The sequence below is a fragment of the Pinus tabuliformis genome, chromosome 1_1, assembly GCF_031772625.1.
Source record: "Pinus tabuliformis cultivar Carrire ecotype Pingquan chromosome 1_1, CPIR1, whole genome shotgun sequence".
NCBI lineage: Eukaryota > Viridiplantae > Streptophyta > Pinopsida > Pinales > Pinaceae > Pinus > Pinus tabuliformis.
In genome coordinates, this window is record NC_142297.1 from 689,032,597 (window position 1) to 689,104,685 (window position 72,089).

Sequence of the window (72,089 nt, forward strand, 5' to 3'; positions counted from 1 at the left end):
GGTAATGGGCTTCAACAACCAAAAAGATATTCCGATCATACCATAGAATTGTTACCAGAATATTGAAAATTCTTACAATTGAGATCTCTTCATCTTCTCACTTTATATCTGACACTGGGGGAATTGATGGTCATCTACAAGCTTCAAAGATATATGAAACGAGTTTGAGCCACAACCTGAAATTGTTTCTTGAGCCTACAACCAGAGTTAGTGATACCCAGATTCAAAGTTGTAGCCAGAGACACGGAAGCCCCTGATCATGCCTTTGGTTGGTGGCCTTCCTTAAACCACCATAGGTTGAGACCTCCCTTTTCAGGTTGAGGTTCTCCCTTTTTTCCACAGGTTGAGACTTCCATTTTCTAGTTGATGGTCTCCCTCTTCAAATCATTAGGGACATTTCCTCTAGCAGAATACTAACAACTTTTTGTCAGATTTGGCACTATTCTGGGAGTCACACTAAGAATTCTAGTTTGAGGCCCAAAAGTCTTCCTTTTCACAAAATAGGGAGCAGTTCCTCTAACAGAAGACTTCAGCTTCTAGTGAGAATTGGAAGAGTTCCAGCAACTGCACTAAGCATTCCAGTGTTTGTGGTCATCCATAAACCATTATCAATTGAGACCTAGAGTTCTCCCACCTTATGCCATAATTTCATATATCACATTAATCTTTTTTGTACCATGCATTTTTGTATTACAACTCTCTTCTTGGACTCATATATACCCCTTCAGATTAAGGGGGGAAATGTTGGACACTTAATCTGTTAAGGGTTGGTGTGGAATATGAATAGTCACTGGAGTCCAAGAGACCACTTGGAATATGGAAACCAAGGGTCATTAGAGAATGTATAAATGTATACCCTTGTGAATAATATGTAATGCCACATTTTATCTTTCATATCTTGCTTATTTATGTGTGTCTTTAACAATAGGAATATGAAACTTATATTCAATGGTAATTTTGTTGAGCTCTCTATATTCTTGACACATATGCCATGAATCTTATTTTTTATAAGCCAATAAAATTGGTGAAAAGAAATCAATTTCACTAGGTTGAATTATGTCAAACTCTAACATTTCTTGTATCATATACTCAATTTAACTGCATATGTGTATACGTAAGGTCCAGTGTTAGGTAGTATAACTCCTAGTTGCAAATGAGTAGCAAGGTCATGATCTCAAGTAATTGGAAAAGATCCAAGCATCTCTCCAAATACCTTAGAATGATTTTCAATAAATTTTGGAGATTCATGAGATTAGAGAGTCTAGATATTTGAACATACATTGAGTCTGTTGCCTTGGTGACTGTAATTTTAGGTCGTTCATCTTCAAGCCTGTTGTAGATGACTTCCCACGCTGTTACTCCTCCATCAGTGCTGCAAACTGTATCAGCAATTATGGGCGACATCTCTGAAACCTCAGGTTCCAAAACACTCTGTTGCTTCTTCTTTTGCATTACTTTTCGTAAGGACATCTCTTTTGAAGCTTCCTTGAAATGAAACAGAGATATATCAGTGCACACAATAGAGGGCAATTAAGGCTTAGAGCTCTTTGAAATGACTTGAATCGTGGGAAGATTTTAAATGCAATCTCTGTGTTAACTAGCCATAACTTGAAAACATCAACTTCTCTCCTCGAGCTACTAAACCATAATTGCTATGTCAACCCACTTAATATTTTATTAAAAATCAGTAACTTCCCACGCTTCACGCCTTATTCGCTGCATCACAACTTTCGAACTTTGCAATATAGCGCTACTTGGAGATAATGCGAAATGCGATTGCGAAACATCGCAATATTGCATTTCACAATTTTTAAGGGATGACACAATGGAATGCTTTATTAAGTTGCGACTTGCGAAGTGCGATCACATATTCTTAGAGTGTCATGATCAGAAAATCGCAGTGGGGCTTTATCGCATATCGCATTTCAGGATTTTCTTTAGGATGTTTATAATTGTCACATGGAAAACTGTGAAATGCGATTTGTGATGAAAGTTTTAAGTATGGGTTGCAATCTAAAGGTTTTAAGGAAAATTTGTAGAGTTAGCATTTATTTTCAAAGGCTAAAATTTAAAAAGGGTCCCCATTTGTATTTCAAATATTAACTATTACTCCCTATAAATGGGGGGTTGTTACATAGTACAACAACTTCCAAAAACTATAGGTAAACATACGATTGATTTTTTTCTTTATTTTTCCACTAGATATGATCTGAGAAACAAAACAGAATTCAAATATTTCCTTTTATCAAAAAATAAATGTTGAAAGTAGAGATACCATCTTGAAATATTTATCTAGAAAATTAATAGTTAAGTACTTGGCTCCTCCTAACCTTGACACTGCTAAACAGATAGTACCCCCCCCCGAGAGAATAATAGGTCTGCAATTTATTTATGTCTCTATTTCTTGCTTCCCTTCAAACTCTTATGCTCTCATAATGATACAAAAGAAAGTAGAACATAAGATTTTTATCCATTCCCATATACCACTCTTTTGTTGAGAAATCTAGGGCATAGTAATTATGTGATTTCTCTTCTATTAGTAACTGCTTTTGAGTGCTTTTTACTTCTTTAGATTAGGATCTTCTTTTACTTAGGTTATTAGTGTTCTTCTTCATAAAGCAACTACCAATGCGTACACCATAAAGAGACAAGAGACAAAAAAATATAGACTATTAGCCAGGGCCAAAACCTCTCACTCTTTGAGAGGAAAACTCAAAAAAATTCTTCTTCTTATAGAGATTCCAATTGATAAATACCAACACCAATACCATTGACCTATTATACCTCTCTAAGACCAAGACACCAAGCTCTCTATCTTTCCCTCTTGAATCAATGATGGTCAATTTCCTGCTCCTTCCTTCTACTTCGATTTCCTTTCATATTTCAGCTTCTTTTCCTCTGTTTCAGGCCTACAATATTTCAGCCGTAAATCAGAACCCTTGCAATTGTAGATGACAATCCCTAATTTATTACACTTGAGGTGGAGGATACTTCTTTGGTAACTTGGCCTTCCTTATGACTTTAATCTGATTGATTTTGAAGCTCATCCTTATTTCAGCATATGGTTACCCTCCTCTTCGCATATGTGACAACTACAATACCCTAAAAGAGACCCAAGACTTGGAGTATAGACCTTTTTTAATCCTCCTTCTTCCTTTGTTGATCCTTTTGACTTCCTTACTATACTTCACACTTTTCTACTTCAGACTTGATCACTGAAAATTATGTCCTAAAATGAAGATGCACTGCACTATATATAGTTGTTTCTCGAGGTAATTAGCTGACCTGTCATTTAGGTGAGCTGAAGTGATTGTTGGAGGAGACAATTAATTCAATTTAGAAGCCGACTTGATGTTAATGCTTTTGCTTAGTCTTGGAGGGCTACTTGGCATTTCTATTGACTCATACACAAGTGTATAATTCTCCAGAAGGGTCCTTCATACATGACATAGACTCAAATTGACTTTTATGACTAGATGAAAAATCCTAAAGGCTCACAATGGAAGCCATCACTAAAATAAAATTCCTTGCTCATGAAACCCATGAGACAAGCACTATAATAATTTTTATTTTTCTTCTTTTCATCAATTACATAAAATCACAATTACACATGTCATTATGAAGACTGAACCTAGTTACTTTTCAACACTCCCTCTTAACTAGGGAGGTATTCATAATGGTACTTGGTCATTCTAAATCTAAATAATTTCTGATAAGAAGAGTCAGATTGGTGACCCATATGTATAGCATCATATCAACCAACATTGTCACATAGCAAGGCCTTGACTAACAACTATATCTCTCCATGAGATCTAAGAACAGACCAATGATGTATAGACACCCTCATCATTGTATCTCTTGGAACATACCACGCTTGGGTCCTCAAATAATATCGGTCATCTACGACTACTCTTATCTTGGATACCCTAACTCATCCTCAAAGAGTATCAGATGCCATATGTTTACCCAATCCTCCATTTTGTCTTCCCAAGTGAAGACAAGAATGATGTGTCTATCTCTCCCTCTTAATCAAGGAGGACATATCTATTCCAATAAAGGAATGTACCTAAGCTCCCTCTTGGATTAGGAATTTCCAAGATTCTTCCAAGTAAGAGACTTGTTTCCAGGCTCCCTCTTAATTAGGTACCTACAACAACTCCTCAGGTGGAGATAATGGGAAGAACTTTTTCATTATCTAGGAATCTTCATGTTTGGGACTTCTACATAGGGCATCGACCATCCATCACTTTCATCCATGAGTCATCCATGTCATTATCGGAAAGTGATCCATCAGTCCATATATGGCCTTCCTTCATTCCATGTTGCTTTCTTCATGCCATGTTTACTTAAGGATATTTCATCGTACTGCATGTGCATCGGTGGTGGAAGATATCCATAGATCTTGCCTCGACAACCCTACATAAAACCATCTAGATATTTGTTCAAAATTAAAGGAATGAACATTAAAATCAACATTGCCTTTGTTATGGTCTTTCATCATGACATCTTCTAGTTTGCATCAACATCCTGCATACATATCGACACATCTCCCAAAGATATATATTTTCAAGGGTTTCTTTCCTTTTCAGACTCCATCAAAGTCTTCATATCTTTCATGGAGATATCCTAGTCAAATATTCCTGGTCTTTCATATGTTGATTTATTTACCATGGTTACATATTTCACGATCTCTTCCTTCCTTTCTTCAGATGCAACATTCCCAGGAGCTTTCAATCAGAGTTCCTCAATTGTTTTCAACCACCTCATACTTTATATGAGTACATATTATGTTGATTTCATCTAGTGAATGTGTGACCCATGCAATCCTGCATTCCTTCGAGGGAGGATATCCTTTCTTTTGATTATGCTTCTCAATATAGAGCATTGATCCATGTTACATGTAACCATATGAAATGACTTCCACAATATCAAATGTAAGCATACATACCTCATTTTTCCTTTGGGTCATCCAGACTCCCTACAACAGCTTCCTTGATTGAAAGACCTTCAATCCCTTGATCTGCTTCACTTTTATGTCATCATACCATCATACCATGAATTCCACAAGTTTGGAATTCTTGATGAAACACTTGCTTTTCCTCATGATCGGTGAATCTTTCGATGAAGATTCCACCAGAGAATCTTGAGGATTTAGAGTATCCCCATCAGTAGATGTTTCCTTTTGACAGATGTATGATTAACCTTGTACTAGATGACCTTTCCATTTTTGTTTCCAATGAGATTCCCAAGAGATATATCCTTGACGTCCATAGATTTTAACCATCTTTCATGCTTCTCTATGATGATGTCTCGAGTTCTTGCTTCCAATGCTTATATGATGCCTTGATGCATCCCATTTAGTGAACCATGACAACCATATCTTACAACAGAAGACTTAGGAAATTGAAAAGAACTTAGGTGAGGAAAACTATCTTAGTCATAGTAGAGATATGGGCTTCTTCTCTTCCTCTCTCATTGTCCTTCTTGACCTTAGGACAACCTCTTTTGTAGTGTCCATATTCCTGACACCCATAACATTGAATTTTAGCCATGCTTTTCTTCTTTTTATGAGGACCAAACTTTCCAAATTGTCCCTTTCTTCTTGTCATTGCAGCATAAGCTTGATTTTCTCACCTACTCCATATCAGATTTGGACTTTAGTCTAGATTCTTCAATCTTACATAGTGACCATAGATCCTGGAATGGAGTAGCTTCTTTCTTCCCATAAATACTTCAATTAAAGTTACCCCACTCCTCTGATAGTACATTTAATACCATTGTAGCCATTCCACTATCAGAAATTAATTCTCCCAGATCTTGTAGTTGATCCTAGATCTCAGATATCCTTATAAAGTGTGAGGTTATTCCATCTTCCCTAGACATCTTCAACTTGTAGAGTTATTTCCTTAATGAGATGACTTCTCTAACAATGCTTATGGAATACAACTCTATGAGCTTGTCATAGATCTGTTTTGAAGTTTTGAGTTTAGAAACTTATGGGATGAGAGGATCCTTGATGGATTTTATGAGAATCATTTAATCCCTAACTTCCCCTTTCATATACTTGGCAAGAGCTTGAGCATATTCTTCTCTTGGTTTTGTGATAGATCCTTTGACATGTTCCATCACCTCATTTTCAATGAGATTCAGATCTGTCCTTTTCTTCCATGCAAGATAGTTTGAAGCCCCAACCAATTTCTTACTTTCCTTAGAAAGAGACATTTTGACAGATATAATTACTTGATAGAATGATCCTTCTTATTATTTCTTCCTTGATGTTGATGATGATATAGAGGATAAAAAACTTCCTTTTGATGAAGATAGATTTCTTCAATAATGATCTTTGATCCTACAGAGAGGGAGACCCCATGGATATTTTGATGATGATGATGTCTTCAATGGTATGGATCTTGCTTGAGAGAGATCACCTTAGAGTCTTGATGAAAACACCTCTAGCTTCCTTTGGATGAAGAGACTTCAAAACACTTTAACTTGATTTGTAGATCCTTTCAACTTCAATAGACGTAGGGTTTTGGCCTTCTTTTCTTTAATGATGATCCTAATACTTCTTTGTAAACTTTTTGACTTGAAGATGATCTTCTCTTTGATGCCTTTCTTGAGATTTTATCCTTGAGTGTCCCTTGATAAATTCCCTTCCTTGACTTAGTCACCCTAGCATTGATACCATGTTGAGAAATCTAGGGCATAGTAATTATGTGATTTCTCTTCTATTAGTAACTTTGTGTGAGTGATTTTTACTTCTTTAGATTAGGATATTCTTTTACTTAGGTTATTAGTATTCTTCTTCATCAAATAGATACTGATGCATACACCATAATGAGACAAGAGACAAAAAATATAGGATATCAACCAGGGCCAAAACCTCTCATTCTTTGAGAGGAAAACCCAAACAAAATTCTTTTCCTTATAGAGATTCCAATTGACGAATACCAAGACCAAGACCCTTGACCTATTAGACCTCTACAAGACCAATATACCAAGCTTCCTATCTTTCCCTCTTCAATAAATTATGGTCAACTTCCTGCTCCTTCCTTCCGCTTCGTTTTCCTTTCAAATTTCGACTTATTTTCCTCTGTTTTAGGCTTGCAACATTTCAGCCCTATATTAGAACCCTTGCAACTGTAGATGACAATGCCTGATTTACTACAATTGAGGTGGAGGATACTTCATTGGTAACTCGACCTTCCCTATGACTTCAATCTAATTACTTTTGAAACTCAACCTTATTACAATATATGGTTACCCTTCTCTTCGCATATGTGACAGCTAAAATACCCTAAAAGAGACCCAAGGCTTGGAGTTTAGACCTTCGTTGATCCTTCTTCTTCCTTCCTTCTTCCTTCACTGATCCTTTTTACTTCCTTACTCTACTTTGTACTTTTATGCTTGAGACTTGATCACAAAATATTTTGCCCTGAAATGAAGACGCACTACACTATATATAGTTGTTTCCCAAGGTAATTAGTCGACTTGTCATGTAGGTGAGACGACGTGACTGTTAGAGGAGACAATTAATTCCATTTAGAAGCCGACTTGAGGTTAATTCTTGTGCTCGATCTTGGAGGGCTACTTGACATTTCTATTGGCGCATACACAAGTGTAATATGCACAAGAAGGGTCCTTCATACATGACATAGACTCAAATTTAATTTTATGACTAGATGACAAATCCTAAAGGCTCACAATCGGAGCCATCACTAAAATAAAATTCCTTGCTCATGAAACCCATGAGACAAGCACTATAATAATTTTTATTTTTCTTCTTTTCATCAATTACATAAAATAACAATTACACATGTCATGATGAAGACCGAACCTAGTTATTTTTCAACTTCTTTTAGTGGTTAATAGTTGCCTCCATCTTACCAACAGTTGGTAGGTAGTTATCAAATCAATAATAAGCTTTTGTTTCCCACTCCTAAAGACAACTCTTTGTCTTCTAGGGAAACAATTAATTGGCCAATATCATAATTCCTCAAATAAATATAATCACCCAGATTAGATGCCTAGGACTTATTGATGGGAAATAAATATTCCACAATAATTTGCATGTAATGTCCCTTAATAATAAATAATAAATAATATAATAAAATAATAAAAGACAAGAAAATAAATAAAAAATAGTAATAGTAAATAAATAATAAAATAATAAATAACAATACTAAAGCTCTAAATAAATATAAATAGAAATAAAACAAGAAAACAGTAAAAATCAGTAAAGCTATCAAAAAGTAAAAACAAAAGAAATAAAACAAGAAAGCAATAAAGTTGCATGTTGACACATGGAGTGTGTGCATGTGGTTTCCCTTCTGATGTTTGCTCTATTTAATAGATGGTGAGGAAGATGAGAGGCATCCATCATTCCAAGATTCTATCATTCATTCTCTTGGGAGAATGGTGTTCTAAGATAGAGGAGTCACTGGCAGTAGTACGTTGATTGAGGGCTCAGGGGTGGCCAGTTGTAGCAAGTCCTTGCGCAATTGAGCCTATGGTTGGGTGGAGAGTTGTCCCCAAAACCTTGTTGCAGTTAGAATACTTCAACTAGCATTCAACCCGGAAAACACAGGTAAGTATCCCTACTTACAGTTTTGAACTTTGATGTTAATTAGTTGACAACTTGCATTTTGATTATGAATTGCTAGATTAATCTAATTGATTACATGTTTTTATTCAGGGATGTTACATTGCAGCCTCAACCCTTTCATCCATTTGTACTCAAAAATTAATTTTCCATATTTTATTTACTTACAAAATTAAAGCATCATAATTACAAATTTACAATCAATTATTATGTGTAGTAAATTACTGATAATTAAAATTTTCAAATGTCTTTTAGACCAATACATTAAACCAGAAAAACACAAATGCACATCTAATTACATAACATCGAGCTAGGGTATATCACATCCTCCCCCACTTAAATTTGACATTGCCCTAGTGTCTGATCAATGTCTTTCTGGAACACATTCTAGTTTATTAAAACAAATATGGATATGCTTGTTTGAAAGCATCCTCTAGCTGCCATGTTTCCTCTTCTGGATTGAAATGTTTCCATTGAATTTCTAGTTGTGCTATATCTCTACTCTGGATCATGACTTCCCTTCTATATATAATGCACAATGTTTTTGCTAAAAACTCTCCCTTAGGTTCCACATGTACAACATTCCAATAAATAATGTGAGTTGGATCATTCACATAATTCTTTAGTAAATACACATGAAAAACATTGTGAACTTTTATGTTTGTTGGAAGGGAAAGATGATAAGCAATAGGTACAACCTTGGCCAGGACTTCAAAAGGTCAACAATATCTATGTGATAACTTAGCACGAAAACCAAGTCTAAGTGTGCTCTTCTTGGGTTTCATTTTCAAATATACATTGTCTCCTACATTGAAATTTTTTGTTAGTATTTTGAAATTTGCATAGCTCTTTTGATGGTCTTGTGTTGTTTTCAAGTTTTGTCTGACATGTTTAACTACTTCTTCCATCTCCTTAAACATATCTGGCAATAACACTAATCAATCTTCAGGATGGTCCCAACTCAAAGGTACTTTGCATTTTCTGCCATAACGTACCTCAAAGGGACTCATATTTAATGAAGTTTGGTACATGTTGTTATAAGAAAACTCAACCAACTGAAGCTAATCTTCCCATTTTGTTGGTTTGTCCATAGCATGCATTCTCAACATTTCCTATAAAACCTAGTTAGTCCTTTCTATTTTCCCAATAGTTTAAGGATGATAAGTTGTACTAAAATTTAGCTTTGTTCTAATTCCTTCAAACAATACCTTCCAAAATTTTGAAGTAAATTTCGCATCACGATTTGAAATTACTGTTTTTGGCATACCATGAAGCCTGAATATCTCCTTCGTAAAGATATATGCTATGTTGATAATTTTGAAAGTAGACTTAATAGGAATAAAGTATGCAACTTTATTAAGCTTATCTACCACTACCATTATCGAATCATGTTATTTCCTGGCTTTTGGCAAACTAGTAATGAAATCCATGATATGGTTTCCCATTTCCATTCTGAAATTGGTAATGGTTGCAGTAAACCTATTGGATGTTGGTGAGATGCCTTTACTTGTTAGAATTCTAAACATTTAGCCATGTATTATGTTGTCTCAACTTCATGTTTGGCTAATAGTAATATTTCCTCTTAACATTGTTATTAGCCTTTGATAACTAGGGTGACCAGTTGTGGGGTTTTATGTAATTCATCTAACACAAAAAATTTCAATTTTGGTTCATTTGGTATGTAAATTATACCTTTAAACAACAATAGATCTACATTATTTAGTGAAAATTCAGTCTCATTTTCACCTAATTCTTCACTTTTCTACAATTTCCTTTTGATCTATAAATACTCCTCATATACTCTACAGATGTTTTTATCATTTTAATCAGTTCTATTTGCCAATTAGTTTCTAAAAGTATGCAAATATGATGTACTTTTATGCTTGAGGCATCAACAATTTTATTTTCCTCGTGTTTATTGTGCACAATTTCAAAATCATACTCACTAATAAAGGATAAAAAACTAGCTTGTCTTGCATTTATATTAGGCTAATCATAAATGCATTTAAGGCTTACTTTGTTTGTGCTTAGCTGAAATTTCTTCCCAATCAAGTAGTGTCTCCACATTTTTAAAGCATGTATTATGGATGCCAATTCTAAATCACGTGTAGCATAATTCTTCTCATGGTCCTTGAGCTTTATAGACTCATAACTGATTACAAGTCCATCCTACATCAAAACACCTCCCAAACCTTCCTTTCAAGAATCCATGCACACAACAAATTGTTTATTTGGATCAACTAGTTTCAAGATAGGAGTTGTTGTTAATAATTACTTCAACTTCTCAAAGTTGTCCTAACATTTTTTATTCCACTCAAATTTTATTCCCTTCTTCTGTAGGGAAGTAATAGGATAGACCATCTTAGAAAACCCTCTATAAACCTTCTATAATAGCATGTAATCCCCATAAATGATCTCACATCAACTACATATTTAGGCACTGACAACTCCACAATAGCTCTATTTTTTTTCTGGATCTTCAACAATTCCTTCTTTTGACACCACATGATCCAAATATTGAATTTGTTCTTGATAGAATGAGTATTTTCTAAACTTGGTGTACAACTCATTCTCTCTAAGTGTTTGAAGAACAATCTCGAAGCATTGATCATGTTCTTCTTTAATCTTAGAGTAAACTAGAATATCATCTATAAATGCTATAACAAATTTGTCAAAATAAGGACTCAACACACTATTCATCAAGCACATGAAAGTTGATAATGCATTAGTGAGTCGAAATTGTAGTACTACAAACTCATAGCATCCATATCTTGTTATAAATGTTGTCTTGTGTATGTCTTCATCCTTGATCCTTATTTGATGATATCCTGACTTTAAATCAATTTTTGAAAGGATTGATGATCCTTGAACTTTATCAAACAAATCATCAATCCTAGGTAGGTAATATTTGTTTTTAATTATAATTTTATTTAGTTGTCTATAATCAATACAAAGCCTCATTTTCCCATCCTTCCTTTTGACAAATAACATTGGTGCTCCCCATGGGAACACACTAGGCCTCATGTACCTTTGATCCAACAGCTCTTGTAACTGAATCTTCAATTCCATTAACTCAGGAACACTCATATTGTAAGGATATTTAGGCACCTAAACAACTCCAGGAATGAGATCAATAGTAGAATCTATATCTCTTCTTGGGGGCAGTCCTAGTATGTGCTCAAGAAAAAAATCTTTGAATTGTTGTAATATAGGGTAGTCCTTTAAGGATGGTTTTTGCTTGTTTTCAACTAAGATTTTGAAAAAAAAATTGGCAACTTTTACAAGCACATTTCTTCAGCTGCAAGGTAGAAATATACCTCACTCAAATAACTCTTGGTACTCCTTTAACCATATCGTTCTCTCCCTCATATTTAATACAAGTAAAAGATTTCTATAGAAAATTCAGAATTACTTAATGGGACTGTAACCAGTCCATCCCAGTTAGTACGTCATAAGATCCTAGAGGTAAGATATTTAAGTTCAGATGTGTGTTCATTCCATTCAAATTTACTAGACAGTTTTTGTTGATCTTTGTTACTTTTGTTTCTGTCCCTATGGCTAGTTATACTAACCAAGATTTACTTTGTTTTTCCTTCCTAGGTTCACACCTTTCAATTGTAGTGGGGGGAATATAATTGTTGGGATGGGGTCCCTGGGGTCATTTTGGTCAAGTTTTGGGTTAATCTGGAATATCTTTTTGTAACAAATGTAAAGTCTCTACGAAATATGGAAGCGGAGCACGAAGCTAGTATGATTCAAAGGGACTTTAGTCCCTTAGGTGAGTAGGTGATAGAGTGGTTCTGAGACCCGCCCACGGTCTGTGAACCATGGTATTGTAAATCAAATGCTATATATAGATGAGTCATAGCGAGTCTTAGAAGGTAACTTTTTGTGAAGAATTGTTTAAGGGAAAGGTGCTAAGACAGGAAAGGTATGTTTCATGTACTTAGGTGAAAGGGGAAGGCTCCTGCAACTGAGTGCGAAAAGACTTTGGTAAGTCCACAGGCTGAGTGCGTGGGCCCCTGCAGCTAAGTACGCAGGGAAGAGAAATCTGTATTAAACAATTATACTTAATAAAGATTGTTTTGAGCTGATTTGGATGCATCTGTGTCTTATTATTTACTTTTGCAAAGTTTATGTATCTTCACTTCATGTTATGATTTACATGAATTAATGTTTGTTTACTACGCGAAAGCATTAGATCTGTAATCTTTATGCATGATAAGTATAATTAGGAACCTTCATGAAGATCTGGAAGCTATTTAGATATATTTGCAGTAGTTATCTATTCGAAAGGGTTAAAGGTGCATGAAGGTAGATCTAAGCCATAAGGACTGGAGGAACACATCACACAGACCTCTGAATGTAGAAACCTAGTTCTAGTATCCCCCAATACTCCTTTGGGTGAGACTGTAGCCTGCACTACGTGGGTTGTTGCCGAAAGGGCCAATAGTTAGGCTTTTGTTGGTTGGCAAAGATAACACTGACCATGGGTTAGGCCCCATCAAGCCAACAAATGTTTGTTGTCAGGACCAGGATCTATGTAAGGAATGTGATGTTGAATAAGTGGTTTTCTACTAAGAAGGAAATCGAGAAGTGGATCGATCAAAAGTTGCACTCAGTTGTAGCTTAGGAGAACATCAAAGGAATAGTGGCTGAATAAATACCTATACACAGACGAGACAAAAGCCCTTTTTTTTTTTCCTTGTGAATTGCACGAGTGGCTGTCTAGATTAGTGAACAGTTAATGTATGTGGAGGCTTGACGACCCTATTGTGTGGACTCCAGAACTGGAGAAGAGCTTGGAAGATTCAAAAAATAACATCACGCGGGTTGTTGATCACTGGATTGATCGTATCTTAGGAGGATACGTCACTGAGCTCGCGATCGATACAACTATCAGCTATAGTGAAGCAGAGCGCGGGTTCTTCAAGGGACCACAAGGTAAGTATTTAAAATCCATAAAAACTTGGATTAAGATTTTGTTGTGTGAAAAATTGGTTATGCCATTACCTTGATGTTTGGTACTACGCGAAGCAGAAAACCCTTCAGAAGAAATGAAGAATCAGGCTATGAATACAGTTCGTTGTTAGGATCCTCTTCCAGCGAAAATGAAGGAACTATTCTGAGTACACCGTGAAGTGCGCTATAGTTAGTAAGCCAGGGTATCCTAGGAATACCCCATCCATCCACTCCACCACCACCCCCACCTCTGCCACATACACCTACACCTCTACCTCCACCTCCACCTCCGCATCAACCATTCAACATGGCGAACAAAATGAAGATATCAATCTTTAAAGGGGTAGGAAACGAAGACCCTGAACAGTTCTGGTTTGTCAGGGATGTTGTATGGACAACGCAACATATTACAAATGATAATATGAAGAAAGCACAATTGGTACAACGTTGTAGGACAGAGCATTGACTTGGTACACTAAGTTCTGTACTGATAGACTTGGAGCGACGATGGCAGAGACTCAGCGAGCTCTGAACAATGAATTTAAAAAGCCTAAGTCTCAGGCGTAGTCTGTAACCAAGTTTAAGGAAATACAACAGAGGGTAAATGATCCCTCATGGGATTTTGATCAGAGGATAAAATTCTTGATCCGGCAGGCTAATATGAAGATCATGGATGATCAACACAGAGACTGGTACATTGCTTCTTTGTTTCCTCATCTGATATTGCCATTATCCCAACAGAAGATAGGAACGCAAGCAAAGGCCGCGGAGATCGCGATGAGGTTGGAAGCTTCTCCAGTGCAAGATATGAACGTTAGATTACAACAGATTCAGTCGCAGCTGGCAAGTCTACACATGGAGTTGCAGAGCTTGAAGACTGGAATGGATTCTCATACTGAGGTGCGTGCTAAAGTTTGGTGCATAAAATGTAAAGATAAGGGACATGATAAGGATCATTGCCCTGTTTATTAGAATTATTTGATCGGAGGAGGTCTTATGCCTTTGAAGCCTGAAAACATTGCGAGACCAAGTGCAGGGGTACCATTATGGTGTGTTATCTACAAGATAGCCAGGAAGCACGCAACTAACAATTTTCACCTCTTACAAAAGTTTATACAAACTCCGCAACAATTGTTCTTTACTTTCTGTAAATCGGTTGGGTATGATGAGCGAAATTTCTGAAGCTATTAATTGATGATGGAGCAGACCCATACATATTGAAAGCAAGCAGAAAATCGACCTCAGGATCAGGGCGCAGGTGCAGCGCGCGGAGGATTCCAGGGCCGTGGAAGAGGAAGAGGAGGAGGGGCTGGAAGAAGTCATGGACAAATCATTTGCTATATTGTGGTGAAGCAGGACATTTTGCACGCGACTTTCAAAACCCAACACATCCATCCTGTCAATATTGTAGACAATTTGATCATGTGATAGAAGACTTCCTGGTGCTGATAGCCAAAATGCAGGAGAAAAAGACACAACAACCTACACAAAACCTACAGATGATGAGGCCGGAGCCTCACGAAGAGGACCATAGCATCAATATCATAACACAAAGTGGTATGGCCACATTAGTAGATAAAGGAAAGCAGCCAGAAACTGAAGGATGAATGTGTAAGGCTACTGAGAAGGAGGTCATCTTTGATCTCAACAGGGCTAGAGAAAATTTTATGGAGGCCAAGAAGAATTTTGTTGAAGCTTCTACATCAGGGAGTCAAGAGAAATCGGCTGAAAATAGTGAAGTACAGGACGTGGATCCCTTGCTATTGGCTAAATTTTTGAAAACTTGTATGAAGGTGTTGTGGGATAAGAAGGCGGTAGAAGGACTCCAGGAGCTAATTGATAATTGTATGGGAAAAAGTAAGCCTCCTTCAGAACAACGCGTTGTAAGGAAATTGATAAACATAAGAAGCAGACAGTGTTGATTTGGGGTAGCATCAGATGTGCTCTAGCTATGAAATTTGGTGGAGAGATTAGGGCACATGAGATCTCCAATACCCAGAAAGGGTTTGGGTAGATTATAAACAGTTTGGGAGATATTAAAATAATTAATATTTTTAAAGGAGTCCCTAAGTCTAAACTTAGGGAAATTAAAATATTAATATAAAATTGTGTTAGAATGGTCCAAAAGACATGGATCAAGCCAGATCTAATCTTAGCCATCGATTAGGGACTTAATCTCGGCCGTTGATTTGTCAATGAGAAAAGTATAAGAAGAGGCTTGAGGGTCAGCTGGAGAACACACCAGAGTGATGAGTCATTCTATTCTCTAGAGCGGGGTTTGCTAAGAGAGATAGAATTAGTGATCAGTTGTAGCGAGGGGCAGTCAGTACGAGGCAGAGAGGTAGGGACAGTGCCAAGAGACCAGCGCAAAAGTAGAAAGAGGCAGATGCAGAGCCAGAGGGAGCCACACAGAGGCAGCAGAGACCGCGCAGAGCCAAAGGGGCCTGCATCATCCACGCAGAGGCTGTAGGAGTTACGCAGAGAGCCAGAGAGGCTACGCAGAGCCTCAGTAGGCTGACGCAGAGGGTTTCAGGCTGACGTTGAGCTTTAGATTGGGCTAGAGAGGGATTTCGTGGAGCAGGCTTTCCGAATACATGTTTCCGAAGAGAGGTATTGCTGCCGATTTTTTATATCTGTCGGGTTAGCCAGTTTGGCACCTAGTGTACTCAGAAAAGAAATGCTTAATAATAAAACCCTCAGATAGTTGCACCATTTTTCACGCATTGGGTTTTTTCGGGGACATTGGTCCAAAAATAACGGTGTCATTTGTGTGCTTGTTTGTTGATGATCTATAATGTGTTGAGCATGCACTTGTATTTATTTTTAGTATTTACATGGTAAATAACTTGTTAATTAATAGAACAAGTAGGTAGGAATAAATCAGTAAAGTGGATGGAGGGTTTCTAACTATTAGACTTAGAAACTTCAACATGGTATCACAACGTGGTTGCAGATCATAGGAGAACTGAGGACATCAGTAGAGCATAGTAGCAGTAGCAGAAAACAGTTGTCTCGAGTGACAGAAGTTGTTCCTAGTAGCAAAGAAGCAAGGAAGGGGTGACGCAGTGCCTGTGTCATCAAGTTCGAGCCAAGAAGAGGCTGTGTAGATGTTGAAGGAGGAAAAGTTAGGCTCACGCAGAGGCCAGGAGGGCTGACACAGTTGGCTGAGGGAGCTAGTTTGTTGGTGTCGGGACTGCGCAGATCCTAGGAGCTCTCACCTTCTGGTTGTTGGGGTTTAGGAGGCTGTGGGTAAGTTGCAGAGTGGAGCTGGTGGGGTACTGTAGTCAGAAAAATACCTAATAGGGCAAGGCCAAGGAGGAGGGAGTTGCTACCGAGGTTTTCTAGCCATGAAATCTGGATCAGTGGTGCAGTTGCACAAACGATCAGAGTAGGGGGCATCTCGACATCAGCAAAAGGGTTTCTAGGAAGGAAATCAAGGCTGAGAGGGAGTCACATCGAGAACTTCCAAGAGGGAAGTAGAAGATCAGCATGGCACTACATGGATTAAGAGACCAGGACAGACTGGATGAAGCCTCAAACTTCGTAGTCTGGAAGGCCAGAATATTTTTCGTACTTAACAGAAATCATGTTAAGCACTTCACCTTGAGGACAATAGTGATCCCAGTTGACCTAGCTAATAACGACAAGTACGAGGAGGCAATGGTGAGGGCCAAGAGCATCATCCTTAACGGGGTCAAGGACCATGGAGTACCACACATTTCCGAGAAGAAACGACAAATGAGATGTGGGAGGCCCTAAAGAAATTGTACCAGCATACTTCTGTGCAGATAAGAATGTTACTAGAAAATCAGTTGTGGTCATACCAGATGAAGAAGGAGAATCGATCGACACCTTCCTCGGTCGGTCGGATCAGGAATTGATGGTGAGAATAGCCCTGAACGCAGTCTCATAAGTGATCCGGATTTAAACAGGAATGCAACAAATTATAGAGATAACCATAAACACATAGATGTAATGGAAATAATACTTCATTTCATTAATGTAAAATACTGAAATATGCTTACAGACAGAAATGGAAATAAACCAGCTAGGGTGATGGTAGCTTATCTCTGAGAAGAGATGTGGCGGCTACATGCCTCTAAATTGTGTTACAATGAGGCTCGAAGGCCTATTTATTGTTGAGAAATAATGGAAAACCCTTAACATCCCAAAACCTAACCCTAAAAGATGAAACGCCAAATTGTGGGCCTCGTTTTGGGTAAGTTGGTACATCAACTTCCCGGGGTCGTAACTTTGGCACCCGATCTTCGTTTGACGCGTACAATAGCTTGTTAGAAAGATCTATCTAAGCACTACAACTTTGGGAAGAGCAACATCAGTCCATGGACCCATGTTGCTCCCAGATTTCCCAAAAAACGTCGTTTAGGGCCTCAAAACGACTTCAGAAGTTCAGGACCCGAAAAACTGCTAAAAATAGTAAATTGTGCTACAATTACGGAAAATGAAAAACTGAAAGAGACAGTTGTGGGGGTCCAAGTGGGATAGGTGGGTGGCCACCAACATCCACCTGGATCATTCCTCCCCCCTTAGGAAGAAATGGTCCCCATTGCGTTGAGTTCCTCCATCTGCTGAACTTGGTCCCTGGTGAGCTGTTCTGCAATCTCGGATGTGTCCAATAATGGTGGGAAGCATGGTCGAGGGCAGTACACATTGAACACTTGGTGCAAGCAAAGGAATGGAGGAATGTTGTGCTCCAAAGAATTATTTCCCACAGCCTTGGTAATGGTGTAAGGACCATGTCGGCGTGGTCGGAGCTTCTGATGGGCTCTTGTAAGGCGTTCTTTCTATAGATGCAACTAGACTTTGTTGCCCACCTGAAGCTTGTGTGGTACCCCTGTGGGTGAGGAGAAGTTTTTCCTGTGTTTTGTCATGACTATATCCCTTTGCTACTGCTGCTGCATGGAGGAAACCTTCGCGGGGGTCATGGATGTGGTGATGATCTTCCCCTTACTTTGGGAGAAAACCAGACAGAAAATGAATTTCCTAGTCTGGGAGATGAGCTTGCTGACTTTCTTGGCAGTGATCAAAGAGGTGGCGGTAGGTGGGGCTACCTCTGGTATCCTGTATAATGAATTACACAAAGAAATAATGATAGCACGAGGCCTTCACTCATACACAACATGTTGGCTCCACAAGTATGGTTGGCCTAATAGTACATCACAAACATCTAGAGGTGTAACATCACACAATACCTCGTTTGTGAAGGGTTTGATACTATAAGGAAGGCGACACTGGTGGAAAACTCGGAGATATCGTCCTTGGTGAAGCCACCCGACACTATACGGCTGCGGGTGTGGTGTAGTCAGTAGGCCCAACCGCTGCATGACCTCTACTGAAATGAGGTTCTTTTGGCTCCCACTGTCAACAATGAATTGCAGCGGCAAACCCTTCACCACATATGTGAGTGGAAAAGACGCTCCCCCTCCTCTGGATCTTCGGGCTCATTCTTCTAGACCTTGGCGTGGCAACAGTAGCACTGGGCTTCGCATCAATGATCTGCTTCCCTTTGCCATTCCCCTTGTCGGGTTCTGACTCAGTGTCGGAACATGCATCTGATTTTGAAACCTTCAATTCGACCACCAGCGACTGCTTGGTCCGACACTCACTTGTGTTGTGAGTGGGGCTCTTATGGAACTCGCACCACTTTTCGGTGTCCTTCAACTTCGTGGTGTTGTTCTTTTCTTGCGGCTTCGAAGGGTTGTCTTGGGTCACCCCGCCTTGGCTTTGTCCTTTGGTATTCAGATTCGCAAATCCAAAGTCTCGCTTCTTCTGTTTGAACTTCTGCTCAATTTTGACAGTGTATCGGTACGTCGTGCCGAGCGAGGAGATGTTCAGGAACTCCATCTCTTCCTGGATGTATCTGTGTAGGAAACCATAGTATTTGAGTACCAAATGTAGCTCAGAATCCTTGATACCCAACTGTGTGCGAAGGGTATGAAAAATGTTGGTGAAATCCGGCACATCTTGGTCCCTTCCCTACCGTAGCGTGGTCCACTTTATGTATTTGTCCTCATAGCTTTTGACAAGGTAGTACTACTCCTTGACGCATCTCAGAATGAATTCCAAGTGGGTGCGGCTGAAAATAGTGAGCCCGTACTTTCATCCTTCTGCTCGCAGTAGGTTTCCCACCAGTCCTTGACGTGGGGGGCTGCTTTGAGAAGAGCGAAAATAATCTCCTTGGATAGCTCCTTTAATCAATGGTCAGACAAGTAGCTTTTTCCAAAGCACTCGAGGGCAGAGGCAAGGCTATCCGCTTTCTCCATTCTTGTACATCATCATGACTGAATCGCTGAGTGCTATGCTATAAAATCAGAGAAAAGAGAAAAAAATAGCAGGGATCCAAATATCGAGAGGAGTCAAAGATATAAACCATTCTCTCTTTGCATATGATACCCTTCTCATAGGTGGGGCATCCTGCATTATAGAAAAACGATTCAAAAAGGTCTTGGATGAGTTTCTTCTAGCTTCAGGAGGAATCTTAAACAACTCCAAATGCCGAATATACAGCTGGAATACCCCAACAAAAAAAATGCAGTGTATCTCACAAATACTAGAAATACCTCTACAAATAAATTGGAGCCACTTCACTTATCTTGGGGTTCCCTTAGCAAAGGAAGTGGTAAAATTAGAAGTCTGGAACAAGCAAGTAGAGAAAATGAAGGGAAAAATTCAGAATTGGGGAGTGATGTGGCTCAACCTGGCAGGAAGAGTGACTTTGATTAAAGCACTTCTCTCGGCCTTGCCTATATATCAGTATGCAATCATTATGGCTCCAGCAAGCACCCACAAGAAAATGGAACTGATAATTAGAAGCTTTCTCTGGCAAGGAGGAAAGCAAGATAATAAAAAATTCAGCCTCGCTAAATGAGAGCAAGTTACTCTTCCCTATGAAAAAGGAGGTATAGCAATACGACTGCCAGGACTAATGAACATTTCTCTAGGGACAAAAGTTATATGGAGAATGATAAATGGGAATGGCCACTGGTGGTCAAAAGTACTAAAAATGAAATACTTAAATTGTCATAAAACAAAGCTGCTCACTAAAACTATTCCAGACAGGCCATGCACCCAAATCTGGAAACTAGTTAAAAGGATAATTCCTCTCATTAGAGATCAAATATCCAAAAATCCAGGGAATGGAAAAACAATTTCTATTTGGGAGGATAGAATAATGGGGGAAAATCCCTTAAATCAGCAACAAAAGTTAAGGGGACTTCAGATATGGATGGAAGAGAAAAATTTTAACACTCTTTATTCTATTTCGGATTGGGATCAAAATAACTGGGTAAGATGGAAATAGCTGGCAACACCACCAAGACTAAAAAGTAAGTTGGAAATTTTAAAAGCCCATCTGGCAGGGGCCGCCCCCATAAACATAGAAGAGCAAGATGACTTTGTTTGGGATCCAAATGGAGGGGATTACACAGTGAAATCGGGGTACAACCTCCTTCAAAAACTCCACAATCAAAATGACTAGAGCCTTTGGAAGGAAACTTGGAATTCAGAGAGTCTGCCCAAAATTAAAGTCTTCACATGGACACTTCTCAAAGGTAAAATTCTTACCTCTGAAAATTAAAAAACAAAGGAATACAAGGGCCCTCAAAATGTGTCATGTGTCAAAAGGAGGAAGAATCAATCCAACAACTCTTCATTAACTATATGGTGGTGAGAGAGTGTTGGAAACAGGCAACAAGTCCTTTGGAAATAAACATAAATCCAACAATTCAGTTGACAAATCTTCATAAAAATTGGGATAAAAGCTACCCATATACAAAGAAAAAAAAGGCAACAATAAATAGGATATGGAAATGCCTCCCTTCAATCATGTGTTGGCAAATTTGGTTAGCCTGAAACAAATGCATTTTCAAAGACCAAAAGCCAAATCTAGGCAAGATCCTAGCAAAAACTTGGAGCCAAGTTGCAGAGATAATAAGTACAAATGAAATCTCAAAAATGGACCAGAATGACTTACAACAAGAAGATAAAAACTGGTACAACAAAGCAATGTTAGAAAACAAAGCAAAAGCAGCAACTATAGCAAGAAATAAAGAATTTCACACAAACAAGAATTGGAAATTAAGATTGGATGATAAAGAATTTGCAGAATGGATAAAAGAACAAAAGAGACACATTCTCTTTTTTGATGGAGCTACAAAAAATAACCCAGGTAAAGCAAGGGCAGGAGGAGTTATTCTAGATCCAAATGGGAAAAAGAGTAATAACCTATGAATGGATCCTTGGAGAAATGACAAACAACAGGGCTGAATCATACAACCTTCTCCTAGGCACAAGGCTTTTAAACAAAAATGCAATCAAGGATCCTATAATAATAGGGGACTCGGCTATCATAATAGCAACATTGGATGCCAAAAGGGACTTCAAAAGCATAGCCATCAACAAAATCTATCAAAGGATCAGAAAAAGCTTTGAAAGCCTAGGAAAAATAACCATAAAGCATGTCCTGAGAAATCAAAATAAGGACGTTGATAGCCATGCTGACAAAGTAATTGACAGACCAATTGGGATTGTCAAAGAGAATAATGAAGTTTATGAAGAAAGTATACCATGACCCCACACCCAGTATGAGGATCGAGAAAGAAGATATAGATTCAAAGAATATCACAAGAAATTTTACAGGGGGGGTAAATAAAAAAGAAGAATCAAAACATCATTCAAGATGGAGATTGCATGAGGAAAGCAGAGAATATATGTCAGCAGAGGTTCTCAACTGTAATCAACCTTGCTTAGAGCACTCGACTCTCATAATCCCAACAAGCTACACTATATGAAGAAACAAGATTTCATTTGTCCTCCTCTTCTAGGTGAGGTCGACTTTAGCCGTGTCAACCATGAACGCCTGGACCGTAAAGGTATTGCAAGTAACAGTTAGGTCTCCAAGTTCACTTGCCCAAGCTTCCAGGCGACCTGAGACAGTAAGGCATTCAACAACAGCAAGTCTCCCCTCAAGAGAGACCACTACATTAGAACCAGAAACCACAAAACATTGAAGATTTTCCGCAATGATAGCGTGAGGAGATAGATGAAGAACCCTCGCACAGGATCTGTTGGATCCAGAGATCAATGGATAAGGAATGACATCAGAAGTATCGGGAAAGGAACTCGATGGAGGCAGATCAAGGGTCATTGGGCGCTAACTTGTGCGAGACTTAGTCAAAGAGAAAAGGAGGGAATACGCAGGAGTGGTTTATCGGGAGGTGATTAAGCGGTAAGTGGTTTCAGGAGGGAACCCCCCGATTCCACTTACCGTTGGACACGTAGCAAGCAGGGGGTGAGAATACTGCTTTATCGAGCGGGTATTATCCGCGCGGTTTGCCCACCTGAAATCCTTGATCGCCGTTGGATCTATTGCGTGGGGATCGACGACAGTAGAGAGACGTGGAGGTTGAAAGGTCGGCGCTAGGTGGTGTCCGTCAGATTTGACGAAGGTAATCTTCAGTGAGATTGAGCCTAATAAAGGTCAGTTTCGATATTTGCGCCAAGGTTGTGGAAAAGCGGAACTTTAGCCCCGTGTGTATGTTTTATTGTCCGCCTTTTCCAAAGTTAAGTGCGGGTTTTTGGTTAAATCGTTGTTTCAATGTCAAGTGCAGGTTTGGTCTCTTCGCAAGGCTTTTGGTGTTCAAGTCACATTTTGTATTTTTTGAAGTTTTTAAGAAACAGGGTTGTTAAAGTAGTTGTGGGGACTGCGCTCCCTGTTGTGCTCTACTTTGACCCAGCCCTCCTCGGATTATACAAGGAACTAGCTTCCTTTCCCCTTTTTTGCAATATATAAAAAGTAACCCACTGTGTAAAAAAAAAAAAAAAAAAAAATATCTCTTAGCATATCATGCACAAGGTCACTACTACATAAATAGTAAATTCCAAGGTCACCTCTTAGCACTAGAAAAATACATTTATAAACAATCTTTACATTAAGACTCCCCCAATTGAGTGAAGAAAGTGAGGAGACTTTCACTTAAACATAAAGAAGCTGCTACAACCTTGGATTCCATGCCCATAGGAGAAGGTGCACCCAACAAGGAAGGAGCGTGGAAATGCACAACATGAGAACACATAACTATTGATTAGTGATGCTTATTCAAGAAAATATTTATTGATATTGATTACTTATTGTAAACTATATTTCTTCATTTATTTCCTCTTAGGTTTGTTCAAAGTTGATTACTCGCTCTTTCTTGTAAAAAAGCTAGAAATACTTCATAATACAAAATACAACTCTTACTTAACATGGTCTAACTATTCTATATTTACATTCTTTTCTAAGGAATATTTTCCAATTAGTTTTCTCAAATTCTTACACGGATTACTGAGATATGTTCTACACAATTTAAAAGTTCAAGAGTTTTTAGAGCATTGAATCCATTTATACATTCAAAAACAAAATTTAAAAACAACCTCTTATACTTATATAATGATTTTTTCAAATTTCAAAAATATTACACTCAAAAAAAAAAAATACATAATAATTTAATATTAAAAAATTCATAATATTTATATATACTATACACAATAATTCAATATTAAAAAATTTATAATGTTTGTATATCTTGTTTTTTACAAATTAATGTGAAATAGTAATATTTACCGTTTTTTATAAATATTAAAAAATAATTCATCAACCAAATCTCTTTAACATTAATCTTTGACTATTTTTAAACCAATCTTTCGTATCAAATTATATTGCACACCATAAAATATAATAATTTAAATTAATCTTGATTTTAAATCTTTTATATATTAAAACATACATATATTTCAATTATTTTTATTCTTTTCAATATTTAAACATACATATAATTATTTTTTATTCTTTTCCATATTGATAAATCAAATATTTAATTTTTATATTTAATAATTTATATATATATATATATATATATATATATATATTATTTATTATTTATAAAATTTACACTATAAAATAAAATTTAAAAATATAAAAAATATATATGTCTGTAAATTCCATAAAAATTTAATAATGTGTTTGACATGTAGCTATTAATAAATTTTTGAGATCTACTTTTTTTCCACTAGAAAAATCGTAATTTTTCATTAAACTTTGAAAAATTACATATTGTAGATGTGATTGTATATGCTGAATCATTCTAGCCTCTGAGGGCTTTGTTCCAAAATTCACCAAAAAAACTATGTACCTTTTAGATTCACCACGCAGGGTGTTCTTTCAAAAGCTGTAATAGGAGTCTGTTTATAAGTCTATACATATGCCACGCAAGGCATTTAAAACCATATAGATATGTTCTGTGAAAAATATATACAAAGTCAAAATTTACATTTCTCAATAATAAGCATAATAATCAATGATCAAGGGCTCTCTGCCCTGTGATAGTGTTGATCTATGTATGGGCGATGATAGTAGCGGTATTCATTTGTCCCCCGATGTTCTTGGATCATCCACTCTCCTCTGGGAAGTGTCGCGACCTCCTTGGATAGCCCATCAGCACTGCTGTTATGTTCCCTGTAGATATGATTGCAAGTGATGTCGTTAAATTGAGCCTTGAAAATGTTAACTTCATCCAAAATATTACTGAGTGTGTGTATGTGACAAGCAGTAATATTATTGAACCAATTAATAATGATCTTTAAGTCTCCAAATATGTTTATGCTCATGCAATTATGTCCCAAAGAAAAATGCAGAGGGTGTCGAAGGGTAATGAGCTCAGCGAAATTATTAGTTCGAGCTCCTAGACCCATCTTCACTTTATAGTAATGCTGTTCATTTATGTATAGGATAAAACCTCCACCACATCTCTGCTGATTTGATGCACCATCAAAATACGCCCAAAATGTGTTTTTATCAAAAGATCTACTATATATCACATCTAAACAAATTTAAAACTCAAATCTTTTAATTTTCTCGAAATTCACAATATTTTAATTACCATTTAAACTACCCTAAACTAATAAAAATAAACATTAATTATAAACCAATTTTAAAATTTATTCTAAATATACCTATTATAATATTTTTACAAATCGATTCAATAGTATACGGCCTTTGAAAAACCAAAGCACTTCATCAAAACAAGTGCAACCTCCGAGACCATCTTCTTATAACATACATAAATTTAGAACAATAATCCTTAGTAAATCCATTTTTTTTAGATATTTATAATTTCAAATGTTTAGAATTTTGATTGAAATTAAAATGAAGGGTTAATTGCGATTATATATATATATATATATTTAATTATATGTTATTCTATATATATTTTTATATAAATTTTAGAGTTGTTTTATTAAATTATATAATTATTTTGATTTTATTTTTTTTATAAAATATTTATTTTGTTTTGTTGGTTTGTTTTTGTTTTTTTAGAGAATTAAACTAATAATTTTATATTAAAGAGTATCTTAACAAAGCATTAGATTATTATCTATCTAAAACTCGTAGATATCAATTATTTTAATTTTAATTTTATTATAACATATAAATATTTTTTAAAAATAATTAAATTTTAATAATAAAAACATGTTTAATAACATTTTTTTGAAATATATATGAAAGATTACATGAAATATAAAAGATTACATGATAAATAAATAAATAAAATTATTCATACATTTTTATCATTATATATTAAGTTGGAAAAAATTTATACACCTTTTTTATTTAGAAAATTAATATATATAAACTTGTAAAATATCCCAAATCATTATAATTTAATTTAAAAAAAATATAATGTTTTTAAACAAGTGCTACTTAGTAGCTAGTACCTAGGGAAATTGAAATTTGGATTGTGGAATTAAAATCATTATTATTTAAATAAATCTATTCAATATATTTAAAAATCTCAAAACACTTAACTTATCCAATTAAAAAACTATTTTAATATTTTATTATTAAATTTAAGATTTATAAAAATCTTCATACAATCTTCATATATTCACACTTTGAGAAAAAAAATATTATACTCTAAACTATAAACAAAATATAATGTAATAAGATAATCAAATGTAATTGGGCTAAGATAAATAAAAGATATTTAAATGTAATTGAGCTAAGATAAATAAAAAATATTTGAATTTAATAAGGCATGTGAATAAAGAATATGTAAAAGTTTATAAAGTTAGATAAATATATAAATTTTCAAAAAAAATTACAAACGAGTTATTCGTTGTGAACCTCGGAGGTTTAACTTGTCTAAAATAAATTTGCATTGCAAAGCAGTTGAATGAGGATGTCCTACTTCAATGAGGATGTCTTACTTCAATAGGCTTTTAGTGACAATGGTTGCACATTCAAACAACACACGCATATAACCAGGATATCAAAAGACCATGTTCAAAATTGAGGAATTCCAAGTCGACATATGACAAAATCAAAACAAAACCAGAAAATATAAATAAATTGGAAAATTTCGAAACAAAAAATTCAAAAATTAAAACATTTAGTCATTGAAAGATCTGAAAATCCGAATCCTGACCTGAAGAGATTGAATAGCACTGTCAATGGCCGATGTGCATCCAACTCAACAACCATAAAACACCAAACCCTACCACTATGTTTTTCTTACTCTGTTTGTCTGTAACTTTCATGTTTTCACCAAACCCATGAATCTACCCAAGAAGAATTGTGATTTGGAGGTTACACATGTTTTTAGGTAATTCATTAAAAATATAGTAACCTAGCCAAATATTGACAATGATCTTATCCAGGTGAGCTAAATCCATAATCTTGAGACCAACTGGAGTCCTCTTCCACTTCCACTTAGCTTAATATTTCTATTATAAAACCAAAAAAAAAAAGACACAATGATAATTAGAAGAAAAAAACATTATATTTAATTTCATTTATATGAATGTCCAGATTGTAATATTAAAATTTCACATCCATTTTTGAATGGATTATTTTATTTTATATTGATGTGGATTTTTTATATTATGTTTTAATAGAAAAATAAAAATTAACAATTTTCTAATAAAATTTATTAGATCACAAATAATTTATAAAATAAGGATTAAGATTGATTTTTTTATAGGTTGTTTCACAAAAAGTTTTTAAAAAATAATAAAAAAATTATAGGTTCTCTTATTTCCTTTTACTTCTAAAAAATCAAAAAGTTAAATAAAAAAAAAAATCATAAAATTAAATAAAAGGGAAATTATTATTATTATTATCCAATTTTAAGGTCACAGCCAAGCCAGACACCAAATTGGTGTATGAGAACCTCTTGTTTGTGGGACAAGGGACCCACCTCCCCGCAACGATTTCATTGCTAAGTCTACGAAGGCATACATACTCTACCCCCTCTGGTTTTGAACATGTGACCTCTTAAGACGAAATGTATGATCTTAACAAGTTACTAAAAAACTCATAATAAGACCTCAACCAATCAATTTACAAATAAATAAATTTAACAAATAATAAAAATTGATTTCCTAATGTTAACTATAGATTAACAAAAAGTTTTGGTCAAAGACAAATTACTAGGCAGTGAAAGGCAAAACTGAATGTGTTATACCATGTGTGGCAGGTATAATAAGATATTATAATGTATTTAAATAAAATATTGATTGGTAAAAAAAATCATATAATTATAATTTAATTTTAAATTATAAATATATAGAAATAAAGAATAATAAATATTTTATATATAATTGATATTAATTTTTTTAATAATTAATGTTATTTTTTAATCTTATTAAATCAACTCTATATTAAATAATAATAATAATAATCAATTATATATATATATATATATATATCCAATTTATTAAACTTCTTGCTATCATTCAAATCCTTATCCTTTTTCATCCCTATAAACCTTGTTTTGCCTAGTAAGCCTTCCTTCATGTAACATTGCAAGTGAAATAATGAAAACAAGGACCACAAGGTAAATAGTGTTGCTTATCAAATATGCATTATTTCAATGCATTAGGGTAGGCTTAATCTATAATATTATCACTACTTATGGTTTATGAAGGCAGGTCATGTACCCTGATTCGATAATTGATATATTTGTGCACTTCTAAAATGGAAATCAAATTGGGTTCTCTTCCCATCGAGAAGCTCACTCTCTTATTAAACTAGGTTGGGGGCTATTGAAGAAGGCATAATTTTTTTTTGACTCAACGATCAACCTTGGATGAGTTGAAGAGGGAAAGGAATTTTACCAAAATGTGGACTTGTTCAATAGACTCGCCAAAATTTGAATACAATTATCAGATCTATATTAGGAGAATCATGTATATTCTAAAAATTGGAGGATATCCACTTGGATCGCATGTTCATTGCAGTTTACACTCATGGCAATGGACCCTATGGCCACAAAAATGTATATTGTAACTTATGTAAAGAAAATTAATCTATGTAAAGGGGTTATCGATCCTATTTTTATTTATTTATATTTGTAAGTGGATTGAAAAAGTTTAATATAACAGAGTGCACCATTGTCACCATGAAGCTCTTATGCAATGGAACCTTAAGCAACGTAGTGGACAAACTGGTGACAACAATAAGTTGGATGAGCTAGTGGTAGTGCCCCTTAGCTGAGTGAATGTGGAAGAGAAACAACTCAGGGCTAAAGGAAAGCGCCACAATCACGTGCAACGTCCCTGGTGGAACTGTTATCTTACTAATTTCCATGTATATAGCTGCAAAAGCGTAGATGAGAAGGAACAATGATATGGAGGAATACTCAAAGTTGTTGAGATTATCTAGTCGTCTTCTAGGGGTTGGTGCCTCTTTGGGCCGATGAATAGCTCCACCAAAATCGATAAACAAGACCACACTATCATGGCTACGAACTCCAATGTGGAATTCAAAGGAGTCATCACGTAGTTTCTTAAAGTGGCAAGGAAAACATAGAATGGAAGGTTTTAGGTTTAGACTGGAAATAACGGTTCCAGTATCGCAAATGATTACATGAGAATGATACTCGCTGATAATATTATTTTGTAGGCTTAGATGTATGGGGTGACATGTCGAGTCATGATAGGAAAGAATAATGGAAATAGGTTATTTGTGATGGATGTGAGGTTATAAGAGTTATTACCCTAGTAGTAAGTATGAGGAAATCAAGTTATTAGGGGAGAAAGTATTAGGTGATTATTTTTTGGTAAATAATTCACAAAGATTTTATATTTTGCAGAGGAAAAGCATTAAGTACATATAATTTTTGTAAGTGTTTTAATTCAATCAAGTTAATATTTAAATAGACAAAATATTATATGATTTTGTAGTAAGAAAAGTAGTAGAATATAAATTGGTTTTCAACCCAGGGTGGTTTTAAGGAGCACTGATTCAAAAATAATAATAATAATAAAAATAAAAAAATAAAAAATAAAAATAAAAAAATAAAAATAAAATAAAAATAAAAAATAAAATAAAAAAAAATAAGTAATAAAATTAATTAATTAATTAAAAAAAAAAAAAATTAAATATATATATATATATATATATATAATATATATATATATATATATATATATATATATATATATATATATATATATATATAATATAGATATAGATATATATATATATATATATCATTCATTTAACCAATACAAATTCTAAATTGAACCTCTAGTCTTTACTCTCATTTTGATGGCAAGTTCCTTGTGTTCAAAATCGATTATGAAGCGTATGTGCCAAATTATAAGTCTAGGCCTAAAAAAATTTGCAACATTATTTGCTCTACAATATGCCAATCAATAAATACAATGTTACTCAATTAAAATTTAATTACTTATCCATTGAATCCTTCCAACGGTTTCCAATCACATGCACTGCTTGAATACCATATTCCTTATTCACATATGCTTACCCAATGCTCATCCAATAGATATCTATTTTTGAATACAACATTCCAACAATCAATATAGTCAATTATATGTCTATAGGTAATGATGTAGTCACTTAGCTAATAGCATGTTCAAATGTGCTATGGTTCATAACTCTATGCTCAATGGAACTAGTTATATGTAAGAATGACAATTTCAACATCACATTGACAAGTAAATTCAAATACAAATGGTAATGACCTTACTGTCGAATATGAATAAGGTTAATTATGTCATCCATACTTCTTTGGATCCTTGAGATGGTGTTTATTGATTGCACAATCACTCATTGTTTCCACACAAAATAAATAATACTACCAACTTATTAAATATGTTATGATTTATTAAAAAAAACTGAACTTGAATGTACCTTTATTATATTGAGTTTCAATAGAAATAATACTCCTTTCTATATATAAAAATACTAAAGATGAAGCAAATAAATGACATTTAATTCAAAGTGCATTCATAATAAAATGATATTTTTATTTTTTTAAATGTATACTCATACTTTAATCCAACTTTGTATCAATCATTACATAAACAAACAAAAAGACAATGTTTCAAAACATATCAACCATGGCAATTAATTAATACCTATTCAGATGGTCATTGTTTAAAATAATGAGAGAGGAATATAAATTACCATATACTATGAGTTGGCTTTATTATATAAAACCCTTGAGGGATGGTCACTGATTAAACATATGGAATGGTTGCACTAATGAAAATATATAATCATTGATATAGTTGCATGAAAAACACTAAAAAATGTGAAGTGATAATCATGGCTCATCCATCAATTAGTGAATGGTGAACTTTACACTACTAGCCATATTGTACGACATGAAGGAGATATAATACAACTTACTCACCTATTTATAACCTACATATCTTGAGTCTATGTACAGTTTATGGACAACCACCATCAACCTTTAGCCAATTTTGAAACTATAATTTTGATTGGGGTGATGTATATGACACTCTAGCTTGGGGAATTAACTATTTGACTATCCAACAACTAATGATCTCCTTGAGTTAATTAATTTACAACCAGTAGCCTCATAGAATGGTGAATTATTTCCTTTAAACAACGAATTTTTATATCCAAGGGTTGAGAATGGAAACTTAACTAAGAATTTAAAACAAAAAAAATTACCGCATTCATTGATTTCAAAATTCAACAAGAATAAGCAGCGGAATGAAAAAGGTATGTTGATTAAATTAGACATGGCAAACGCCTTCGATAGAGTGGATCGCTCTTTCCTCAGCAATGTCCTTCTCTCCTTTGGCTTTTCGACCCAATTTGTTAATCTTATTAAAGCTTGCATCAACAAACCATGGATTTCCCCTCTAGTCAACGACCACCTCTTCCAAGCCCAGAGAGGTATCAGGAAGGGATGCCCTTTCTCCCCATTACTGTACATCATAATGGCAGATTCCCTCAGTCGTAAACTCACTGCTGAAAGACTAAACAACAACATTCCGGGTCTCAAACCTTCTCATGGAGCTGAAGCCCTGAACCACGCTCTATTTGCTGACGATTCCCTTCTCCTTGGCGGAGCCTCCATCAGAAGGTTTGAGACCCTCTGGGGCATTAATCAATGAGACCAAAAGCGAAGTTTTCAGCTGGAATATAGATCAGAGGGAACTCACTGGCATAACCACTCTTCTCGGATTCAAAGGTCAAGCAACATGGGATAGATTCAAGTATCTGGGCCTTCCCATCATATCAGGAGCCAATAAAAGATCGCTTTGGAGCGAAATAATCTCGAAAATTAAAACAAAAATTGCAGCGTGGGGAGGCTATTGGCTGACTAAGGGAGGCAAAGTAATTTTAATAAAATCCATGTTGTCAGCGCTACCAATCTTCCAAGCAGCGTTTCTCCTAGCACCAAGAAATGTGTTGGAGCAAATCTCCAAACTGCTCAGATATTTCTTGTGGCAGGGAGGTAAGGGTAACAAAAACAAAATACATCTGGTGAACTAGGACGTGGTGAAAAAAACAATGGCAGAAGGAGGGCTGCAAATTAGAGACCCAGCTCTCGTCAATCTAGCGTTGGGAGGAAATATTTTGTGGAAGCTGATTCATGAACCCTCTCATCCGGTTAGTGTCTTGCTGCGTACAAAGTACGGACCCAACAAATCCCTCAGCAACCTCTAGAACGCAAATACAGTAAACAACACGCAGGTGTGGAAATTATGCTGCAGAAGAAGCAAGTTCTTCAACAAACAGGTTTACAGGATCCCTGGCAACAGCAAACGCACCCACCTGTGGCTCGACAGGATTATGGGGAAAGAACCTTTGAATAAAAATGAGGACATAGTTGATCTCAGGGACTGGCTGAAGCAAGCAGGAGTCAACACCATATACGACCTTTCAATTTGGGATCATGGAGATTGGGCAGGATGGGATTTTCATGGAGCCCCAGCCCGATTATCCCATCAACAAACCCTGCTTGAAGATCTGCTGGAGGAAGCAGCCCCTGTCAACAGATCCATGAAAGAGAGATGGGGTTGGGGTCAGTCCGGAGTCTACACCACAGCTGCAGGTTACAGAGCATTGCAGGCCTCAAGAAATAGCAGACAAACATCGGCCTTTTGGAAGAATGTCTGGGACCCCCTAGCCTTACCAAAAGTGAATTTCTTCTTCTAGACTCTGGCCCATAATAAACTCCTAACTGGTGATAACCTGGAAAAAATGAATATAGCAGGGCCGCACAGATGTGTGTTATGCAGCAACAATTTCGAAACAGCCCAGCATCTTTTCTTAGAGTGCAATTTTGCAAAAGAGGTATGGGGAATTATTTTACATGAATTTCAGATTATATTGCCTTCACAAATCTCTGTTGCAGATCTCGATGCCACATGGAGCCTACTCTATTCCCAGCGCATCCCTTCCAAATCATTCTGGAGCAAATTTGGACAGCTCTCCCTAAATACGTTTGTTGGTAGCTTTGGCTGGCTCGAAATCAGCTGATTTTCAGAGAGATGAGGCACTCTCCGTTGCAAGTTGCTGCAAAAGCTAAATCCTTTCTCTTGGAAGCAGCCCAAAAGCAGTATTGCAAAGATGACCCTTTGTTACTGCCTGAAGAAAAAAGATGGCTAGGCCCGCTAGAGCCTTGCCCGCGCAAGCATCTCCTCTCTCCTCAAAAGGCAAATCAGGAATGGCGCATAAGAGACGAAGATGATAATTTTCAATCTTGGTGGCGGTCTCAAAATTTATCCACAATTTTCTTCGACGGAGCGTCTAAAGGTAATCCCGGCGCCGCTGGTGCTGGGGGGTCATCTACTCTCCGGATGGGGCTTCAAAAGACTGTTTCAGCTGGGGATTAGGCCAGAAATCCAACAATCAAGCAGAGATTCTTAGGCTTCTCAAAGCTTGCCATATTGCAAGAGACAAAGGTGCCAAATACCTTCAAGTTTTCGGAGATTCAGAGATAATAATAAAAAACCTTAAGTTGGGAAAATTGTTTAGCAATGCCAGCCTCAACAAAATACTGGATAGATTGAAGAGAGTTCTCCTTGACTTTGACACGTGCAAGTTTTATCATATCCTTAGAAAGTCAAATAGTGAAGCTGATCATATGGCAAACAAAGGCAGCTCTCTTATGAAAGGACTGCTAATTGTAAACAATGAAAGCTTTGTACAAATGCCCTGAAAATCTAGTAGATCATAAACAGCAACAGTTAGAACTCTGCAATGTAATAGGGGTCACTCCGGCAAAGACCCAAGATCTTTTCAAATAAATAAAATCCATAACCGTTTCAGTTAAAAAAAAATAAAAATAAAAAATAAAAAAATTTCAACAAGAATGGAGGAGTGTGATTACAAATTGTTGTGATCTGAAATGGAGCAAAATAGTAATGTTGTGCTAATTCCCCATTCAAAATAAAACCCAAGATGCTTATCATTTGCTTATCAAGAGCTTAAGGATTCACCATGTTTGCTTAATTAATTGATTCTCATGAGAGGTTCTTATGTAAATGTTATAAACAATTTAACATAAAACATATGTTGAACAACAGCAAAATAACAACAAAGAACATCAAAATAGAACACACAACACAGTGATTTGATGATTATTTCACCCTCCTAGGCTACATCTCCATGGTCTAGCTTCCAATGCTTGGGCCTCTCTATTATGCTCAACATTACAACAAAAGTGTGTTTACAATGCTCAAATGCCTTTGAAACCTGTCTCAATGAGTTCAAAATACTAAAAAATGGCCATCTAGCCTCTTTTTGCATCCAATCTAGAAAAGAACTCAAGAAGTTATGACTTCTCCTAGTTCTCCCACTATTTATTCCACAAATTACTCCAAAATTGACAGAAACCCACAAATTCGCTCCAAAATATTTCGTCACATTGTGGGCCTAACATGTCGGTCGTATCGCAAATCGCAATCGGTAAGTGTTGCGACCTCTTATGGTCTGTGAATAGAAACGGGCGATTTGTGATTGCGATATTGCAAATCCAACGGGATATTAAATCGCAACCTATAGTGTATCGCGTCTAGGAACTTATCGCTCATCGCAACGGGTAGAGAACTAGGGTCTTAAAGTTTTCGGTCGTCCTTTCATGTGATTGTGATATGTGATATCGCAAATCACAATCGGCACTGCCTGGGGGCCGATTCTTAACCTGATCCACCTATGTCCTATGATATGCGATATGCGAGGGCCAATGGTGGCCTGCCACTTGGTGCCTCCTCATTCACTGAGACCTTTGCCACATCATCCAATCCTGTTATATAGACAATTCAAACTTGATATTTGACTTTCTCTAACTGTTGCATATGAGCTCGGATTTGAGTGTCGTTTGCACCATTGGATTTAGAATGATGAGCTCTTCGATCTAAAGCTGAGTTTAAAAAATTATGACACTTTGATATTTGAGAATAAACTTTAGCACCTGATCACTCCTCCCCACTGGAAGTCGTTTGGACCCCAAAAAAACACTTTCAATTGACCAACAAGTGAGGGTACAGTTCCCTCACCTTTCCAATCTCGATCCATCGAGCACTGAATTGGAACTTGTGATCTCCACGATACTTTCCTTTAACCTTTTCAAGTTGTTTTTGCACTGTTTGATGTACCATTTGGAGTCGTCCAATGAACTCATTGACCTTGTCCATGTTACTATCAGTAGCAACATCCTTCTTACCAAGATGATACAATACATTATGATGCAAATGGTAAAAAAATTCCTCCACTTGATTCCTTTGACTCAAGCTTGAATATACATCTTGAAAGCATGTATTTTTCTAAACATAACTTTCATGTAAAACAAAATGATGCTTGAGGAAAGTAGTTATACAAACTATAGGCTTAGAAAGTACATCAACAAACTTGTCGCTTATACCTTTCTTATACCTTTTTACCAAGTGGAATTTCTTTAAAAATCCCATCCAACGAAAGTGCCTTGGTTGCTGCAATTTTGTTTGAGATTGCAGAAATTGCAAAGGTTGATGATCAGTCTGAATAATGGTTTCTTTACCCATCAAGTAATGCTTCCATTTCTTTACACTTTGCACCAATGCGTAAAGCTCTTTATCATATGTAGGATAATTAATAACAACACCATTAAAAATCTCATAATGAAATGAAATGGGCTTACCATGTTGTAAAAGAACTGCACCCATGGTGTAGTCACTTGCATCTGTTTGTATTTCAAATGGTTGTTTCAAATCCGGTAACGCTAAAACTGGGGCTGAACTGATATTTTGTTTTAAAGCATCAAATTTTTTTTGATGTTTGCCTCCCCACTAGAAGACAACCTTCACGCTGGTCAAAGCATGTAGTGGAGTTGCTATGGAAGAGAAATTGGAAATGAACTTCCTCCAGTATTGCATTGCTCCCAGGAAACTCCTTACTTCTATGATTGATTTGGGTATTGGCCAATTCACAATGACCGAAACTTTAGAGGGGTCAATCTTCAACTCACCTCCTCCAACTATGTGGCCCAAATACATTAAGGAAGTTTTCTCGAATTCACATTTAAACATCTTCATAAATAACTGTTCTTTTTTCAAGGCATCCAACACTTTCCTCACATGCTTGACATGCTCTTCTTGTGATTTTCTGAATATCAAAATATCATCTAAATAGACAATTACAAACTCATCAAGGAAGGATCTTAAAACATTATTCATAACTCTCATTAATGTAGATGGAGCATTGCAAATATTGAAAGGCATAACCAGCCACTCAAACAATCCCTATTTGGTTTTAAAAGTAGTCTTCCAAATATCCTCCTTAGTTATTCTAACTTGATGATATCCACTTCTCAAGTCTAATTTAGTGAAATTATTTGCATTCTTCAACTGATCTAGCAAATCATCTATTCTAGGTAGTGGGTATCGATTTTTTAAGGTAATTTTATTCAAAGCTCGATAATCTACACACATGCGCCAGGTTCGATCTTTCTTGGGTACCAAAACAATTGGTGAACCACATGGTGAAGTAGAGGGATGAATTACACCTTTATCTAAGAATTCCTGGACTTGTTTCTTAATTTCTAAACTTTCCAGAATTGTCATTTGATACATACCGATGTTTGGGAGTGGACAGTCTCACTGTAGTTGAATTTCATGTTGAATTCCCCTTTTTGGTGGCAATCCCTTTAGTTCTTGAAACATGTCTCCATATTGATTAGCCACATCAACCAATTCAGCTTTCAGCTTCACGTCACATCCTACAAAGAATTAATGCTCTATGTCATTCTTTTGCTTGATCATAAAGAGCACGAGATTATTGTTGGAATTGACCAGTCGCTTCATTTGCCCTGCGCTTGCCAAAGACAGATTAAGCTTCCTGTGATGGGCTCTCACAATATACTCCACTCCATCTTTAAACAAATGATATTTGTTCTCAAATATATGGAAAACGACTTTCCTATCATACAGATACAGGCTTCCCAACACAATTCCAAAAATATCCAGTGGCACTACATCTAATTCGACTTCATCAATGAAATTGGCAGTAATAGCAAACTTGAAAACGCATTTCCTTGTGAGTTGAAGATTTTCATCCTTGGTTATCCAACCCAATGGATACGGTTTATGATGAGGCACGGTTTCTAGATTCAATTTCTTGTCCAAGTCTGTAGAAATCAAATTTTCCTGAGATCCAATGTCAAACAACGTATCGATCTATAGAAATTTACAGGGTAAGTTCCTCAGACAGAACACCAAAGGACACCACTCACAAATAGATCACAGATCAATACACCAGTATTTTGATGTGGTTAAAACCCTCAAAGAGGGAAACAGTCCACAGCCTGAGCCAACGCGGCCACTTCAGGCAGTTTATTAATAAAAGAATGAAAATTTACATATTCTTCTCTCATAGACAGATTACCCTACAAATGACCCTCCATGCTCTTTAAATAGAGATCATGGACCAATCGGGTGTTAAGCCACAAATCAAGTGTCGGTAATACCGAGGAGAGAATGAACCGTCGGATCACTACATATCGTGACCGTCGGATTGTAAGTTACAAAATGTACATAGTAAAGAAACACACTTTACCTAACTCTATACTAGACCAAGTTGTACTTAACTATTTCCTATGTGTCGGAATATCCTAACATCCCCCCTTAAGAACAACTTGCGATAGGATTGAAGGATTTACAAATATGACACAATAGGAGAAGGAAGGAGGCACTAGAGCCTATCCCCCCTTAGTGACAACTTCCTAAACTCCAACAATAAATCGAATTTTAGTGAACTTCACCTCTGTGAGAGCCTTGGTAAAGATGTCTACAACTTGATCATCTGTTGAACAATATTGCACTTCAAGAACATGGTCGTGAATGAGCTTTCTGATGAAGTGCATGTGCAGTTCAATGTGTTTGCTGCGCTGATGTTGGACTGGATCTTTGCATAGATGAATGGCACTTTGATTATCACACCAAAGTGTAGTCGGATGCCGCTGCTGAAAGCCAAACTCTGACAGGATCTGACGAAGCCACAAGGCTTCCTTACTAGCTTCTACGGCACCATGATATTCTGCTTTTGCTGAAGAAAGAGAAATGGCACCTTGTTTCTTGCAAGCCCATGTAATAGGTCCTGAACCAAGAGTGAACACATAACCTGCAGTAGACTTCTGATCATCAGGGTCACCAGCCCAATTGGAATCAGTGAAACCAAACAATAGAGGAGATGCTTCGGCACTGTAATGAATCCCAAACTGAACTGTACCTCGAACATAATGAAGTATTCTTTTAGCTGCTTTCCAATGACTTTCACGTGGGTTTTGCATAAACCGAGCAACAAGGCCAACAACAAAGGAAAGGTCAAGACGAGTATGGGTTAGATACAAAAGTTTTCCTACAAGTTGACGGTATAAGGTAGCATCAACTTCAGGAGAAGTACAAGTGACTGAAAGTTTGACTCCAGACTGAAAGGGAGAAGGGGCTGGCTTACAATCTTCCATGTGAAAGTGGCATAGAATATCACAGGCATACTTGGACTGAGAAAGGGAAATACCTTCCTTGGATTGCAAGACTTGAAGACCGAGAAAATAATGTAAGTGTCCTAAGTCTGTCATTTCAAACTTCCTTTTAAGGCTAGACTTCACATGGTTTATAAGGTTGGGATCACTACCAGTCAGGATAAGTTCATCAACATAAATAACAAGAATGATAAGAGACTTGCCCACTTTCTTGGTGTAGACAGTATTGTCAGAATGACACCTAGAGAAGCCAGATTCTAAAAGAAAGTTATCCATTTTGGCATACCAAGCTCGAGGAGCTTGCTTGAGACCATAAAGGGATTTCTTAAGCTGACATACAAGGCTGGAGTCTGTTTGTATAAAGCCAATAGGTTGTTCCATATAGATTTCTTCATGCAAGTCCCCATGCAAGAAGGCGGATTTAACATCCATCTGATGGACTTCCCATTTGAAAGAGGCAGCAAGGGAAAGAACAAGGCGGATAGAGTTCATTTTGGCAACAGGGGAGAAGGTTTCAGTATAGTCAATGCCTTCAACTTGTGAAAAACCCTTAGCAATAAGACGAGCTTTATGTTTATCAACTTTCCCATCTGGTCCATACTTGGTTCTGTAAACCCATTTGCATCTAACAAGTTTTCATCCCTTTGGTAGAGGAACAAGATCCCATGTATCATTTGCCTATAATGAATGATATTCTTCATTCATAGCTGCTTCCCAATCTGGATGGCCTGAAGCTTCTGCAAAGGTGTCAGGATCATAATTCACTGAAGCTTGAGCCAGTAAAGAAGAGGCTCTCTCGAACTGAGAACGTGTACGTCGCTGATCTGTAGGATCACCGGCAAGATCACCTGCTGCATCCTGAGTAGCACGGACCCATTTTGGAAGCTGAGGAGCTGAAGGAGGATCCTGAGAAGGTGGGGGAGGATTTTCATCCTCGCTTTCATCATCTGAAGAAGAAATATTTTCAAAAGTAGAAGAGATAGGGAGAGGTGGCACATCCGCCGAACTAGGCTCGCAGGCCGATATATTTTCATCAAAATTTACATCTCTTCTAATGATAACATTTTTGGACTTAAGTGGAATAAGTCTATATCCTTTGACATCTTCAGAATATCCAACAAAAATACATTTTTCACTCTTTGGTTCTAAAGCTTTATGTTTCTCATCTAGAATATGGGCCCATGCTTCACTTCCAAAAACACGAAAGTGACTTACATCTGGTTTGTTTGAGCTCCATGCTTCTTCTGGAGTGATATTCTTTAAAACCTTAGTAGGAGTGCGATTTATTATGTAATTTGCACAGTTAATTGCTTCTGCCCAATAATTAAGACTAAGTCCTTTAGATTGAAGCATACAATTAGCCATTTCCTTTAAGGTGCAATTCTTCCTTTCAGCTACACCATTTTGTTGTGGAGTATATGGAACAGTATGTTGCATTTGAATTCCATTCTCAGTGCAAAAGTTGATGAATGTGTTTTTAACATATTCTCCGCCATTATCAGATCTTAGCTTAAGAATTTGATGTCCAGATTGTTTTTCAACAAAGGCCTTAAAGGCCAAGAACATGTTAAATACTTCACTCTTGAGTTTTAAGAAGTATACCCAAGTGCGTCTGGAGAAATCATCAATGAAAGTTAAGAAATACTTGTAGCCAGAGAATGAAGCAACTGGAAGTGGACCACATAAATCACTATGCACGAGCTGTAAAGGGGCTGAGGCGTGCCAAGAGGCACATTTTTCAAAACTGTCCCGATGATGTTTTCCGAGTACACATCCGGAACAAACACCATCTCTGCAAGATACCATTAGAAGACCTGTCACCATATTTTCTTTACATAGATTCTGAAGAGAGCGATAGTTTAAGTGACCAAATCGCTCATGCCAAAGTTTGCTCACTTCATCATTATGAGCAAAAAATACTGAGGGAAGATTTGATGACCCAAAGTTGTGAAACTTATACAACCTTGTAGAATCATCAGCAATGCTAGTAGCTAAAATCTATCTAGGATCTCTTAGGTCCTTAATTACAACATCGTGAGGTGAAAATTCAACGATTTTACCTTCACCTGAATGGGTTATCTGATATACAGATAGAAAGTTGCAGGATAAGGTTGGAACACATAATACATCATTAAACTGACCATTGTCTAGATGAACAGTTCCAGTCCCTACAACACTAAGAGATATATCATCACCAACATATATATTTTTGGTGTTACAATCATTTAAAGAAGAAAACATGGCTTTGTTTTTGGCCATGTGATAAGAAGCTCCAGAATCAATGAGCCACTCATGAGAATGAGAAGAAGAGGATACATTTAGTGCATAGCCAGACTGAGATGCTTGACAACCACATGCAGAAAGTTTCATTCCTGAAGATGAAGTTGAAGTTGAAGATTGCTCCAAATGGATGTTATGCTTCTTCATTGCTGCTTCCAAGGCTTCCATCTTCTTAAAGCATTTGGATTCTAAGTGGCCATCTCGATTACAAAAGTTGCAATGTCTATCAGTCTTCTTCCTTTTGTTTTTATTTGTCTTATCATTTTGTTGAAATGATTTTTCATTTTGAGGCTGAAATTGCTTAGGACCCTTGTTTGGTTTAGGACCATTCTTTTTAGGATACAACTTCTTAGGATTCTTTGGATTTGGTTGCTGCTGGGCGGCTAACGCTTTCTTAGAAGAGTTTCCAAGATGAAGAAGACCAAGGTGTAAGAGTTTTTCTTGTTCTCTTATTAAAGAATCACAAAAGGAATCAAAGGAAGGGGACTTGTAGGTTTTTCCTTGAGAAATGAAGGCTTCTCTTCTAGAATGGAAGGTGGAAACAAACACGGAATAAATAGGCTGGTTCCAACTTAGTAAGAATGGAGTAGATAAGGCTACTCCAATGGGCTTTAAGTTCATTTTTAATTCCAAAGACTTTAGTAATTTGTTGCAGTGCTTCATGAGGAGTATCAAGTTCTGCAATATGGAATCTAAGATCTGGAGAAATAGACATCCCTATCAACCCACGTGCTTGGTCTTGCCTATTTTCCCATTTAGCTGCCTTAGCTTCATCTTTCGGTTTGGTCTCCTGGCCTGTGGATATTCTGTAAAGACCTTTACTTCTAAGTAAATCCACAATGTAGGACCACCATTGGACGTAGTTAGTGCTATCAAGAATGACTTAGCATGGACTTTCCATTTTTAATAGAAACTGAAGCTGTAGATGTTGAAACTAAGTGTACCAATGGAAAGATCTCGAAAAATTAGGCAGTTTCAAAAAAACGGTTCTGAAAACGACTTCCGGATGAAGAAGTTATGGCTTTTTGAAAAAAAATTGACGAAGTTGCCGACGAAGTGCGGGAATGTGCGGAAATGAAAAAATACGCCCCCACAAAATGGAGACTTGAACCCAAGACCTCTACTCTCATAAATTAGCTTTCCACCAAGTGAGCTATACAAAAAGTATGAGAGACAGAGAGAGAGGGGGGGGGTTGATGCTTTGGGTTGCGTGCTTGCTTTGAGAAAGCTCTTTTTCCCTACAAAACAAAAAACACAAAACCCAACACGGACATACAAAAAAAACGAACCTTGCTGCTCGAAGTTAGATTTAGCTGGAAACTAAATATTTTCAAAAACGAACCTTGCGGCTCGAAGTTAGCTTTAGCCGGAAACTAAATATTTTCCTCAATGTTTTTGATTTTCCGAGATCACACTAAGGCGCAGCGGAAAAGAGAATATGCATGAGAAAAATCCTTCCTTTCTGTTTCTGATTTGTCCAGATCGCACAGAGTTGCAGGGCAAAGAGCATACACAGAAATGAAAGGTATAGATCCGGTAATAAAAAAATCTAAATAAACCGAAACCGAAATAAACAGAGAGAAAATAACTGTAAACTGCAAATAAACATTGTATACCTCCAGATCTTAAAAATGACGCAGCTAGGGCTACCGGAAACCTTTTCGCGTGAAACGAAAGGGGTTCCTCACTGGAATAGATGCTCCCAACACAACAGAGCAGTCCTCTCGGCCCGAAAGCAGTCAGAAACAGTAGATCTAGGAAACGGCAGTCGGATGAAGTTCTACCAGCTTCAGATTTGGATCACCAACAGACACAACCCTCAAATAACTCTGATACCATGTAGGAATTTACAAGGTAAGTTCCTCAGACAAAACACCAAAGGACACCGCTCACAAACAGATCACAGATCAATACACCAGTATTTTTACGTGGTTAAAACCCTCAAAGAGGGAAACAGTCCACGGTCTGAGCCAACGTGGCCACTTCAGGCAGTTTATTAATAAAAGAATGAAAATTTACATATGCTTCTCTCATAGACGGATTACCCTACAAATGACCCTCCATGCTCTTTAAATAGAGATCATGGACCAATCGGGTGTTAAGCCATGGATCAAGTGTCAGTAATACCGAGGAGAGAATGAACCGTCAGATCACTACATATCGTGACCGTCGGATTGTAGGTTACAAAATTTACATAGTAAAGAAACACACTTTACCTAACTCTATACTAGACCAAGTTGTACTTAACTATTTCCTATGTGTCGGAATATCCTAACACGATCTTGGTGTGTTTGGAAATAACTCGGATATGGAACAACTCAATTCTATTTTCCTCATTTAAAATGTTGTTGGAGTTATTTGTTGCGTTGGTGCTTGCCACGACTTCCTCTTTGCTTTCTTTTGCCACGACTTTTCCCTTAGTGATTGTGGCTGCAATCTTTGATTCATCACCTGAGTCAGAACCCAAGTCTTGTTGTACAACAACATTGGTCTTTTGTCTCCCTTTATTGTTAAATTTCTTCAGTCTTAATTCAGGATGAAGCTTCCAACAATGTTCTTCATCATGACCCTCTTTGGAACAATTCTTGCACACGGGTTTCTCCCCTTCTTTCTTAAAAAAAACATTTTCTTTTGCTTTCCTTTAAAATTCTTTCCTTTTCCACCACTCTGGAATGGCTTCTTCTTACCTTCTTCTTGTACATTTTTCCTTGTTTCTTCGAGGTGTGTAGCTTGAACACAAACCTCATCAAGATTCGTGGGATTAAACATAAGACTGGTGTGTCGAAGATAGCTATGAAAACCTCCTATATATTTCAGCAAAGTATCTTGTGACTACAAGTCTACTCCTAGCATAAGAGATATTCTCCTAAACTCTTGAGTATACTCTTGCACATTTTGACCTTTTAACTGTGTGAAATTTTTCCAATTCATGATAGATTTTTGCATATGGGCTAAAGGGTAGAATTATTTTTTTATAGCAACAATGAAATTAGACCAAGTAATAGAGATATTACCATGTTTTTTGATCTTGTCTTGAGTCCTTGATTCCCACCATACAAGTGTTTCACCCTCCATTCTCAATGAATCCAACTGAATTTTGATATCATCCTCTTGAAGGTTCTGAATTCTACAATACACCCCCAACTGGAAAAACCAGTTATCCATATTTTTTGCATTCACTTCTCCATTGTACATAGGCAACTCGAATTTAACATCAAGCATTAGAAAAGGTGATTTACGAGTTCCTTTTGCAGAATGATGATGAGCATGAGTAAGGGTTGTATTAGTGGAAGAGTGTGAAGATGCTTTTGAAGTAGAAGATGAAGAAGATGGTGGAGAGGGTGGAGGCTTGTCTCCATTCCCATTACCTCCTTTTCCATTACCTCCCCCTAAAGAACCTTCTCCTTTGTGGGGTTTGGAACTTTTTCCTTGCAATCTGTTATTCCTCTCTTCATAGAGGACCTTCACCATCTCTGTCATATCAAAGAAATACTTTCTGAATGATCTTTCATCATTGGTTATGGTAGGTTCTCCTTCATGAGACATGGTCTCTAAAGACTCAACTGCAACTTCTGCAAATTGAGGATGTACTGGTGTAGAAGACTTTGGAAACATTTCTCTTCTTCCACTTAACCCAACTTTAGGGCTTCCAACCAACTTTCCTTCTCTTTTGAGTTTTAACCTTGTTAGCCTGACACAAACTTGTAAACAATTAAATCCTTCTTTCACAAAGAAAATATAGTAAGCAAAAACCATTGCTCCGATACCAACTTGATCTAAAATGGAGCAGATTAGTAATTTTGTGCTAATTCCCCATTCAGAATAAAACCCAATATGGTTATCATTTTCCTATCATTTGCTTATCAAGTGCTTAAGGATTCACCATGTTTGCTTAATTAACTGGTTCCCCTGAGAGGTTCTTATGTAAATGTTATAAACAGTTTAACATAAAACATATGTTGAGCAACAGCAAAATAACAATAAAGAACATCAAAATACAACACATAACACAGATATTTGACAAGGAGTTCACCCCTCCTGGGCTAGTCTCCTTGGTCCAGCTTTCAATGCTTGGGCCTCTCTATTATGCTCGAAATGAAAACAAACGTGTGTTTGCAATACTCAAATTCCTCTAAAACATGTCTCAATGAGTTCATAATACTTACAAATGGCCATCTAGCCTCTTTTTGCATCCAATTTGGATAAGAACTGAAGAAGTTATGACTTCTCCTAGTTCTCCCACTATTTGTTCCACAAATTGCTCCAAAACCGACAGAAACCCACAAATTCGCTCCAAAATCCACTAACTGAGTGAATATTTCATCGCGTCGTGGTCCATAACCTATTGGTCGTATCGCAAATCACAATCAACAAGTGTTGCGGGCTCTTATGGTCTGTGAGTAGAATGGGCGATTTGCAAATGCGATATTGTGGATCCGACAAGATATTAAATTGTAACCTATTGTGTATTATGTCTGGGAACTTATCGCTCATCGTAAACGATGGAGAACCAAGGTCTTAAATTTTGTGGCCTTGTTTTTCTTGTGATATGTGATTGTGATATCACATCGCAACCCAACCTATCGAGGCCGATTTCTGTAATACCTTTATTTTCTGCGATTGCGATATGCAATATCATAAATTGCAATCAGCATTGCTTGGGGGCCAATTCTTAACCCGATCCACTTGCGACCTGCGATATGCAAGGGACAATGGCAGCCTGCCACTTAATGCCTCCTCGTTGCTAAGACCTTTGCCACGTCATCCAATCCTGCCATGTAGACAAGTCAAACTTGAACTTTGACTTGCTCTAATGTTTGCATATGAGATCGGATTTGAGTGTCGTTCAAACCGTTGGATTCAGAATCAAGAGCGTTTCGATCTGAAGCCGAGTTTAACAAGATTCTGACACTTTGATTTTTTAGCATAAACTTGAGCACTTGATCATGTTGTTTATCACAAAATGTTCAAGGAAAATGAATTTCTAGCGAAATATAATGTAATATGGTAAAAAAAATCATTTTTGTCATCAATCGATCCAATTACAACAACATTTTAGACGCAAAGAAACACCAATAACTCAAGAACAACAATCAACGTAGCCACAAGGAACTCCCATCACACATTGACATTTGATTTCACATGGGGAAACATGAAAGGAAACAAATGAATAGAAACAACATCAAATAGTTTACTTACCCATATTTTGACAGTCATATTTACAGTGCAATTAGATAGGTTTTTTGCACATCCTCCTCTCCTTGGCCATCCATCAATAGAAAAGAAATCCCTTTGAGAGTGAAATTAAAAGAAGAATTAGAGAGAGTGGGAAGCGTGGGAAGCCAACAAACTTGACCTTTTATTTCCAATTCCTTAGCCTTTTCTCTAATATTTCCATTTTCTACTTTTGTTTAATTCGTTATTTTTCCTCACACTTATCTAATTTAACTTTGCATTGCATTATCTTTTATATTTTATCTAACCTTATTTAATTACCAAATTACATTTTCAAGTACTAATTCTTACAATCATTTGCTTGTTTGGATTCATTTTAGACCACACTCCACATTAAGATAACTTTTGGTCTCCAAAATCTTAAAGGACCAATTTGGATCAATGTGCATTCTATCTACTTCTCTAGAACACCACTTTGATTGTAGCTCAATATTTGGATTGTGACTAAGGATACTGGATATATCTCCAACTTTTGTTCTTAGCTCGCTTATTCCCACAATGTATAAATCGACTCACTGGATCTCAACTATGAGCAATCTCTAGATCCGAACTCTTCAATTAGAACTCATTCCCATATTCAACATGCAAGTCCCTTTCATTCTCAAACTTGGAGCTGCATCCGAAGGGACTGAAGGGACCTTAACAGACAGTCAACCCCTCTTCATGATTGCTTTCACTCAACCTTGCTATGGTCCATCTTGGCATCCATTGAAGCTCAAGTCATTTTCTAGTGTTCTTGATCAGTGAGATCCCAAAAGGATGTGCCATCAACAACAATTACATGAAAGGAAGTGTGGACTACCCACTTTTCATTTGGATTAATTGCTTCCAACCTAAAATAATTCTCTATTGGTGCACGTGCTAGCACAACACTTCATCTCTACAAAAATGTCAAACATGGCATACTTTATGTGCTCACAATCTTCATGGATTATCCAACCTCTGATTTTATTTGGTGAATGTCAAATTGTTCCAAGAAACTCCTAAGGTTATTTACCTTTGTGCACCAAATTATAATACATCTCCAAGAAGGGAATATTCTTCTAGAATATTTTAAGTAACATTTGGAATAGGGATACATTGGTTGTGGGAATCAGCCACCTATCATGTTCAATGGCGATATCAACCTCCTATGCTGCTATAATTCTTTGGGAAGTTTCTACTCCTTGGATTGAAGATGCAAGCAACTCATCATTCTCTTCAATATTCACTCTCCATGCTCTTCTCTTGGTTGCATGGTTGCTACAGTGAAGCTCTAGTTGAAGTCACCAACAATTTTATTCACAATGGTTTCAACTTGCAACAATGGCAAAATTTATTGTTGTTGTTGTATGGATTGTTTAACATACTCCTCTTCTCTATGTGTCTCTAATTTTTTTGTTGGTTTGGGGAAGTCTTCTTGTCATTACTCCTCTAAAAATGATCCATCTTAACTTTGTATTTACCAAGCGCTAAGAGAGATCAAATCTCTTGAGGTGTAAACCTTTTTTGGAGTGAAAAGGTATTTGATCCTTGTCTACGCTTAGTAGATCTGAAGTTAAAATGGATTTAAGTTGGTATTATATAAATTTATTATCTCTATATATAAAAGCATTCTCATTTTTAATTTTATTAAAACCTTGATTTAATCTCTATAGAATATCCACAAAATATTTTTAGTAGTAGTAAGGGTAGAGGGTTTAGATATATCTCAAAAGCGTAAACTTTTTTATTTTAGATTTATTTAAAAAATGGTATTAAATTAAATTAAAATAAAGTATTTATTTGATTGTGAAATGAGTTATCTTTTGTGGTGTTGATAAGCCATGGTATTAGCCCGTGGTATTGTGATAAAGTGTATTTACAAGTTAATAATATCCATGGTAAAATTTTATTGTAAGTACTAAGTTTTTATGTGCTTATTAATTAAATTTAAATATGGTTACAAAATCATTATAATTCCATGCCAAGGTAGGAGTCCATTAACCATTATTAGCTTAGCATACCAATGCAACTTATATATTAAACTTTAAAAAATAAATAGGATTTATTAACATTATTAAAAAAACTATTTTCCAAACATTTGATTGGATCGTAACTTGAAGGTCTTATTGTAGTCTTTTCATATTTATTGGATCGTAACTTGAAGGTATTATTGTAGTCTTTGCATAATATAATGTCAGGTACATAATTGCATTACATATTTTATGGATATGGTTCCAATATTGATGCATGATTTTTAGATATTTGTGTAGTGATTTTTAATCCAAAAATAAAATCCTTGAAAATAACGCATACTCACATAAATAACATATTTACCATCACTTACTTCCCACCATAATTTAAGCAAGTCTTTGCATAAAAAATGGATAGAAATCAGATGTAAATAAATATACTTATCAGGAGCCACTTCCCACTATTATTTATGTTTTCCTCGACATTTCTATAGGAGTAAAATTGTGAAGATGTAGACTTACTAGTGGTTACTACCCACCAAAATTTATGCAAGTCTTGTGCCTGGAAAATCATCCACTTCAAATCTCAATTTATTAGCTCCTTCCAAAATAAGACTACAATATTTGATTTTCCTGTTGACCGCTCAGTGCAATTAAAACATATGAATCCAACATTTAATTTTGTTCTATTTTTTTCTCTTTATATATATTTTTTGAACATTTTAAAAATGTTGACATACAATATTTCTTACATTACATCGAATGCCTACACATCTCCCCTGTAGTGGATTGTAGAGCACCTCTCAACGCATCAATTTAGGTTGTGGCATGTAGCTTGCTTCTCCCAGTAAGATGTTACATGATGGATTTTCTACCCATAGAGGGAACCTTGCTTTGAGTACCAACTACTAGCAATGTTATGGCCCTTTTTCATGTAGCAATGATAAATAAAGGATGTCTTACTTGAGGCATACCTCTTTTCCTTCTTGCTTCTTGCTCCTTGGGTCGATTGGCTTGCCACATGTTCTGAGTAATAGTGTAGCTTGAGATTTTTTCACTTTTCTCATTGTTTCCCTTCTGTAATCTTCAACAAGAAGGATGAAGTGGTAATATGATGCCATCTTCATTTATTGTTACCTTTCTTTTTATGGGTAGGCCAATTTTTCCACGTTTTTTTCCTTCACAAATGTAGTCTTTTTGTTCATGTTATTTTCTTTCCACCATCAAAAATGTAGGCCTTCATGTTTGACCCTCAGTTCAAGTATAATGGGGCTTATGATTATTAAGTCCCTATAATACTAGTGTAGTCCCTTTATTGTTATTGTTAGTGTAGCCCCCTATTGTTATTTTTGTACTCATGTAGACCCCATATTATTATTTTTATGCCCCATCAAATCCCACTATTGTTATGCTTTTGTCCTTACATTACTATTGTTATGCAGGCTTTAATTATATTGTGACCCCTTAGACTCCTATATATAGCAAGGAGGTCTAGTAATTTGTATCATTCAAGAATTACTCATTTATGTAATGTAAAGAAGATCCCCCCCTCGAAGAAGCTAATTTTTAAGTCGTTGATCTATCTTTTCTTCTATTTTTTGAGCTAGTTGCACAACATTTGGTATCAAATCTTTGGATTATAGGGTTTCGCTGCTTCAAACAGGCCATCTTGAAATTTTCATTATAACATTTTTTTATACTAAGCTTTAGAAGCTGAAATTAAAACCACGTGGAGCCAAAATTGTATTGAACTTTGTGTAGAAATTTCAGATCTCAGTTTCTATACTTTCTGAGATATGGGCCAAAGAAGTTAGGGTTTCTGCATGCTCCAAAATTTAGTCTTAAACAAGTGAGCGAGGAAAAATCATCATAACTTTCTATTCAAGCATCGGATTTGAATTTGGTAAAAATCGAAAGAAATTGAACGGACTATAGTTTCTCATGTATCAATTTTAGGGCCTAAAATGGAAACAGTGACACGTGGAATTTTGTACAAGTTCACTCTACTGAACCTGTCCATAATCAGAACATTGTGGGACATTTGGCATAAATTTATCTTGAAGAATCAATTTTTTATCTGACTTGTGGCGTTGGAAAGAAGACTTAGAGGGATATCACAGGACGAAATTCCAGACCTTAAAGAGACGAAATTACAAAGATACAACAATTTCAATATTGAACTCCTAAAAAGCAAGAAAAATGTGTGTAATTTTTTAATATTTTGCATAACTTTTGTTTGAAAAATTAGTTTGAAGTGATTTAAAGGGAATAATGAAGCATTGATATCGTTATTTGATTCAAAAATACCTCAAAGCAAAAAAATGAACACACCTACTAAGAAACCAAAAAGATCTACTATGACACATGAAGAAGAGGAAGAAATGCAGCATGATATATCAAAATTACGAGACTAAGTGCAACAAATTTCACTCTCGCAAAGAATAACCAAAAATGAAATGGAAGCTAAGATGGATGCTTGAAGAATGGTTTAAAAGCAGACATGGAATATTTGAAGGATGGAATACATGTTAAGATGGAAGGTTTGAAGGATGGTTTCAAAATAGAAATGAAAATGAACCTTGAAGATTTGAAGGAAGGTTTGACAAAGTTGTTGGAAGAAATGCTTCATAGTGGTGACAAGGTACTCCATGAAAATCATGATGATGATAAAAGGAATACATATTTTGATTTTAGAGACTCCAATAGTAGGTTGAAGACTAACCACATTCCAAAGATTGATATGAGGAAGTTTGATAGCAAGGATCTGGTAACATGGATATTGTAGATGGAGCAGTTATTTGATACACATAATGCGTAAAACACACGAAAGCTACACATTGCATCTTTATATTTAGAACAAAATAAATTTGTGTGGTATCGATGGCTTTGTTCTCTTAAATCAATTGTCACTTAGACAATTTTTGCGGAAGAATTGGTAGCACATTATGAGGATACAAAGAGAAATACCTTATTTAGCCAATTGATAAATCTCAAACAAAAGGGTTCAATGGTGAATATCAAGGTAAATGATATTCCATAGGAGCATAGGATTGATGTCTTCATAGGAACTTTAAAGGATAACATCCATCTGAGGCTCACCTTTGGGAACCTAATTCATTGGAGAATGCATTCAAGGTGACAAGAAAAGTTGAAAGCAAAATTATGGCAACAAGGAAGTCTACCACTCACAACTATAAAGAGGGGAGTGTTGTTCCTTCTAGCCTTCCACAACCTAAAAGGTTGACACCAATTTTTTTGGAGGAAGAAAGAGAAAAAGGGCTTTGTTATAGCTGTGATAGAAAATACAATAAAGGTCACAAGTGTGTTGAGAATGAATTATTTTACATAGATTGTGAAGGGGAGGAAGAAAATGAACATGAAACATCAAAAGAAGAGGATATACACCAATAACCAACCCTAGAGAATGAAGAAATGAATCCAAACATGTCTTGTAATGCATTGGCGGGAAATACCACTCCTCAAACTCTCAAGATAGAAGGATACATCAAGAAGAAAAAGGTAATATTGTTGATTGATTTGGGTAGTACCCATAGCTTTATTCATTGTAATATGGCCAAGAAAGTGAATTTCTTTCTATATCCACCACGAGAGTGTTAAGTGATAGTTGCTAGTGGAAAAACTATAAATTGCTCTAGAAAATGCCATTATATCAATCTAACCATGGGGGGATACATATTGAATATTTCAATGCTTTCCATTCCAATGGGTGGTGTTGATGTTGTACTAGGAGTCCAATGGTTACAATCTTTGGGGACAATAGCTTTTAATTTTCAAGAACTTTTCATGATTTTTTTTTGGAAGGAAAGGAAATCGAATTAAGGGGTAACACAAGGAAACCAAGGAAGATAATTAGTTCTAATGGCATGAAAAATATTTTGAAGAAAGAGAAATGGGGCATAATTGCACAATTATTATCACTATTTCTCTAGATCTCCAAAAAGTCTTGGACAATCATTCCAAGGTATTTGAGACTACCAAAGGCATCCCACCTATTTGTGATTATGATCATGCTATTCAATTGATTCCAAGAAGTGTTCCTCCAAACATAAGGCCTTACAGATATCCCTATGCCCAAAAGAGTGAAATTGAACGTATGGTTGCAAAAATGCTAGAGGCTGGTATAATTCAACCTAGTCAAAGTTATTTCTTTGCTCAAGTAGTATTGGTGCACAAAAAGGATGGATCATGGTGTATGTGTACGGATTATAGGGAGACCAACAAGATAACTATTAAAGATAAATTTCTCATTCCTTTCATTGATGAACTTTTGGATGAATTACATGGAGAAATTTACTTCACCAAGTTGGATCTTCGCTGAGGATATCATCAAATTAGAATGAAGACTAGAGACATTCCAAAAGACATATTGAAGGTCATTATGGATTTTTGGTCATGCCTTTTTGACTTACTAATGTACCTTCCACATTTCAAGGTTTGATTAATTCCATTTTCAAACCCTTTCTTAGAAAATTTGTGTTAGTATTTTTTGATGATATACTAATCTACAACAAGTCTTGGAAGGATCATGTTCAACATGTTGACAAGGTACTCAAACTATTGAAGGAGAAATAATTATATGAAAAAACTCCAAATGCTTCTTTGTTGTACAGTAGGTGGAATATTTGAGTCATATTGTATCTCATGACGATGTTATGGTAGACCCTGACAAAATTAAATCTATTAAGGAATGGAAAATCCCCACAACCCTAAATCATCTTCAAGGATTTCTTGGGTTGACAGGGTATTATCACAAGTTTGTTAAGATTTATGGGAGAATAGAAATGCCTCTAACAATATTACTGAAGAAAGATGCATTTTCTTGGACTCCAGAAGCAACTAAGGCCTTTGAATATCTTAAAGAGGCAATGTGCCAAGCACCGGTCTTAGCTACACTAGATTTCACAAAAACCTTTATTGTGGAATGTGAAGCCTCTGGAAATGGAATTGGTGTTGTTTTAATGCAAGAAGGAATACCCATTACTTTTAAAAGTCTTCCAATAAAGGGAAAGTATTTACACAAGCCTATTTATGAGAAGGAAATGTTGGAAATACTACATGCACTAAAGAAATGGCTAACTCGCCTAATCGGAAGATTCTTCAAGGTAAAAACATATCATGATAGTCTTAAATACTTTTTGGAATAAATATTATCTTCAGAAGAGTAGAAAAAATGGGTCACCAAGATGTTGGGTTATGAATTTGAAATTATCTACAAAAAATGGAAGCAAAATTTTATTGTAGATGCACTCTCAAGAATGGACGAGGATGTGGAAACATTGCTATGTTCCATTCTATTATCCAACCTAATTGGATAAATCAAGCAAGGGATGAATGGAAGAATGATGAAGAGGTGTGGACACTCATTCAAAGGTTGCAGCAAGATCCCAATACATATGATACATTTATCTAGAAATATGATTCATTATGGTACATAGATCGCTTATATCTCTGTAAGAATTCCCAACTAGAACAATTTTTTTTTTGGAATTGCACACCTCCCCCTTAGGAGGGCACTCAAGATTTTTAAAAACTTACCACATGGTCAAGAATTTTTTTTTGGATGACCTTAATTCATATATTTAGAAGTTTGTGGTGGAATGTTTGGTTTTGAAACAAAATAAAGTTGAGACAATTAATACCCCAGGTTTGTTACAACATTTATCCATTCCAAGTCAACGTTGGGAGGAGGTATCAATGGATTTTATCACAGTATTACCCAAGTTTGAAGGAAAGAGTGTCATCATGGTGGTAGTTGATATACTTACCAAGTATGCACACTTTTGTGCATTATCTCATCCATTTAAAGCTAGTACAATTGCTACTACTTTTATGGAAACAATTCAAAAGGTACATGGAAACCCAAATATTATTGTAAGCGATAGAGATCCCATTTTCACTGGAAATTTTTGGATGGAATTATTTTCTTGTCTAGGTACTCAATTAGCTCATAGATCATCTTATCATCCTCAATCTAATGGGAAAAATGAGATAGTGAAAAAATGTTTGGAAGGATATCTTCGTTGCTTTTTATCTAATAAACAAACACAATGGGTAAAGTGGTTACCTTTGGCTAAATGGTGGTATAACACTTCCTTCCATACTGCAGCAAAAATGACCCCATTTATGGCACTTTATGGATATCATCCACCATCCATCACATCATATTTAAGGGAAAATTCTAAGGTTCAACCAATGGAAGATTACATCGAGAATCAACCATAAGTTCTCCAACTCTTAAAGGATAACCTCACTCAGGTGCATAATCAATTGAAACAATAGTTTGATCAACATCGTAGTGAAAGAAGTTTTGATGTGCGACTGGATATTTTTACGGCTACAACCATACAAACAAATGTCGCTTGAGCAAGCTAAGAAAGATAATAAATTATCACCCAAGTACATTGGTCCTTACAAGGTGTTGCAAAAAATTGATACTATGGCATATAAATTGCAGTTGCCTACATCTTCCCGAGTACATCCAGTTTTCCATGTTTCATGCTTAGAGAAGGTTATCGGTGACAAGCTCCCAGTTCAAACAATATTTCCAAAACTTGACAAAGAAGTAAAAAACATATTGGAGCCTAAAGAAGTTACAGAAAGAAGATCCAAAAAACTATGAAATCAATAAATTTTAGATTATCTCATTAAGTTGAAGAACTCACATGTTGAATATTCCATGTGGGAGGATAAGAATTTTATACAGAAGCATCCAAAACTACTTAAGCATTGAGGACAACACCTTTTTGAAGGAGAGGGGCATGTTAGGTCCCTATAATACTAGTGTATCCCCTTTATTGGTATTGTTAGTGTAGTCCCCTGTTGTTATTGTTGTGCCCATGTAGACCCTATATTGTTATTCTTATGCCCCATAGAAGCCCACTATTGTTATTGTTGTGTCCTTACAATGATTATTTGTATTCTCTTACCTAGTCCTTGTACATGATATCCCATCTTCCTTAGCAACTTGGTACCAATTCCTTTGGTATGATTTTGAAACTCACCAAAAGGTACTTGATAAATGTCTAAGGAAGGTGAGCTCACCAAAGTTCTCTCAATCATGGTGCTAGTTCTAGTAGTGGTAATGAAATGTGCCTTTACTTATCGATGTTCTTGGCAACTTCATAGAGCTTTTCTAATGCTTATTCCTTCTCTCCAAAATCTTGTTGTAGGTGATTCATCATCTAAGTGAGTCTATCCTCCTACTAGCTATCTAATTGAATAATCGTCTCCTCTAATTGCACAAGTTGCATTCTACTCTTGTCCTAATATACCATAATAATAATGAGTGAGCCTTGGAATTAATATAATTAGTTCTTTAGAAATGGCAACAACCTTGTCAAGATATCAAGATTCTTTTTAATATTTTCTATTATTTGGTCATAAATCCATACCTTCCGCTTCAAGTGTTTGTTCTCTTCTTAAAGTAAAACATTAATTGACTGAAAATATTCGAACCTTTCTTTTTTCATTTTATCCATGCCAAGTTTGCATTCTCTTCAAAGTTTTTTGAGTTGTAATTGTTTTGATACCATACAATTCGTAAGTGTAGAATTACAACCCACTTGCTTCATTGACATGGATCCTCAATGAAATTAACCTCTTGTTTATATTCTTAGTCTTGTGTCAATTTCTCTCCCTTCATAACTAATTTAAGGGATCTATTATAGATTATAAGTTTGTGTGCATATCTCTCTACAACATTATATACATAATATTCCAATCAACAAATACAATATTGATTAATTAAAATTCAATTTCTTACCAATTGACTCCTTCTAATGGGTTTCCAATCACATGGTTTACTTACACACCCTATGCCTTTTTATCATGTGCTTAATGCACATCTAGTGGATACCTCTTGGTCAAATATAAGGTTCCAACAATTCATATGGTCAATTTTATGCTTGTAGGCAATGTCAGAATCACTTATCGAATAGAATGTTCAAATGCATTATGGTTCACGTCTCTATACTCAATGGAACCAACTCAATATAATAGTGACAAAATCAACATAAACATGATGAGCCAATTCAACTTTGAATTGCAATTGGAACTTTACACTCAAATATGAACAAGAATAATTTAGTCATTGATCCTTCTTTGGCTTCCTGAGATGGTGTTATTGATTGCATAACCTTTGCAGTTGTGTTTAAATGAAATGAACAATGATACAATCTTACGATGAAATGTCTGGATAACAAAAAAAACCAACTTAATTAACCTTTGGTTCCAATTTAACTAAAATATGCAATGCTCCTCTTGATGTATGTATATATATATATATATATATATTCTCAAATAAAATAAGTGTTAGGGATGAAGCTTCACCAATAAATGACACATTGTTCACAATACTTATAAGTTCCCTATGTATATATTCATACTCCAATCCCATGGATATACAATTAATTAATTAAACATAAATGAGAGGAAAATTGTATGGCCTCCCACTCCAAGTCCAAGTGCGTGCCCACACAATAAACAGTGTTTGCAAGTTGCATAAAATTTAGTCAGAGTGAGTTGCATGGACTAGGTGTTTTTCCCTCATCTTAGGTGTAAGTTTGTATACGTTGATTACCTTGGGGACATGGGTGCACCATGTAGTTACCAAGTTGGACCATCTTCATGATGGGAGCACATTAGGAGGTGGCATAAAACACTAACACGACAAGACCAAGAAACATGCCATGTTGGTTGGTGGGTATGTGGGTGTGGAGAGGTGATACGATCATTGGATGGAAATAGGTGCATTAGTTGTAACAACATTTTGTTCCAACCAAGCCATAGACTCCTGTAGATGTAAGTGAAACAAGTGATGAGGAGATCATTCGACAAGTCATAAGTGGTAAGCTGCACAAGTCAAGATCTCACACAAGAGGTGAGCATGACCACAGTAAAGGAAATCAAATTTCACACAATGTGAATCTTAGATGAGAAAAGAAGGAATGGGAGGGGAATTTCATACATTTGGTATCTCTATGTGTTCTCCACTATAGTGGAGTACATGCTCAATGCACGATATCATGTAAACAATCTTCTATGACTATTGTACATCATAGATGACACAAAATTGTGTTTGGGAGTCACATGATTGTAGGGTTATATTATTTGTATGATATTTAGCTCCTTGCTATATTCTTGGTAAAACATGGGTTTTAAGCCAATTTGGGATTCCCAATTCATAAGAACTTGTTTACTTTTGTATATTTTGTTGCATGGTGTATGTTTGCTTATTTGCATGGAACAATTGAGTTTTAACAAGTAAATAGAAGAGTTAACACTTGTAATAAGACTAAGTGTGAGTGTGAGGCATATTCTAGGTGTGTTTGGCTCAAGCTACCCAAGTCACTAAGATGTATGACCATCGTGCCACACAATTAGGGAACACAAAGTATCATTATGACTTGTGCAAGACTTTTGTCGGTGCGACACATGGTATCATAGTAGGATTCAACAAGAAGCACATGGATCACACATTTTGAAGTAATAAAGGGAGATGAAATGAATTATGATTGCACTTAATCACTCACCTCCAGTTGAATTCATCGCACGACACAAACTAAAACCCTAATCACTCATTAGATTTGGTATATTTTCATTTCCAAATCATGCCTCGGAATCAGTGGAATAGAGACATAAAACATTACAACAAGATTGTAGTTCAAGAGTTGTGCCAATGGAATCCACGAGAAGCGTTGAGCCAGATCAATACCCATGTGCATCGAATCATTAGACTGTGCTAAATCGATACATTACGTAGTCACATACCACAAAGTCAGATCAAAGTGAATTTACACTAAAATAAATTAATATTATGGGAACAATCTCCAGAATGATCCAAACATTTGATCTGAGCTATTAATCACCATGTGTGATTGACTAGGCCATTGATTTTAACATATTTATATCAGATCCTGATTTAACAATTCGTAGACCTTATCCAGACTCGCATCCAAACTATATCAATATAGAACCATAACAACCACAGACCTTCTTGTTGCTTTCGTCCTCCTCCAAGGAAGAAATAGAAACTCAACTTTTGCTTAAGTTGTATATTTTACGCAAACCATTCCAACATTTATTGGGTAGATCGGCTTACTTTTAGAGTAGAATCCTTTTCAAAATATAGATATTAGCTAGCTACAGATCTCAGCAACTTAAAACAATTTATCTTAAAATTTTCTCAGCTTGGTTGCTTTTCAACCTGGCTCTGATTCCATGTTGATTTTTCATGATTCCTTAATCTGATAATTACTTTCCCATGATTATTTAACCAATTCATCTCATGTCACATTCATCATTAATAAATTATACATAGAGAATCACAACAATAAAATAAAAATGACAGTAGGATTATGAATAGACAACCAAACAGAAGAGCCACAAATTTTTACCCTCGGAAAACCCTAACTAGGGAAAGACCCAACAAACTTTTCTTATGAGATATTGTTCAATTCAAAAAGAGATAAAATATAATATTCCATTCAAACAAATTCAAATGACCACTAATTAGCACACGTAAAACCTAGTGAAACTTCCCATAAAAATTCCCTAGTCAACCTACGATTAAACTGCCAAAGATCGATCGAATTTCGGTCTCCTGTTACTTCCTAGAAAAATGTTCAGTCTTCTGTGTTGGCATTATGACACAGGTTTGGCGCTATGGCACAGGTGTTGTCCTTGATGGCAACTCACTCTGATAATCGATCTCAGTTCAAGCTCTCAGAATGAAGGAAAAATATATATACGCGGGTTCATCGTGATCAAGCCGCGTATACACGTGGGTTAGACGTTCCAAAGACGCGTATGCGTATACAGGCACTTTCACGCAAGGAAAAGCGTGTACATGTGGGAGAACTTATGTTTGTTCTGTGTTATTTAGTCCTTGGTATTTGAACCTATGGTTTTGGACCATGGTATCTCATCCGAAGTGTTGATCCCAAGTATTGGGTCCATGGTATTGATTTGTTATGGTTTTGGACTGTGGTATTGTGAAGGCCTAAGACTATAAAAGAGGAAGGAGATCATTAGGCAAGGTTATGATCTAAATCATTGAATATCTGAAAAAGTGCTAGATCTGGAATACTGGGATTAAGGTTATGGTGCAGAGTTGGATCTGAACAAAGGAGGAATCTAAGCACAAAGAAAAGGATAAGTTCTGTTGATGGGTCAAAATCTTAAGGCTTGAATAATAGTATCTTTGTATGATTTTGATCTGTTATATGTGGTGCACGCTTGATCTACAAATCTGATAATCTAGGTCAACTAATTTCTGAATATTTGAAGGAGTAAATTATCTTTATAGATCTGTACGCAGGTTCAGTGAAGCGAAGGCACGTATACATGCTGTTTCTGTAAGTCAAAAGTGTGTATACACAGGTTGGTCTTAACACAGAAGCGTATGCACGCAGGTTTCTGAATATTGAAGTAGCGTATGTCTCTTACATTATGTTCTAGCTGCTTCTGTTGATTACTGCAGTGATCTGGGTTCAGAATTGGTGTATGGTTACTGTTACTGTGTTCTGGGTACAACTGTCAGAGAAGTGTCTATTTGATTCAGTTTAGATTGGTGAAAAGGAGATTGTCTTGATGCAGAGATTCTTGATGTTTGATTGATGTTATTCATGGATCCAGTCTGAAAATTTATGAAACGTGGTCCCTGGAAGAAAGAGAAGGTTGTAGCCTTCTATAGGTCAGCACCTACGTACTAGTACCTCAGCTAGTACAAGAGCTAAGCGGGTTGTAGCTCCCTTCCAGGAGAGGCTAGAGAACGAGAGAAGGTGGTAGCATTCTGCAGGTTGAAGCCTGCGTACTGGTATAAGTCTGCAACAGTACAGAATCATTTTAAAAAGAATTTTCTAATTAAAAGAAGATAGAGACGAATTGCAGCAGGTGGTTTTCACCCACATTGGGTTTCCACCTTATATCTTGTGTTCTTGTGTGTGATTGTCTTTTGATCTATTTTGCTATTCATGGTTACTGTTTATATGATTCTGATGCACAGATTAATGATCAACATCTGTTGAATAAATTAAATTATAAGTCTGCATGGTATACGTTGGTTTCCTTATTTGTAGTTGCATATATATGCAGTTTTCACTAACTGAAGTAGTGTATATGATCTGGGTGTGAAAGAAAAAATAATTGACTTAATAATACTGATTCACCCCCCTCTCAGTATTATTTCCAACAATTGGAATCAGAGCAGGTCCTTCAGAAGAAGCTTGATCGCTTGAAGGAAGATCTATCATCATGAGCAACTACGAGAGAGAAGCATCGATCAGGCCACCAATTTTTGATGGGACCAACTTCGTCTATTGGAAGGTAAGAATCACAGCCTACCTTCAATCTCTTGGTATAGAAGTCTGGGATATCATAGATACAGGGTACACATTTCCATCAGCAACTCCTACAGATCCGGCTAGGAAGAAGCAGTATGAAACAAATGCAAAGGTTGTCAATACTCTATTAGGGAGTCTATCTCAAACAGAATTCGTCAAGGTCATGCAGCTCAAAACCGCAAAAGAAATATGGGACAAGATCGTTCTGAGCTATGAAGGAGATGAACAGGTAAAACAAGAAAAACTTCAAACCCTCAGAATTCAGTATGAAAATCTCATAATGCACAATGATGAAAGTGTGGCTAACTATTTCCTACGTATAGATGAGATTGTTAATTGTATGAAAAACTTGGGTGAAGAAATAAAAGAGGTTGTTTTGGTTGAAAAGGTTCTAAGATCTTTGTCTTCTAAGTTTGAATCAAAAGTTTCTGCAATAGAAGAAAAATAGAATCTACAGAGCATTACCATGTCGCAGCTACATGGAATTCTAACCGCTTATGAAATGAGGAAAGGGGGACCATCAGACAGAAGAGAAGTCACATTCAAGGCCTCAGGAAAAGGAGATTCCTATGACTCAGGATATATGTCAGAAGAAGAGGAAGAATCAAATTTTGTCAAAAACCTTCAACGGGGTGCTGGAAGATTCAGAGGTAAGTTACCTTTCAAATGTTTTTCTTGTGGAAGAGTCGGTCACTATGCTGCCAAGTGTCCTCATAAAGATAAGCTTGACAAAGGTAAGGAACCAGTTAGATGGAACAAGAAACAGAATGTAAATAAGAAAAGCTATTACACTCATGAAGACAGTGATGGACTTTCAAATAGTGATGAAGATGAACAAGGTAATAATTATAGACTTTTAATGGCTTTTGAAGATGATGATTTCTTGGATGCTATAGATGAAGAAGGTCTTTATGAAGAGATTTCTAAACTCAAAATTTGTTTAGAAGAGAAAAATATGATTATTGATACTCTGCAATTCCAACTAGCTGAAAGGGAAAAACATCATGAAAAGTTAGAACGTGAAATTGTGGGACTCAGAAAAGAGATTGAGAAAACAAAAGCTCTTAATCTTAGATTTGTTAAAGGATATGAAACTTTAGATGATATTATCAAAGTTCAGCGTTCTCCACTAGTCAAGACAGGTCTGGGATATAATGAAGAAGCATCTCAAGCGCAGAAACCATCCACCTCCAAAATTTATCTTGATGCAGCAAGGAGGAGTGAGAAAAGGCCCAATGGAGATCACCAGGTAAATCAGGGACAATTTACCTCAAGAATGAACAAAGACTACCAGGTAAATCGGGGGCAATCTACTTTAAGGATGAACAGAAACTACAACCAACCACAGGTAAAACCTTCTCAATTCGCCTCAAGAATGGATGTCAATAGAAACTACAATCATTTGGTTGGTAGATTTGATAATCGCGGGAGTTTCTTCAATGGCCAATGTTTCTCTTGTCATAACTTTGGTCACAAAGCAGCTCAATGTGTTGCCTATAAGACAATCATGACTAGAGAAGCTCAAAAACAAAGAAGTATGACTGGGATCATGAAAAGGACCTACAATAACTTTTCTTCTCTTGAAAATGAAATAGAATGTTCTATTTGTAACAACTTCAGTCATGAAGATTCTGAATGCAGGAGCAGGTCTCGGTAGACAACTCAGAAGGAACAAGCCTCAAGTGCCAAAACATGGAGAATGAAAGAACCGCAACCAGAAAGATGTGGTATAGCCTTATATGCGGAAGGGCAGGAAAATCAATGGTACATCGACAGTGGATGTTCGAAACATATGACAGGTGATAAAGAAAAACTTCAGTCATATAGTGCCTTAGAAAAGGAGAAGAAGGTCTCATTTGGAAATGACACCCCTGCACTCATAAAAGGTAAAGGTATTGTTCTTTTAAAAGAAAAGGTCAAAGCGAGAAATGTTATGTATGTTGATGGCTTAAAGCATAATCTATTGAGTGTTATTCAAATGTGTGATCAAGAAAATGAGGTGATATTTCGATCAAATGGATGTATTGTTCATGAGCTTGATACAGGAGAAACAGTGATCAAAGGCATAAGGACTCCAAATAACCTATACATTCTCAAGGGAGGACAAAAACAATGCTATCTAGGCAAGAATGATGAACATTGCCTATGGCACAGAAGATTGGGGCATCTAAGCTTCTCTCAGATAAGGAAAGCATGCAAATATCAGGCAGTTCGTGGTCTTCCAGACATCAGAATTCCAGACAATACAATATGCAAATCATGTCAGTTTGGCAAGCAAACCAGAACTAACTTCCCTGAGAAGGAAGGATCAGCTAGCAGGCCACTTGAACTTGTCCATACTGATGTATGTGGTCCATCTAGGAAAATATCACCTCGAGGAGAAGAATATTTTATATTATTCATTGACGATTTTTCAAGAATGTGTTGGATAGGACTTATGAAGCACAAAGACGAAGCCTTTGAAAAGTTCAAATCATTCAAAGCCTTGGTGGAGAACGAATCAGATCACAGAATCAAATGCCTCAGGTTAGATCGAGGAGGAGAATTTACCTCAAATGAATTTTTCGATTTTTGTGAAGAACATGGAATAAGAAGGGAATTCTCTACAGCTAGGACTCCTCGACAAAATGGAGTAGTGGAAAGGATGAACAGGATAGTTCAAAAAATGCTCGTGCTATGCTTGATGAGTCTGGAACTCCCGCAACCTTCTAGGGTGAAGCCGCATTTGCAACAGTTACTATTCTCAACAAGACAAACGTCTGGGTAAACAACACTCAGACTCCTCACGAACTATGGTATGGTAAGACCCCCACGGTAAAATACTTCAAAATTTTTGGGAGCAAATGCTACATCAAAAATACTGATGAAAATCTTGGCAAGTTTGAACCTAGAGCAGATGAAGGAATTCTCCTTGGTTACTCTCCCCACAACAAAGCATACAAGTGTTACAATAAAAGGCTTGGAAAAATTGTTGAAAGTATTGATGTAGTGGTTGATGAAGAAGAAAGCACTCCTAGGCAGGTAAGATCTGAAGACTTCGAAGATGATGAGGACTATCCATCAACATCAAATCAGATTCATGATGAAGAAGAAACCCATGAGGCACCAGAAGAACAGATAAGGATAGAAGAAAAGACTCCATCCAGGTACGTTCAGAAGAATCATCCGGAACCTCAAATTTTGGGGCAAAAGGAGGCAGGTATACAAACAAGAAGAACAATTGCAGAAGCTTCAAGCTATTTGGCATTGCTCTCCTCCACTAAACCACAAAATGTAAGAGAGGCATGCAAAGATGAATGCTAGGTCAAGGCAATGGATGAAGAACTTGAGCAGATTGAAAAGAATAACACTTGGGAGTTGGTTCCTAGACCTAAAGATAAGAATGTTATAGGGACAAAATGGATATTCAAAAACAAGTTGAATGAAAATGGGGAAGTTATTAGAAACAAAGCCAAACTTGTTTGTAAAGGGTATGCTCAACAAGAAGGAATCGACTTTGAAGAAACTTTTGCTCCCGTTGCTAGACTTGAGGCCATCAGAATGTTCCTTGCTCTCTCTAGTTTTCAGAAGTTCAAAGTATTTCAAATGGACGTGAAATCTGCTTTTCTAAATGGAGACTTGGATGAAGAAGTGTATATTGAGCAACCAGATGGGTTTATCCTTGGAAATGATCCAAAGCTTGTATGCAGACTCAAAAAGGCTCTCTATGGCCTCAAACAAGCTCCAAGGGCTTGGTATTATTGCTTGGATAAATACCTTCGTCAACAAGGTTTTATAAAAGGATCAACTGATAGCAATCTTTATATAAAATTTGACAATGATAAGTTGCTAATACTTGTTGTGTATGTTGATGATATCATCTTTGGTAGCAATGAAGAAGACATGAGTGAAAATTTTGCCTTAACAATGCAGAAAGAGTTTGAAATGTCTATGCTTGGTGAGCTCACATATTTTCTTGGTTTACAAGTCCAACAAAACAAAGATGGCATCTTTCTATCACAAATCAAGTATCTCAAGAAGATCTTGAAGAAATATGGGATGGAGGATTCGAAACCCGTATGTACCCCTATGGTGACAAGATGTAGCCTCAGCGCAAATGATGAATCGGCAGCAGTACATCAACCAACCTATAGATCCATGATTGGTAGTCTACTCTATCTAACAGGTACCCGACCAGACATTATGCATGCAGTGGGAATAGTTGGAAAGTTTCAGGCAAATCCAAAGGAAACTCATCTTCAGGTAGTTAAAAGAATTTTCAAGTATCTTCAAGGAACTCAAAACTATGGCTTATGGTATCCTAGAGATACAGATCTTACACTTCATGCATATACAGATGTGGATTGGGCAGGAAGCGTGGATGACAGAAAAAGCACTAGTGGTGGTGCATTCTTCATGGGTCCTAGATTAGTATCTTGGTTCAACAAGAAACAAAGTTCTATTGCTTTATCTACAGCTGAAGCAGAATATGTAGCTGTTGCATCTTGCTGCACACAGCTCCTTTGGATGATGCAAACATTGCAAGATCTTCAAATCACTTGTACTCCACCTATCTCCATTTTTTGTGATAATACAAGTGCTATCAATATCTCAAAGAATCCTGTCATGCATTCAAAGACTAAGCACATACCGATCAAGTACCATTTTCTCGGGAACAAGTGCTGGAACAAAAGGTAAAATTGGAGTATGTTCCCTCTAAGGAACAAGTTGTTGATATTCTCACCAAACCACTACCCAGGGAAACTTTTGAATACCTCAGACAGAAGCTGGGAGTAGTTGATGCATCATCTTGCTATTGAAACCTGTCTGTTTCAGAGAAAAGTGGTTGTACGCGAGTTTCATGAAGAGGATCCACGTACATACGCAGTTTTATGCAGATACAGTCGCGTATATGTTGGTTTGAAGGAAATCAGTGGGGACAGACTCTGGTTGAAGAGAGTCTGATATGGGTCTGACAGAGACCATCTGGCACAGGTTCAGGGGGAGCAGATATACTTCTAATAATGCATTGTTGGCATTACATTAGAAACTCTTGGTTCGTGTACACAAGCTGTTTTTGGTTTCAGGTGGATCAGGTGCAGAAGGAGAACATGGTTGCTGATCTGAATAATGATGTTGCTGATATTTGTTATTGGTGACTTTCATAGTCTTGCTCTAAATTTTTCGTCTCTATGTCATGTATATCTTTTATTGTCAAGGTCATGTAACGGCCTATTTTGGTTTCCCCACTATGCCTGGGATGAATGATGTAATGTACTTGGTTGTCATATGTAAACTTCTGATGTATCCCCACTTGTTTGGGTGGATGATCCCCACTTGGTTGGGTGATGGATGTTTGTATAGAGTTTTTTTGGTGATAGGAAGGTCTTTTTGATGTATAAGTCATGGTTCTTCTTGAAGAACATCTTTTTTCAAATCTTGCCTACAGTCAGGGGGAGCATGGTCAGCACAACAGAGCAAAGATTTCAGCATGTACTCAGGGGGAGCATAACCCTTTGCCCTTGATGACAAAGGGGGAGAATGACTTTGAGGATCTTGGGGTTGCCATCAAGTCCAAAGGGGGAGATTGTTGGCATTATGACACAGGTTTGGCGCTATGGCACAGGTGTTGTCCTTGATGGCAACTCACTCTGATAACAGATCTCAGTTCAGGCTCTCAGAATGAAGGAAAAATATATATACGTGGGTTCATCGTGATCAAGCCGCGTATACACGCGGGTTAGACGTTCCAAAGACGCGTATGCGTATACACGCACTTTCACGCAAGGAAAAGCGCGTACATGTGGGAGAACTTATGTTTGGTCCGTGGTATTTAGTCCTTGGTATTTGAACCTATGGTTTTGGACCATGGTATCTCGTCCAAAGTGTTGATCCCAAGTATTGGGTCCATGGTATTGATTTGTTATGGTTTTGGACCGTGGTATTGTGAAAGGCCTAAGACTATAAAAGAGGAAGGAGATCATTAGGCAAGGTTATGATCTGAATCATTGAATATCTAAAAAAGTGCTAGATCTGGAATACTGGGATTAAGGTTATGGTGCAGAGCTGGATTTGAACAAAGGAGGAATCTAAGCGCAAAGAAAAGGATAAGTTCTATTGATGGGTCAAAATCTTAAGGCTTGAATAATAGTATCTTTGTATGATTTTGATCTGTTATATGTGGCGCACGCTTGATCTATAAATCTGATAATCTGGGTTAACTAATGTCTGAATATTTGAAGGAGTAAATTATCTTTATAGATCTGTACGCAGGTTCAGTGAAGCGAAGGCGCGTATACACGTTGTTTCTGTAAGTCAAAAGTGTGTATACGCAGGTTGGTCTTAACACAGAAGTGTATGCACGCAGGTTTTTGAATATTGAAGTAGCGTACGTCTCTTAAATTATGTTCTAGCTGCTTCTGTTGATTACTGCAGTGATCTGGGTTCAGAATTGGTGTATGGTTACTGTTACTGTGTTCTGGGTACAACTGTCAGAGAAGTGTCTATTTGATTCAGTTTAGATTGGTGAAAAGGAGATTGTTTGATGCAAAGATTCTTGATGTTTGATTGATGTTATTCATGGATCCAGTCTGAAAATTTATGAAATGTGGTCCCTGGAAGAAAGAGAAGGTTGTAGCCTTCTGTAGGTTAGCACCTACGTACTAGTACCTCAGCTAGTACAAGAGCTAAGGGGGTTGTAGCTCCCTTCCAGGAGAGGCTGGAGAACGAGAGAAGGTGGTAGCCTTCTGCAGGTTGAAGCCTGCGTACTGGTATAAGTCTGCACCAGTACAAAATCATTGTAAAAAGAAGTTTCTAATTAAAAGAAGATAGAGACGAATTGCAGCAGGTGGTTTTCACCCACATTGGGTTTCCACCTTATATCTTGTGTTCTTGTGTGTGATTGTATTCTGATCTGTTTTACTGTTCCTGGTTACTGTTTATATGATTCTGATGCACAGATTAATGATCAACATCTGTTGAATAAATTAAATTATAAGTCTGCATGGTATACGCTGGTTTCCTTATTTGTAGTTGTGTATATACGCGGTTTTCACTAACTGAAGTAGCGTATATGATCTGGGTGTGAAAGAAAAAATAATTGACTTAATAATACTGATTCACCCCCCCTCTCAGTATTATTTCCAACATTTTGCCTAGAAGCCTCCTCAAAAAATTTAGATCAGTCGGTTAAATCCTGTGGCCCACACTTATGAGGTCAACACTGGTCAGAAAAGTGATCTACCACAAAAATTCATCTCGGAGAAGCTCGGCCTCTTTCCTCAGGTTTATCTCTCTCTCCTTCACACACGTGAACAAAAAAATTAGAGCTTGAGATAATCCAATTTTTTTGTGTCCAGATGGTTGAGGACAAATGAAAATATATAATGAATGATGGAGGCTGAATTAGTTGTCTCTAGCTTGGCCGACTTGAAATTTTGGTGGTAAAAAATTGAATTTTAAAATTTATTTTTACCCTCTATTATTTGGAGCTGACTTGAATTTGAATTTGTAATTTTATTTTTCTTTTTCTTTTGTGGGATTATACAATAAATGAATATTGACTGCAACTACCAAAATTCAACACTCCCTCTTAGCTAGGGAGGTATTCACTTTGACTTCTTAATATGTCCTCGTTGTTGGAAAATTTATCCATCCCAAGAAAAGGTTAAATGAGCTAGCTATGTTGATTTATCCATCCACTTCATGTTCTATACCAAAACCACGTGGAGAACATCCTGCACTAACATCATGCAAAGGAATCTAATCACCCACTAAACACATCCCCTTTGTAAAGGATCTACTCACCCACGAGCCAATTACCCATTGGCTAGTCAGGCACCCCCTAACACAAGACTAGTCCTTATTTCACCAACCCACCAAGTCATCACTTGGAACCATGTCAGGAACGCCCTGTAAAATGGTGAAACCCTGGGCCCATTTACCATTCCCACATGTCATTACATAGTATTGAATGAAAAATCACTCACTTGATGCTATAAGACACTCACTCAACCCACTAACCAAGCAACCCTTAGCAATATGGTGAGGAAACCCCTGACTGAGGGAGAAGTTTGAGCATTGATGCTCACTGGGCCAATCTCCCTAGCCACATTACATGGATCCTAACTAATACACATGACATGAGGAGAATATCCACCCCTTGATGCTACAACATCAACACTTCCTTTAACCAAGGGAAGCATTGTCAACTAGTCCAAGCTTGTCCTTGAAGTATACAAACTTCATCCTGGGACAAAGGCTTTATGATAGTGTTAACAAAATTCTTAACCATATAAATACATTGGATCCCAAGTGATCATTTCTATACCATGTCCTAGATGTAATGGTACCATGTGCTTTGACCAAATCAAACAATCCTGTGAGTAGCTTCTGAGGCCACACTGCTTCACAAATCATCAACCAAGCTACGATATATTTTGCTTCAGTACTGTCAACTTTCTCCTCATCGTAGCAAAACCCAAGCTAAATCATCATCCTAATGTGCTTTTCCTGTCTTCTTCATTCTCTAACCAATCTGAATTTATATATCCCAATAGTTGCACGTGATCATATGAAACATATCTCAATCAACTGTACCAGGTCAGTACCTCAACATACGATGTACAAAACCTACTTTCCGATCACTTTGACTGAGTGCTTCCTCTAACACTCAGCTTCTTCATATTGGTAACCATGGTAATGGCAACAAACTTACTGTCAATCATCCTAAATCTTTGAAGAATCATAATAAGATACTTCCTTTGACCAAGGAATATTTCACTATGCTTTAGGTCCATACAAAACCTTCTTTAGTTTGAAAACATGAGATTCCCTCTCATGCACGTTAAAGGCTAGAGGTTTTTCCACGTACACTTCCTGCTAATTTATTCCATTGAGGAGAGTGGTCTCCATATCCACTTGATGTAATTTTCAACCTATAATAGAAGCAACAGAAATGATCATTCTAATAGAATTGTACCTAACAACTAGAAAAAATGTCTCCTCCTAGTCCTCTCCATCTTCCTGTGAGAATCCTCGAATCTCTCTTTGTACTTATTTATGTTGCCATATACCTCATACTTGATCTTGTAGATCTAATTGGGGTTCACTACTAACTTTTGGCCTCAACATCACTCTTCATGATGAAATCCTCCATACTTGTTGGTATTCCTAATCCATTTGAATTGGCAGCTCTTCTGGTCATCAAGCACGATTATAGATGTTAGTATAATTTCTTCCTCTTGAACACAAATCACTTTGTGAGAATCCTCTTATCACAAAATTTGCTTTGTTCTTCCAAATTCTTCCAACTGCTACTAGAGCCTTGGAATCCTTCATGATATACCTCTAGCCCTTGTTAGAAGGTTATGGAAGAAACAATTAAAATCAAGCAAAAGATACAAATACAACATGCTTACCAAAATTCAAGGAATAAAGGTATAAGGTACTTATCTTTTGATATGAGGATTGTAGGATATTTGTTAACTCCCTCTCAATCCTTTCCTTCTGCAGAAATTATATAAATCCATCTGTAAATTCGTCATCCTTATCCTCACTATTTCCATTAATCCATGTTTCTTTCCTTCCCTTCCTTGCATGAGCTATGGTTTCTTCATTCCGTAGAATCATCGATCTAGGTCTAGCTCTAGTGTTTTATCCACAGACCCTAGGGCTTACTAGATTTTTCTATGTTTTAAAACTTCATTGACACATTTTGTTTCAAATTCCAAGTAATGTATCTTACCACAGGGAAAAACTTACATATATTTTTGTCACAGTCAACCATCCACGAAGCTTGGTCACTCCACTTTCACTGTTGCCATTGCAATTCTTATGTTCTTTGTAACTCTCGCATCTCTTGGACAATTCCACACAGATTTTTGCATAATGTTCTCTGCACAAGTGCATACATCGAGCTTCTCTCACTGCTAATCAAATTTTATTCATTATGCTATGTTTTTCGTATGCATATTGCACATATAGGTGTATGCACAACACTTAATACGACCTCTAATTGCATTGTTATTCTCTGTAAATGAGATGAAAATTACAATCACACCATATTACATATTGTGCATACGTACATACTAGCAAGATTTCCATATTTCATTGTCACACAAACTACACTACAGGGGTATGGATTCGATCCATACAATAATTCACACTACATATAGGGAGTTATTTGAATAAATGAGTGCATTGTCTTCTAATCACATAGTGTCTAAAAATAGATCAAAACAACTAATCATTGATTGAATCATTTGACAGAGGAAAAATAAACTATATTAGTGCGATGAACACTCAATCGGTCCTTAGCTCTAACTACTTGGAGATGTGGAGGTTCTATATACATTGCAGGTTTAGATAGTGGTCACAAACATTGCCCAACGATCATGTAAATAATTTATTATGATGTTAGTTCTAGTAGTGGTAATGAAAGGTGGCTTTACTTGTTGATGCACTTAGCAACTTCCTATAGCCTTGATAATGCTTCTTTCTTCTCTACAAACTCTTGTTATAGGTGATTCATCATCTATGTGAGCCTATCCTCCTACTATCTATCTAATTGAATGACCTTCTCCCATAATTGCACAATTTTCATTCTACTATTATCCCAATCTATCATAATAGTAATGAGGGAGTCTTGGAATTCATCTACTTGGTTCTTTAGAAATGGAAACATCCTTGTGAAGATATCAAGGTTCTTCCCCATATTTTCCATTCTTTAGTCATAAATCCACACCTTTTGGTTCAAGTGTTTGTTCTCTTGTTAAAGCTAAACATTATTTGATTGATAATATTCCAAGCTTTCTTTCTTCATTTTATCCATGCCAAGTTTTCATTCTCTTCAAAGTTTTTCCAGCTGTGATTGCTTTGATACCATACAATTTGTAAATGGTATAATTACAACCCACTTTCTTCATGAACATGGATGCTCAATGAAATTAACCTCTTGTTTATATCCGTAGTCTAGTGTCAAGTTCTCTCCCTTCATAATTGATTTAAGGGCTTTATTATAAATTATAAGTTTGTGTGTAGATCTCTCTACAACATTATATATTGTATTCCAACCAAAAAATACAATATTAATTAATTAAAATTCAATTTCTTACCAAATGACTCATTTAAATGGGTTTCTAATAAGATGGGTTACCTACACACCCTATTCCTTTTTCTCATGTGCTTAATGCACATCTAGCGGAGACCTCTTGTTCAATATAAGATTCATAGTCAATTTTATACTTGTAGGCAATGTTAAAATGACTTATCTAATAGAATATTCAAATGCACTAAACCAACTCAATATAATAGTGAAAAATTCAACATAAAAATGATGAGCCAATTCAACTTTGAATTGCAATTGGAACTCTATACTCAAATATGAACAAGGATATTTTAGTCATTCATCCTTATTTGGCTTCCTGAGATG